General features: G+C 41.0%; 2 protein-coding genes across 8 annotated transcripts; one reads left to right on the top strand and one right to left on the bottom strand.

Annotated features, from left to right (window-relative positions):
• Positions 1-12,523: 12,523 nt before the first annotated feature.
• Positions 12,524-18,792, top strand: LOC107377602 (pro-opiomelanocortin). Of its 2 annotated transcripts, XM_070543276.1 has the most exons (3): positions 12,524-12,656; positions 17,901-18,057; positions 18,222-18,792. In XM_070543276.1, the coding sequence occupies exons 2-3, from the start codon at positions 17,947-17,949 to the stop codon at positions 18,774-18,776; spliced, it is 666 nt and encodes a 221-aa protein (XP_070399377.1). In that variant the 5' UTR covers positions 12,524-12,656; positions 17,901-17,946; the 3' UTR covers positions 18,777-18,792. The 2 variants fall into 2 exon arrangements, with proteins under 2 accessions (XP_070399377.1, XP_015802805.3); XM_015947319.3 differs by lacking the exon at positions 12,524-12,656 and having other exon boundaries at positions 17,713-18,057.
• A 2,251-nt stretch (positions 18,793-21,043) lies between these two features.
• Positions 21,044-60,027, bottom strand: LOC107377601 (protein EFR3 homolog B). 6 transcript variants are annotated; one of them, XM_070543230.1, is made up of 24 exons: positions 59,872-60,027; positions 59,327-59,468; positions 43,279-43,355; positions 42,179-42,306; positions 41,709-41,859; positions 37,861-37,982; positions 37,034-37,183; positions 28,375-28,512; positions 26,114-26,192; positions 25,781-25,916; positions 25,540-25,701; positions 24,590-24,701; positions 24,426-24,477; positions 24,180-24,352; positions 24,033-24,108; positions 23,763-23,924; positions 22,604-22,735; positions 22,452-22,528; positions 22,254-22,381; positions 22,058-22,149; positions 21,914-21,962; positions 21,626-21,732; positions 21,480-21,529; positions 21,044-21,369 (listed from the first exon to the last, which is right to left on the bottom strand). In XM_070543230.1, the coding sequence occupies exons 2-24, from the start codon at positions 59,331-59,333 to the stop codon at positions 21,264-21,266; spliced, it is 2,466 nt and encodes an 821-aa protein (XP_070399331.1). In that variant the 5' UTR covers positions 59,334-59,468; positions 59,872-60,027; the 3' UTR covers positions 21,044-21,263. The 6 variants fall into 6 exon arrangements, with proteins under 6 accessions (XP_070399331.1, XP_015802800.1, XP_070399324.1 ...); XM_015947314.3 differs by lacking the exons at positions 59,327-59,468; positions 59,872-60,027 and adding an exon at positions 58,536-58,847 and having other exon boundaries at positions 22,461-22,528; positions 28,375-28,509; XM_070543223.1 differs by lacking the exons at positions 59,327-59,468; positions 59,872-60,027 and adding an exon at positions 58,536-58,847 and having other exon boundaries at positions 28,375-28,509.
• Between the last annotated feature and the right edge of the window lie 921 nt (positions 60,028-60,948).

The raw sequence follows: 60,948 nt of genomic DNA on the forward strand, positions 1-60,948 counted from the left end.
GTGCTGCAAACAGGATAGCCGTCTTCTATCAGCTGTCCCTCGGCATTCTTCAAATATCCAAAAAATGCCCGTACTTCCCACTTTGTCTTCTTTGAGGTGTAATAAATGTCCTGAACGCTGCCGTCTCCTCCTTTGGCCATTTTTTCAGCTTTAGCTTCAAGAAAGTTTTGGTTGTAAACAACAAAGTGCGCATGTGCCACCGGCAACTTCAGCAGATGATACGGTGGCTGGTAAGGGTCACCGCGCCTACACCGAAGCCACGGTAATCCACCGAGATAATATAGTTTTTTTTTTAAACAAGACGGTTATCATTGTTGTCAACTTTTTTACTGGGGTTTACCGCTACACCGGTTACCGTGACAACCCTACTTGTAAGTATTAGTAGATCCAACACACCTAGTCCTGTGTACTTATTATTTAAAGTACAATCGGTTTACATGCTTTTTTCAAGTAAGCTGAACTAATCAGATTTAACAGTGTGATATCAGCAATATAAAAACCAATATCAGTAAACCTCTAGTCTCTGATTTCAGTAGTGTCATTTTTGGAGGAGACACCCATCTGGTGTCCAAACACATTCCAGGGCATATTGAAGCTGCCTGGACAACACGAGCTTTTGGGAGCTGATGCTTAAGCTTGGTTTATGCTTGACATTTCCGCGCAGTGATGCGGCTCGCGGATGGAACGCGCTTCACAACTCGCAGTTTATGGTTCGTGCGGCTTGTCTCTGCGGTGAGCCAATATTCTCCCAAACTGAACGGGGCAGCATGGAGCTCTACGGCATGCATCCAACACTACACCATAGTAGAAGTAGAAATTACTGTTTACAACACGGCATTTCAGCATTTTTAACAGCGTCCTCGTCTTTTCCGACAGTGCGAGCTATTTCTCTCCAAGAATTATTAACAACATGTTGATCACGGTGATCTCTGAGAGCTGAATCATACAAATGTCTGTATTTACGAACCTCTGCCATACTAGTTCTTGCCGGTCCGCCATGTTTTTCCGCGTCCGTCCGTCCGCGTGGTTAGAAATTTTCCGAGGTGCGCGTTGCGGAAATTTTGAGCCGTGCGGAGACGCGGTGGAGGGGCGTGGTTGTTAAAATGACGCAAAATGACGCAACTTTTCCGTGCGGAGCCGTGCGGACCTCGCGGATGCGTCAAGCATAAACCAACCTTTAATCTTGCTGTTGTGCCTGACCCAGAAAGCTACGTGCATTTGTGAGAATATTTCATTTATATTTTATTTAGCCTTTATTTAACCAGATGAGTCGATTGAGAACTCATTCTCATTTACAACAATGATCTGGCCAAGAGGCAGCAGCAACAGACACATAATTGTCTGGGGCAATTGTCTGGGGCGACGGTGGCACAGGAGTTAAGTGCTCGCCCCGTAATCGGAAGGTTGCAGGTTCGAGTCCCGCTCAGTCTGTCGCTGTCGTTGTGTCCTTGGGCAAGACACTTAACCCACGTTGCCTGCTGGTGGTGGTCGGAGGGACCGGTGGCGCCAGTGCTCGGCAGCCTCGCCTCTGTCAGTGCACCCAGGGCAGCTGTGGCTACATTGTAGCTCATCACCACCAGTGTGTGAATGTGTGTGTGAATGGGTGAATGACTGATTGTGTTGTAAAGCGCCTTGGGGGGTTCCAGGACTCTAGAAGGCACTATATCAAATACAGGCCATTTACCATTTACCATAATTAGCTTTACGCCAATGAAAAACAGATAAGATAAAAAACAAGATCAAAATAAGATAAAAACAGACATAAAGACAAAGGACTGTTCTCATTTACAACCTGTACAAGCAATCAAAGCAGACTTAAAACAGTCTTTATGTCGTCAAAAGCAGGCACACTGATCAGAAACGATTGATTACAATGAATTGTTGAAGGTAGATAACAGAATGCAGGTAGTGAGCTTTAGTGATTTTTGTAGCTCATTCCAGTCAATGAGAGCAGCAAACTGGAATGAGGAGCGGCTAAAGGAGGAGAATAACCATAGAGATTAAGGCCCTGTCCACACGTAGCCGGGGATCTGCCAAAACGTAGATATTTTTCTACGTTTTGGCCTGTCATCCACACGAAAACGGAGTTTTTTCACACGAAAACGGATCTTTTAAAAACTCCGGCCAAAGTGAAGACCTGCGTTTTCTCCGTTTTGGGTGTCTACGTGTGGACGGACAAAACCGGAGTTTTAAGGTCCGCAACGTCACTTTCCGCGACAAAAAATGCTGACATCACGTGTGCGACCTGTGTTTACACTAGCCGACAGCATGGATGCCCTCAGAGCTGCGCTCGCTTTATCAATTGTCCAAGCGCTTCTTGCTTGTTTGTTTTTGCAAGCGGAATTACTGCTCCTTGCGGAAGACCACAGACGAAGGACGAGGTTAAGAACGGGGGAAGTACTGCCGCCTACAGGTCTGGCATGTCCTTAACAACGTATTTATCCGGGTACGTGTGGACAGAGTATTTTTTTTAAACGCGGTGGTGTGGATGCAAGTTTTTGGAGGGGCGGATATTCATTTAAAAAAAAAGCCGGCTACGTGTGGACTAGGCCTAAGTCACTGGAACGTAAATTGTGCTGGTTGGTGGAAGTGATGAGTAATGAGCGAAGATATGATGGGGTTCTACCGATGACTGTTTTGTATATAAACTGGCACCAATGCGAGAATGGAGTGATGGACAGTTAACGAGCGAGTACAGATCACAATGATGAGTAGTGAAAGGAGCACCAGTGATGAAACGGATTGCTGAGTGATAAATGACATTGAGTTTAAGAAGATGTGTTTTGGAAGCAGTTCTATAAACTATGTCACCGTAATCTAAGATGAGAAGGATTAGGGCTGGACAGTAATTCAATAATTGATCAATAGACATGTGGCTCAATAGGAAAAAAAATTGATCAATAAAAACTTCAATAAAAAGTTTCCTTTTTCCATTATAGCCTATTGGTAGCTTCATACTAGAGTCTCTGCTTACACCCAACCAATCAAAAACACAGACCCAAGCACGCTCCGTCACCAAGCCCTCCCCTCTCAAACCTAAACAGACAGCAATAGACAAGATGTTGCAGCAACGAGGGGTGGAAGAAATCGTTCCAAAAGAAAGATTACAGTAGTTCATCAGTGTGGCAATATTCCCTTTCTTACAAGTCTGACAAAAAACAAACAACGGTGCTTTGCAACAGAGAATCAATAAAAAACAAGTCTTATACCAACTTGTTTTATCCTAAAGTAATGGCCTAAGATGGCCAGGGCTATACTTAAAATATATTTTCAACTTTTTCATATAGTTTTCAACAATTATTGATATTGATCGACATGATTTTTAGTTTGTATGGACTATATCATCCAGCCCTAGGAAGGATTGTCATTTTGACCAAGGTTTGCTTTTCAGATTGAGTAAAGAATGACATGTCGCGGTATAGAAACCCAATTCTTGACTTGACTGAATATGCAAAGTTTAGTGCTTACACTTTCTCAATAGCAGTACATGAGTGTATGCACTACAAAACGTGCTGTCCAGATCACTGTTGTGTAAAATTGCAGATGGAGCGGTTGTGCACACAGGAGCAGGACTGTCTGGATCCCACAAACATGAGCAGCTGCAAACAGATGGTGGAGCCAGGCGGCTAGACTGCGTGTTTCTAACAAGCACATCTGCTTTCTCACTTTCCATCTCTCTTGCTCTCTCATTTTTTTTTTCCTCCAACTCCGACTTTGAAACAAAGACACACACACACACACACACACACGACTCATTCTCTGCTGTATGAGAACACGGAGACGGTGACAAACACACAGCCTAGAGAGCGTTCACAAAGAGGTGACGTCCAGACTGTTGGGAGCCGTCTCTGCAAATTTAAAACAGCGCCCAGCCTCAGTTCCAGAAAAACCACAGTGGATCCCTCCAGATTTCCTTTATTTTACAAAAACTTGGATATTTAAATAATTAAGTGTATTTTACTGGGAAAACCTCACACTTTTAAGAATAACTTCTAGGCAAGGCAAGGCAAGGCAGCTTCATTTGTATAGCACATTTCATACACAGGCAATTCGATGTGCTTTCCATTAGTGAGAATTATGGATACCATACCATACCACCTTTATTTATATAGCACTTTAAAAACACAGCTATACGGCTGACCAAAGTGCTGAACAGTCGCACAATAATAGAGATAAAACATAAAACAGTACTATAAAATACAGCCAACACTAAAAAAGACAAGCCGATAAAAAAGTACCAATAAAAACCTTACAATGGACGATAAAATAAGAGTAGTAAAAGCCAAACTAACAGCTAACTGTTAAAAGCAAGGGTAAAATAGTGTGTCTTTAGTCTAGACTTAAAATCTGCCAAGGTGGATGCCAATCGAACTGTGACTGGAAGTTTGTTCCACAGTTTAGGACCCGCAACAGAGAAAGCTCTTTGTCCGTATGATTTGTAACACGCTTCGGGATCTCGAGGAGCAACAGGCTGGAAGACCTGAGGATGGACAATATATCGGCATCAATATTGGTATTGGCCCCAAAATTTCATATCGGTGCATCACTAGTAAGACTAGCACAAACAAGAAAGTGTCACGTTCTGTCCCTGCCTTCCTGACTGTGTCTCTCTCCTGCCCTGATTAGCCCTTATTGTTCTCACCTGCCCCTCGTTAACCTGCCCATGTGTTCCTCATTTGTCCTGTGTATTTATACCTCCCTCTTTGTATCAGTTTTTGTCAGATCATTGTGTTAGTTGTCAGCGTTGTGTTTGTTCCTGCTGTTCCCGCTCTGTCATTAAAATCATTTTTACTTTATCCGAACCTGCATCTTTGCCTCCTGAGCTGCTCCACCACACTTGGTCCATCATCTCCACACCCACAACGTGACAGAAAGATTACCAACATATTAAATTGTCAGTGACGTTTGTGTAGAAATCACTCAGTTTCTTCCAGGAAAGCTCTCCTGTCAGGCTAGAGCAGAAAGAAATCCTCAATCTGAAGGAGGAAGTGAGATTATTGCATCTTCAAAAGGCCCAGAAAGACAAAAAAAGGCTTAGATTGAACAATATAGCAGAATAAATTATGGGATTATTAGTGAGTTAATAATTAGACCTCAGTTATATGCCGAGGGTCTGTGTTTTTGATTGTTTTGATGTAAATAATGACTCTAGTATGAAGCTACTGGATAGGCTATAATGGAAAAAGGAAACTTTGAAGTTTTTATTGACCCGTTGTTTTTCTATTGCACCACATGTTTATTGATCGATATATCAATTTGTTACTGATTTATTATCAAGCCTTAATTCATAGGCATAACATATTGCTCATAAAAATGATCGGCAAAGGGCTTGGCCTATTGCCGATGGCTGAATTATTCACCCAGCCTTAATCTGTGCTTTGACTTAAAATTAAATACTTCCATCACTGGTTAAAAAAAATTAATTAATTAATAGGAGGCATAATTTTTGACACTTGTCTGAAATCACCACTGTGTTTTGCCCTCATTCTACCACTTTTACACTTGTTAAAATTCAACCATAAGATGATTTTGAGTTCAGCTTTCAGAAGGAGAAAAAGTGGCTTTGTTTGGAAAGGAATGAAATGCATCCTTGTAAAGCGTTTTTGTTCATGCTTTTTACAATATGGAGCGCAAACAACGTCTCAAATTCACATTTATGTTATCTACAGCTGTAAGTGAGTGTTTCAAGTGTGTAATGACAAGAAAGCATAATGGATCATCATTAAAACAGATAAAATAATTCTGATGACACATTTTGTAACATAGGCATAATAACATAATCCACTTGTGCAGCTTTAAAACAAATGTATATTCCATAAACAGCATCCATGATAGAAGCCAAACTGCATTTGCAAAGATCTTGCCAACTATAATCATCATAAAACCAAAGAAAACTCAATGAAAACAAAAGAGGTCTGTGCTCAAGGGAGTTTCAGGTTGGCACAGTCGTCACCAGAACAAGAGGGGAAAAATCCAATCTTTACGCTGGTTTTCCAACCCTGACGACTCATGCTGCAGAGATGAAATCAGGAGGCAGATAAAGACTTCACAGATAAATCGGAAAGTGTTCCAGAGTAGGAGGCAGCGTGTGATTCCCAGAACCTGGATGAGAAAACAAAAGGCTTCCGATTTGGAGAACAGGGCAGAGAAGATGGCTCTTATCGTGTTGGTACAGTTGCAGAGAGTAAACATGGAGGGTCATGATGATAGCAGCAGCTGTGATCAACAACAGAAACGTGGGACCATCAGCCATCGGCCAAACCACGTCGCTCCTCACATTTTCCATACCACCCTCCCACCCCCCTCCTGGGAACCACATCACACTCACCCAACCATACTCACTCCACACACACACACACACACACACACACACACACACACACACATGTATGCTCAGTGACCAAAAAAGCCACTCAGGATGTTCCCTCTGGCACCAACACTGACAGGAACGCCAGAGGCACTGACTTTACAGGCCTGTGAAAGCAGCAACTTATTGGTTTAGCTCCATCCGGCCGTGTCCTCGACAACAAAGGGGAGGAAAAGTTGCACGTTTAAAACTTTGGATCAAACGGAAAATGTCTCCGCTCATATCCTCGTAAAATGCGTGACAGACTCCGTGTGTGGGACACATCACGGGGACTCAGTAAGGAGGAGGAGCTGCTGCTGGAGACGGGGCCAGCAGCAGTGATTGACAGCTCACACGAAACACCTGGCAGGTCGCTGCATGCTATCATCTCTGTTGTTGTGTTTCACCAGGCTGCACAAAAGCACCAACAAATTAAACAAACGGTGAAATAAATCATTCCAGCAACAACAAATACAAAGAGGAAGTATTTATTCGCCAGATCTGGGGAACATAGTCCTGCTTTAGTGCTTCATTTAATTTAAAACGTGTTTATTTTAAGAACATTTCTTTAGCGCAGACAGTATTTTTGCAAACTAAGAGTAGGAATGCATTTGTATCTTTTGTTTGTTTGTTTGTTAGTTTTAACTGAAAATGAAAAGAATTGGCCGCCATCAGAACTAGGAAATACTCAGCATTGTCAGGTTAATCTGCAGCAGCAGAAAGTCAAAAACCTAATTTTTTGTGTCCGTCTTTGAATGCCCCATTGCCAAGCAGCCATTAAAAAACTCAGGTTTTTAAAAAGTTAAAGAAGAAAACTTGGATCCTGTTGATCAAATTATTTTTTATTCAGATCAGAATCGATAAGAGCTATACGAGAACGGGTATCAGCCCAGAAATCCTAGTTTTTACTGTTCAAGATTCTACATTTTATGATCTAAAAGTATTTATTTATTGAAACAAAAGCAAAAAACAAACAAAAATATATTAAAATTAATTTTATATGGTTTTGTCAGTAGTACAATTAATGCAGAGCTCTCCCCAGTGAGAGATTTTGAAATAACTTTGATTTTGGTACATTTGAATTTAAAATGTGACAAACTAGCAATTTCAGGTAGTAAATAAATGACGAAACCAAATTACTGAGAAAACAGATGCTTTCTGCAGTTTCCACTATATAAGTGAATCACTTATCTAGACTAGAAGCCATGTGTACATGACAGGATGTTCAGTTTGTGGCTGTTCCAGATCCACGATCAAATCAACATGAACATTGTGCATTATTTTAAAAAAGTGTTGCATTACAACACGTTTGCGTTCTCTAACATGCACCATCATTTTTTAGATGTCCGGAAGGTTGTAGAAATAAATCTGTGCAGAGTTGAAAGTGAAAGATTAGAAAATGATCCTTGTTTGCACTAAATGCTGCTTTCTGCAAGCTTAAGGGATGGAATCTTCACAGACAAGCAAACAATTATCCTTTAAGATGGTTTTCCACTTTTAATGTTGCTGCAAAACGTCTTAAGACCACAAGGTTCTGAGATAAGAGTTGGCACATTAGGCCGCGTTCTGGCACCTTTGGGTCGGTATCGGCTGGACAGAATCACCAAATGTCTGCTTCAGCTCTCACTCTGACTCGTTTCTTCTGACATCCTGAATATGCAGTGGTCCAAAACAATAGTAAAGCCTTTATAACAATAGCAACACTCTGTTTTTCTCTGGATTTCTTTTTCCTGCGCCTCAATATGACCGCTTGACCAAAATTACTGGTATGATTTTCTTTATACAGCAATCAGGTGACCTTTAGACTCGAATGGCCACTGTTACCACAAACAATGGCTGCCTTTCACCTTTAAGTGTAGGTTTGCATCATGTAGTAAACACTTATTATCGTCTCACCACGCTGCCCTTTAACTAAACAGCCCACTGGGTGCAGAAGAATATCCAAAACTTAAATGAAACACAATCAGACGTTCATCTTTCTGCAGGAAACATGGATGACGGCTGCAAGTGGAATAAGTCAGCACAAGTTCTCCACCAGGGTGTACTCCACTTCACATGTACCATATAATTTGCACAGAATGCCTTTGAGCTTATAAAGATTGCCAGATGTGTGTGTGTGTGTGTGTGTGTGTGTGTGTGTGTGTGTGTGTGTGTGTGTGTGTGTGTGTGTGTGTGTGTGTGTGTGTGTGTGTGTGTGTGTGTGTGTGTGTGTGTGTGTGTGTGTGTGTGTTATATTTGCCTGTACAGTCAGTGATGTTCAAATGTATCTTTAACGCAACCGTGCGCGTGCAACAAACACGTCATCAGCTGCACAAACTCAATTAGCCCACGTGACCTTAAGATGCAAACACCCTAAAAACGATAGAGAATCCAGGTGTTCTATGTTAGCAGGTCCCATCGCGTCCCTGAGGTGGTTTTGGGATAGCTTTGAGAGTCTAATGAGCATAGAGTTTTAGAAAAGATAAATAAATTTGAATGTGTGGGGTTTATTATTCTATTTCATGGGTTTCTACTTGGTGAGGGGGTGTGGGGCCTAATGGGAGCAAGCGAAAATGGTTTTTTGAGGGGGAAAAAAGTTTTTTTTCAAGTTGAAAACTTTGTCATTTCAGCTGAACAGCTCACCCTTTGCGTCCTGCGTTACATGCCGATGTCTGCTTCCAGTAGAGGAAACTCTTCTTCGCTTTCCTGTGTTGAAGTAATCCTCATAAAGTCATGTAGCAACTTTAAAAATCTCGTGGAAAACCTCGGTGGTTTCTTCTTACCGCATCACATGAGTTTAGGTGAAAACCACGTCGCAGAAGAGACGGACGCTGCAGCTCGCCGCTGGTTTCTGGCCTGATGGAGTTTTTTTCTGGGAAAACTGATTTAAGGTCCTGCAGCAGTTCCACCAACACCGAGGTGAAGTCCTCTCGCTGTGATGATCGTAGCGGAGCTTGTGCTCCAATGGAGGCGCTCGGGACCAGCTCGGGCTAGGCGGAGAGAAGCGCACGCTGCGTTCATGTACCACAGCGAGGGTCGGAATTATGACAATTGATGCGTGTTTAAAAGAAGCCCGCGGTGGAAAAAGCACAGGATGAAGATATATGAATAATCTTTTCAAAGTCAGCAATGCAAAACAAATCCCATTTCTAATGCAATTTCCATTTTTATTCAACTAATTAAAAAGCAAATAAATACATGAATGAAAAAATAAGATAATCAAAGATTTCTAAGACTTTTGTTTTCTGTATGTTTTCTCTAATCTTGCCCCTTAAAACATAAACCTCAAACACATAAACCTAATTTATGTTCAGTATGTGTGTTTATATATAAAAAGTTGCAACATATCCCTGTTATAGCGCAATGTGTGTATGAACAACAAATGGCAATGATACAGTATATGAATGTAGGATGGATGGGTGGATGGATGGATTACTTATACATTCACTTTGCTAATAATTACTAACATTCCTTTGACAAAAAGTACATCCCCCCCCCCCCCCCCCAAAAAAAAAACCTAAAAAGTTTTGGCTTCTTTAATTAAAGGTTAGTTATTTTAGACGTGTTATCAACATAAACACTAATATGAACGGAAAAAAACACACATGCTTCTTAATTGTTAGGAAAAGTTTGAAAGATAAACAATCAAGTGGTTTTATTTGTTTGTTTATTATCTCTGATTACAACCTACAGTATTGCACCTTTACGCTCAATTTTGAAAGTATTTATGTTGGGTCAAAAATTACACGTGAATGTTTTGCTGCTGCAGGTTCTGAATGGCCACAAAAGTCCATGCAAAAAGATGTAATGCAAACCTGATAGTTTATAAACTTATGCTGCACAAAACTGTGAAAGTCTGATGATTAAAGTTGCTTTTGCAGAAGCAGTCTTGGCTAAGACTAGCCGTTAGCCCATCGATCCCTACTACATTTGTCAAAATGGAAAATATATTATTATAATAGTTTTATATATCGTTTTGCCCATTAGCGACTTGTTGTAATTCCAAAAGAAGTTCTGTGATTGAGGTTTATCATCCTACCTCGGCAGAGCTCAGGTATCGCAGCCTCAGAGCGGGCCGTGAACGCAGCAACAGGTCCAGACGCCTCTTTCTCCTCTGACATCAGACCAGAGGAATCCGAAGAATGCCGGGCTCCTGGGAGAAGTCCTCCTGGTTTAATGGTTTTCCAGGGGGCCACGGAGGAGACTGGAACAAAGGAGACCTCGTCCCGCTCTGTCTTTAGAATGATTTACAGCGATTAATATGCACGAGCTACATTTATGCTACACACAAGCCCACTTATATGCAAATATGTCCACAGTTTTTATTTATTTTTATACTCTGTTAAAAATACAACTTGCAATTTGTTTGGAGAGTTTAAAGTTTTAAGTCAGCTGAACGTTTTAACTTGCAAAATGTCAAGTTAATACAGAAAAGCAAGCACCTAAAAAGTTGACTGAACTTAAAATTGTATTGCAACTGGTTGCTTTACTTTTTTAAGTTCACTGGACTTTTTTTACAGTGTATATTTATCCACAGACAAAACGTCATGGTTATTGCTAATAACTCTCTTTAATCTATAATTGGTTCAATAAATGACCTTCTAAAAGGCAACATGGATTTCAGTTGTTTTATAAAAACATATCTACACAGGAGAAAACATACTGACAGCATAAATAAGCAATTGTAATTGACAGTAATCCAGATTTGCTGAATTTATTTTCACACACAGGAATAACTAAAAATTTCCCGCCACCAGGGTGAAGATGATGTTTGTGGACAAACTGCAGCCTCTTGTGGATTTCATTGTTCACAGCAGAAAGAATCAACAGAAACACCTAAAAATGCCCTTTTATTTTTGGATGATGATTTACACACTTGATCATTGGTATAAAAAAAAGTATGTTTCACCTGTAAATATGTATTTTTTTTATTTTATTTAACTACTCTGATTTCTGATTTTCCATAGCTTTCCTTCTGAGCTCTAAAAAAACTTGAAATCTGTGGAAGCTGGACAGAGTTTTGCTGCTCTGTGATTGAACGGGTCCATCGTTTAGGCAGAGGCAGCCTCGTGTCTGACTCAGAATCAGAACTGTTTCTCTTGAAGTACCTGATGTGGGATTTGATGGTGTGAGCCAAGGTCATCCTACCTTGTGGGTGCGTTGCTAAGCCTCATTCATTGAATTTTGCCCCAGATAAAGATATGAAGGGTTTATTGTCCACTCTAATTTTTTTAGAATACCTCCAAAAAAGTACTAAAGTACTGCACAAAAAATATAATAAATACACGAATACAATCTTATGCATTCATAAAAATCTTCATTAGTGCATGCGTTGATGTTTAGTCAGGAAAAAAGGGTCAAGTGGTTCAAATGAATGACAGAGGAGCTCTAAATCATTCAAACACAAGTACATTCAAGGTTATTAGACGTTCTGTTCAGAATAATCAGCAACAGGGACGATGAGATGAGAGACGAGTGATGGAAACAGAAAACACAAGCCCTTGAATAACTAGATGTTCTTCATCCATGGTCACGTCGATTCAAATCCACAGGCGAGGGATGAAAGAAAACTCTTAGATGATGCTTTCTTCATATGGTTGTATGGCTCGCTTGTCCTTAAACGAATAATAATTATTATATACTTTATTCTGGCGAGGGTGTCGAACACTTAACAAGTGAATGGAACGTGTGCGTGTGTGTGAGACGTCAGCAGGGTGAGTCAGGCCCTCCTAATGAAGTTTCCACACTGAGAGACATGCACAGCGAGGTCCCCACAGGAAAAACGATAGAATTGTTCGAGCTGATTCCAAAAGATGCTGTTAGTGTTAAAGCAGGAGTCTTTTTGGCTTTTCTTAAAGGTTTATGACCTTAACTGTCAAGAATTCAATAAAAAGCAGCTTCAGTTAAACACTTCATGATCAAAATTAAATGTTAATTTTAAAAAAATCGCCCATTTGGGACATTTGAAGACTTTGCAAATGCTGGATCAATATTCTGTTGAAGGTAACCTGCAGCATTGATGAGAAACAAGGTGGGGGGTCATTTACGAAACCGCACACCCTCCTCCTGAGTTAAAGAGGAGCAGTCGAAGCCTCACCTCAATCACAGCCAAAGGCCTTGAGACTTGATGCTCCTCAGCACTTCACGTGTCTATAAAAGGAGCTTTTTTTTTCTGAAGAAGAAAAAGAAAGGCACAAACTCCTCTCCTACTGAGCGTTTCATTACAAGAACAGGGAAGGCTAGAGAGGAGGAGAGCAGCCCAGAGTCTGAAGTCTGGATCCGTGGATGAAGGCAGCGAACAATAAAAAGAGAGGAGAAATATTTCAAAAAGGTAAGAATATGGATGAATGATTGTTTTGTTTTGTTTTGGTTTGGTTTGGTTTGTTCTAAATGAAAAATAATTGATGCCTTGATAAAATACCCTGACTTCAACATTTCTTACATTTAACAGCTTGTTTTGCTGTCATCAGGGTAATAATTATCAAATTGTTCCAAAACACAGCCCTGGGTGTGGGACAGAGTTTTGATGGCGCTCTGAACTGTATCAAATATATAAATATTACATGCTTATACACTGATGCGCTATACAGTTAAAATGTGCAGTGGGGGTAAAGTTACGTACCTTTTATTTTTCAAGCACTTGGTTTTGTTTTCTTGTTTTTAATTTGACTTTTTTCCAATCCTGTCTTTTGCCTATCGTCCTCTCAGTCCTCCAGAAAAACTGTTGCCTGGCTTTCCCACTTTTTACCTCATGAGCTGCTTATAAAGCAGTTCAAAGGGATCTACCGAACACAACAATAGTGAAGCGCCGCGCCAGTGAGGTGAAGTCACCGGAGCTCAGGTTTTGAGCTCTGCTGCAGCAGAGCGCACCAGTCAAAAGCAAGACAGAAAGTACCAGAGAGTATGCGTGGACATGAACAATCCAGTCTTAAATGTATTCTTTTAGAGACACGACATTGAGAATGTCACTGTGGCCGATGCTCAGGACGCGGCTGCGATCGACCCCTCCCCCGTCACCTGTGTACCGCGTCCAGCAGCTCGAAACAGTCACTCCCTCTGTCATCCAAAGAATGACTCACAGCCCATTTTAGGCTCCACCGTGTCCTCATCGCTGCTCATGTTTTTGGACAGTGAGAGGAAGCCGGAGTACCCAAAGAGAACCCACGCATGCACAGGGGGAACATGCAAACTCCATGCAGAAAGATCCCAAGCCGGGAAGCGAACCCAGGTCTTTCTCGCTGCAAGGCAACAGCTCTAACCACTGTGGCACTGTGCAGCCTACAGGTTTAAAGGGACTTTACGGAGTTTAGAATTTTTATGCTCGTGATTGCCCCCTCAGGCCAAAAGCGTAACGGCAGCTTCAATAGTAGGCTCGCGCACGAGGTGCGCATGCTGTACGTGCACGCTCCTTAACGACAATAACAGCTGAGACAGTCCTGTGTGTGTGTGTGTGTGTGTGTGTGGCCCGTAGGACAGGAGAACATGCAGCTAATTAATTAAATAATTTGGTTCTGTACCTTTCTCTTCAGCACAGCCGACAAAGGTTTATGATGGGTCAGTCCTCCTGCATGCTCAGATCATTCTCTTCCCTTGCTTTGAATTCCAAAATGAAAGTTGAACCCACATCTTTTTTATCTGTGAATTCAATGCCGTTCGGCGAGTCTCAAATAAAAATTTGGGCATCTTACTGCAAAAAAAAATATACCATTAATGTAAAAAATAAACTCTAAATAAACTATGTCAAATCCTGAATAAAACCCAGATCTTCTGCACGAGAGTCCAACTAGGTGAGCTAAAGAGCCAGTGATATTCGTTATATCTGTAACATTTATATCCTTGATGACAGCTGAAACAACGTTCAAAGAACGGTTTGGAGCAAAAATGGCTATTTTGTTGCTAATTTGCAGGAAATGTCTAGAAGAAAGTTCTACAGAAAGTAGCTAAGGGTCCTCAGAAATGTAGCTAGCTTTGTCACTAGGCGTTAGGAACAGCGACAAAGTGGCACTGCCTCTCTCTCTGCCGCTAAAGCTACGGATAGCAAATGCTACGGGCTATGCCTGAACGTGAACGCGCATGAAGCAGCCTGCTCGACCCGAGCATCTCTCTTTTTCTGTGATTTTACAGAAAAACAGGCAATCACAGTAAAAATGCCAGGGCTCATTCTACAGGACCAGGGCATTGCAGGAGAATGTATGAAGAAGACATTTATTATTTCTATACATGTTTTGGCTGTCAAACTTCCATAATGCCCCTTTAATGAACACATAACAACTAAAGATACGGATGATTAATGAAGAGGTGGGGATTATTAACCCCTTAGATATACAGGTTTAATGAACACATATTTTAGGATAACAAAAGATCCGTCCATCCATTTTCATCCGCCCTTCTGGAGTCAGGTCGCGGGGGCAGCAGCCTAACACGCATGAACAATCCGCTCAAAAAAGTCCCAGTACACAAAGAGTCCATATAAATAATGCGGCATGGTATGAAACTGGATCATTTTTTCAGCTCCCCCTGGGTGTGTACATTGAGGGCTTCCAGGGGAGCAAATCTCCCTTTTGGGGGAACCAGGCTCCTCCTAGCTCCCTCGTTGTTGGACCCTGGATAGTTTAACACGGCCTTTTCAACAGATGCGTAAGCGGCGTAACGCAATAGACGCATTTTACCCATGAGCCTTCCTCCCAGCGGGAGCCATTCAGACACCAAATGGCACTGAAAGCGTTCCAGGTGGTCAAGAGGTTGCTAAGTGACCGGAGAATTGCAACACCACATTTGATTTAGGAAATTCACGTGATAACAAGCAAGGAGAAAGACGGCAACATGTACCCAAAAAGGTCAGTGTTATATTTTCTGTTCCAGTTACCCTGGCAACGGACATTTCACAGGAAATGACGCGCTATTGTACTAGTTTAACAACTGGAAATTGGAAGTTTTCCAGATGTTTTAAACTGCTTTGTGTTTTACTTCCTGCCTGGCCCGACCTGAACTGCTGAGCTTGAGGCATTAGTGCAGTATGTAATATATAATTCAGCAGAGCAATGCGTCTATGTGTCTGCGACTGGGACTGGGTCCAAAAGATGATGCTTTGCAGCTGGTGGAAACACACCCATTCACTATAACGCATCCATTGGAAAGGCCCGGTGATTTTTTATTTCTGATATCGATATAAGCTGACACCAATATATGTACCCCCCCCCCCCCCATAAAAAAAGACAACTAACAAAACCAATCAAAATATCTCAAACCTAGACCCCCGATCTGTCATATTTTGACATTTTGATTGAGAGACGTAGCTGACGAGTTTGATACATAATATGTGCTGAGTATGCAAAAGTTGTGCCATTGAAAGAAAAACAATACCGATTACATTTTAATGTCAGCATCGGCCGATATCAGATTTTTCTGCACATTTTTCCTGAAAAGATCAAAATCTGTTGAAAATATGGACAAATGTATTGAATGGAGAACAGAGAAACTGTTAAACTGTCAAAACAGCTCAGAAGCTGAATCAAACAGAAGCTCTGTACACACAAAAGCTACCCTTGAAAAGCAAATTAAAAAATATAAAATGTTCATGTATTTCACAAGGCCTGCAAAGGCTTGGTACATTTTTCAAATATCTTCTATTATTTTTTTATGCTTGGCCTTTAGATGTAATAGGTTTTGCTTATCATGCCATTTTTATACCCATAAGTTTCAAGAGTCTGCAGAGACACAGGTGCTCAATAAAACCCCAAAGATTATTCAGAACAATTGTTCTCATAAAAAATAGAGAATTATAAGGAAAATCAGCAAATATTTTTTCAAACTGTCCATCTGGGTTCATTCATTTTACAAATTTAAAGGTTGAATATGGAACACGGACACCACAGTGACATCTAGTGTGTGGTGGTTGTAATTGCATCAATGGAACAAATCTTCCAGCCGTCAGGGTGTCGGTTCACTGTCGACACGTGAAGTGACCAGTCAGCACCGCGTCCAGTGACGGATTGTACAGGGTAAGGACTAATTTCTACTAATACATTTATTTAACGACAGGACATTTTCTGGGCTCAGAATCAGCTGCTTGACTTGTTAAGTCCACCATTTTACACAGTCCCAGCCTCGCCTTGCGTAGCTTTTTACCCCAGTGGTGTCACGATGTGGAGGGATGGTGAGGGAGGAAGAGCGGATCCTTCAGGCAGGTCGTCAAACCAGGCAAGACAGCAATGGACACTTGGTTCCTCTTTAATGGTCAGGAGTGCAGACACGACAGGGTAGACAGATGTGACCACAAACTGACGTGTAACGAGTACGATCCAACCAACCCACAAGCAACACACAAGGCTTATATACACACTGGGATGGGTAATCGGGTAACGAGGCAAGTGGACACAGTTAAGGTAAAAACCCAGGCACAGGGGAGCAAAAATGTGACAAATGGTGCCCTCTATTGGCTGGTAGATGTAAACATAAACCCAGTGTTGTGCCCATCCACATTCTCATTCCCAGCGCGTCAAAAACAAACGCTTGGTCAGCCACCCTCCGCGTCAGACCCCTGGTGCCAAAAGTGCCCTTTTTCGTTACTTATGTGCGAAAAGGGGTTTTCCCTTTTCTGGTTGCAGATCCCAATGCAGCGTAAAACTGACGTGATGGGATATCCGCTGATGCGGCACCGAACCAGCTCATTTAACCGCACCTAAACCTTAACGTTTTACTATTTATAACCTTCCCCTCACCCTCATCCTAGCCTTAACCCTCTTGCTACCTAAAACGTTACTCTCACTGTGATCAAGCATTTGTTTCCCCTGCATTCTGACTCTGACAGTCAGTCTGACTGTGAATTTTCGTATTTGCTGCCCAAGGGGAACGTTAGAACATACCATCTGGCGAGGGAGAGGTTACAAATACCCTCTACTTTTAACCTCCACCATGATAGTTGAAACCTCCCCTTCACGTTGCCTCGGTCCAAACCCGACCAATGACGAGGCGGCTCCCGCCGTTCACTTCATAGAGCCGGCTTTTAGAGCGACCAACACATCACTAACGTGTTCGCTAGCAAGATGGTTACGGTTAGGATGAGGGAGAAAGAAACGGGAAAAGCTCTTTTCGCACATAAGTGACGAAAAAGGGCACTTTTGGCGTGAGGGGTCTGACGCGGAGGGTGGCTGACCAAGCGTTTGTTTTTGACGCGCTGGGAGTGAGAATGTGTTGGCCCATCAAAATGTTTGTATTTTTTTTTAAATATAGCTTTTAAAGGGAATACTGTACCTTCATTCTGCACACCCTTAAACACTCCATAGAGGTATTATATTTTTGAAATATACCTTTTTATTTAATAGTTCCATATTCAACCCTTCTAATTTAATTCACCCCGTCACTTATTTTGTAACAAAACACACACGTGTGACCTTCTGTCTTTAGTCAGAGTTCCTTTCTGCTGTCGGGGAGAAAAAGACACAGGTGTGTGGTCACCACGGTGACCCAAATGAGCAACTGGATGCAGCTTTAACATTTCATTAAATCTTGGTTTTCTTTAAGAAAACATCTAATGAATATGAGAGTTTATTTCATGGATGTTTCTTTCTTCTAGGACTGAGTTCTTTCTCCTTTTGAACTTCCTGTGCACTCAGCTGGAGATGGTGCGTCTCTGCTGGTTGCTCCTGGCGTTCACGTGCAGCTCCGGGTTTGGGTCAACCTGCTTGGACAGCGCAGTTTGCAGCCAGCTGAGCAACAAGGATCAAATACTGGTACAGTAAAGTCACTCCTGTTGTTTTTCTCCTTTTGTGGCATCAAAGGAGACATCATCTGTACTCAAATGGAAGAGGAGCTAACAAACTCAAACACACACAAAACATTTATGAGAAACATTGTGCAGTTCTCTCAAAACTACTTTGTCATATTTATCCCGCAGGACTGTGTTCACCTCTGCATGTCTGTGATTCAAACTGAAATCCCAGATCTGAGTGAGTCTGCTCAGCAGATCCATGATGATGATAACCTCTTACTCACCATCTTCCTGTCCACTCTGGTTCCTGAAGACAAGCCATCAGACGGAAACACCCACAGCGACCAGCGTCGTTCCTATTCCATGGAGCATTTCCGCTGGGGGAAGGCCAACAGCCGGAAACTCAGACCTGTAAAAGTCTTCTCCTCCCTGGAGGGTGGGGGCTCTCCTGCGAGCGGCGCCCCTTTTCGGGCTTACAGGCACCTGCTTAAAGACCGGAGTGTAGCTCTTGATGCAAATCACCTAAATCAGGATTTGTTAGGGTCAAGGGTCACCTCCGGGTCAGGCCTGCCCAGGAGGAAATTTAAGCCCTACAGGATGAGTCATTTCAGGTGGGGCAACCCCCCAGCAGCAAAACCAAACAACCGCTTCATGAAGTCATGGGAGGAGAAGCCTCAGGAGAAGCTGGACCAGTACTTCCAGAACACTGTAGTGAAGAGCATCCAGAGGATTATGGCATAAATGGAGGACTGCACGTTAGCTTTCACATGTGCTAGATTTAAATGACATTATTGTTCTGTTTTACTATGTTGTTGAACATGACTCTACAGGAAATATTATGAACATAAGAACCATGAACTGCAGCAACTGCCTTGGACTTGTTGGAATCTTTAGAGGAATGTCATTTATCACAATTACTGATCCCAGTATTTATTTATTTATTTGAAGGAAATATGTTCTTATGTTCTCATTTCATCAACAAAGGTTTGTTTATCTGTAAATAAAATAAAAAGCTCTTTTTGCAAATGATAACTGTCGCTTTTCATTAAAACATACTAATACGAGTAATGTGTGTGTGTGTGTGTGGCAGTCAGCACGTCAAATATTAATGCTAATGAACACAACCAGGTTTAACTAGAGACTACCATTGAGATCCAACCTCATTTTTTATAATTAATTTCACAGATTTCATCACATCAGTAGCCAAGTTATTCATTTTAGAAGTTTTGCTTATTTTCTTGCTAGCTTTCTTCTCTCATCTTGGATCACCGAGATCAGTTTCATGCCCAACTACAAATTTGAGCAGTTTTACAGCATATCATGCACGGCTGCATAAGTGGAATGCAGCCTTCTGCTTTTTAAACAAGGGGATAGTTTATGAATCTTGCAGCCCCGTTGTGCTCTTCCTGATCTACAAGTGCTAAATATAACATTTGATGCTAACATGCTACAAACTTTGCATCCCACGAGAAGCGATGAAGCTTTGTGCTGTGATGCAGGGTCAGATGGGCAGAACCAGCTGGATTTCAGTCATTTAAAAGTAAAACCAAACTGGTTTGTGACACATTTATTGTTCAGCACAGTAACATTAGTAGCATGCAGTCAGGTATGACACACATAAGGCATTTTCTTCATGTCAAAGCTGCCTTTTGTCACTAAGTAATCCAGTTTTAAAGTGCAAAGTCCACAGATTTGAATGGATTTGACCTACAGCACTACACTGTAAACAGATCTACTAACCAGACGCGTGATGAAGAAAAAAAAAGGAGTTATATCAACAACACGCGGACTGTTAGATTCCTGGGTCCTCACTGCCGACTTCAAGATGCTGAAAAGACAATTTTACAAAACAAAAATGAGCTGGGACTGCTGCAGGATTGCAGAAGTTGTTTAAGGTTTACCGGGTGGAAGAAGTCACCGGATAAAACCGTAAACTGTGTGGTGGTTTCGGTCTCAGCTGACGACAATAAAGACACAGACTCAAACAGATATGATCGCTCGCGCGATGAGAAAGAACCAGACACCATCGTCGACATTAAACAAGACGTCTGCATGTTGGACAGAAGCACAGGAGGAGGAGTGCGGTCTCTTGAAAACATCACAGACGGAGCCATCACAGCACAACAAGAGGCACAATTTAAATGCACAAAGATTTGGATACCTTCAGCGGGGCTTGTGCCAAAATTATTGCCATTATACTTTTATGTCATACCTGTGCGTGTGCACGTGTGCACACAGAATGGCTTATCAGATCTGGATGAGACAGCCGTGGGAAGGACTGAGGACGTAATGGCAACAATTCTGTTTCTACTGTGGACCATTCATCTGGACTCTTGTGTTTGTGTTTGCAGCCTTTTAGCGTCAGGTGTCTGGATAATTTCTGCCTGGACTATGAACACAATCAGTGCTACACACATCCCTGCTGTGTACATAGGCTTAAAGATTTATATAATTCTCTGTATTTACACATATATATGGAAAGGACAAAAATAACTATTTATCTAGTGTTTGGTGTGGTAAACAACCAAGTCAACGCTTCAGGATTTTTGTTTTTGTAGTCAAGACGTTGCAAGTTCGCTCGTTTGTTTGAGCGGCCGTAGGCAGCTCAATTAAAAATACCTAAAAACGTAATAAATAGAGTAAGAATTAGGAAGTAAATGACCACCATAAAAGAAAAATAAGCACTTCTGGCGATCACTAAAAAGGCAAAAAAATAAAGTAAATAGAACACGCGCTGATAGGGTTAGTTTTACATGTAAAAGTAAATATTTATGAAAATACACTAAACTAAAATACACTCTGGTCTTCAAATCTATAAAAATAAATAGAAAATGTGAGTGGAAATAAGATTACTTCAACTAATTTGATGATGAAAAATAGTTATGGCACCCTGTGAGGGAAAAAAACATCAAAACAGAACATTTCCAGCTACCCGACACATTGTTTTGTCACAGTTCTTGGCATTTTGCTAATTCAAAAATCCAACCAGTGGAGTTTCTACAAACATGTAACCAGATATGAATGAAGTGACTTTGTTTGCTGCACTTTCTGAATTGAATCAGCTTGTTTTGGCTGCAATCAAAGAGGTAAAAAGGATTTTTTTTCCTACAGCTAAGTTAATCAGAAGGTGGTTTGTTCTTGAGTTGCAGCTTAGTTTGTCCCAAATGCATTGTGGGTGATTTGATTCCACTTCAATCCATTTTGTCGCGTCGCTGCAGACTTTGTGCTTCAATACACACAAAGGTCGGGAAACTTCATCTCGTAAATGGGAACGGAGCGACTCTGGTTTTGGCCGTAGCCTGATGAAATGGTTCCAGATGGGCTGGGAGGGGGTCTGAATGGGAGACGGGACAAAGCAGACAAGTCACGGTCACTGTTAATGATCCTAAACTTTCTGTGCGTTCCACAGGAAGTCAAGATCTTTGTCATTATCATGTCTGTTACCTGATGGTGATCTCAAATATCTGATTCAGTTTGCTCTGCAGCATTGTGGCCTGGAAAAGAGTCAATAAAAAATGTATTTGAAGCTAATTTAAGTTAATAGATGTTCATTTAATATGGAAAAAAGTTGAATAATAATTTTGTAGTACCCTGGCACCGCAGTGAGCAGCGATTTCCTCAAAGGGAGCTTTCTGGAACTTCTCCACCACTTGTCTCCTCCGCTCTCGCTCCTGCTCCTCCATACCGACACTGTCCACTAGAGGGAGACAGAAACAGCACAATGTCTGAGAAGAATCCTGACAAAAGCAGGTGTTAGATCTGGGGAAAAAACACTGAAAATGAAGCTGCAGCAGCCCCTTTTCCTTATTCCTAATTTTGGAACAGCTTTTTATAATATCGGCAGCTCATCCATGCAAATTCACTATGAATTAACATACCAATTGCATTTTTGAGGGTTTCAAACGTGATCTCTTCGGCAGGCGTCCTCTGCAAAACAACAAGCGCAAAGCCAGAACGATGAGGATAACATTTTTACACTTGTCCTAATTTTCCTAACAAAATAAACATTTATCAGATTTCACCTCTTCCTTCTCTGGGCTGTTTCGAGACTCAACCTCCACTTGAAGAGAGATGGTCTCCCCAATGCTCTTTCTTTTGGACAGCCGGTCCTCATCTGGACAAAATGTTCACAAATTTTTAACATTCATGATGTTTTTATAACTAAAGATGTTGATAATAAATAGTCTAACTATTCAACTTCATGTTTCCACTTCTCACCAGTGTACTGAGGAACATATGGCAATCCCAGCCTCTCAGTGTTATAACCACTTCCTCCCAGAACCTCAGTAATCTTAGACTGGAGGAACAAAACATCCCCTTCCACCTTATCCAGGGATAAAGGAAGCCTGGGAAGAAAATAAGAGGTTAGTCAAGATGTTTAAATAGCAGACAGGATGCACAAATTTAAATAAATACCATTCATACTTGGGACTTTCAACAAAAACATCCTCGGGCAAAAAGTACGGCCTTTCTTTCTGTCGGACTTCAATGACCTGAATGGCAGAGAGGAAAAATAATTAATACCAGCGTGAGTGCTAAATTTCACACAGAGAAACGGCGAGTGTCACCTCGTGTATGTGCTGGCAGAAGGCCGGGACGGTGGTGAGCTGGCAGATGAGGTTGAGATAGGCAGCAGAGAGGGCGTGAATAGCACAGCGGTTATAAACAGGCAGGGCTTCGTCTGTGGACAGAGCCAGGTCCTGCACGGGAAACAAAGAGGCTTCAGGAACACCACGACTGTTTGACTGAGGTGTGACAGGTGTGACTGATAGCGATGGGTACCGAATTCGGTACTTTTTAAGGTACCGACCGAATTTCATAGTACCGACTGAGCACCGATTCATGTCATTTGAAACGGTGCCTCGTTTCGGTACCCGTCCTTCATAACGAGAACTTGCCTAGACAGCTACGCATACGCAAGAGCGTTATGTCGTCGGTCGCTGCGAGCCAGTTGTAAACAGAGCAGCATGGTAGAAAGAACGCACGCTAACGCTTGGGTCCACTTCACTAAATGCGACGGGTGATTGGGTGACGATGAAACCAGCGACAACGATCTAAGTGAGACATCCTCATCTTAATCTGCTCCGGTAGGTAAATAAAATGTTTAAGATAACGTTAGCTTGATTTGTTAGCTTCCGTTTCACTAATGGTGCGTTCGCTTTCTCCTCGGAACTCCGACTTTCCGACTAGAAGAACATGAACGCGCTCTAGGTGATTGGGTGAAGATGAAACCAGCGACAACGATCTAAGTGTGAGGCATCATCGTTTTAATCTGTTCCAGCAGCTAAATAAACTGTTAAAGATAACGTTAGCTTGATATGTTAGCTTCCATTGCCACCATTGTTATCAGCTAATGGTGCGTTCGCTTTCTCCTCGGAAATTCTAACTTTCCAGTAGGAAAAATCAAATGAAAAAAGACGGCAAAAGGAATGAAGATGCACAGTAAATTTAGTTCACAGTAAAGATGTTTGCTTCGGTTTAATTATCAGCTTATAAAACTACAAGGACGATGTTAAAATACAAACAGTTGTATGTTATCTATTGTGATCTTTATCAAATATTGTTATATATTGAGAAAAAATATATATTTAATTATAAAAGAGAATTAAAATAATAAACACTCAAAAGTATCTAAAATTGGTACCGTTAAGTACCGGTATCGATTCCTAGGTACCGGGAATTAGTACCGAATCCATTCAAATGTCAAAGGTACCCATCCCTAGGTACCTGCAAGGCAAGCGCCAGGCGAATGAGATCCACCACCACCTCTTCGTTGGCCAGCTCCACACTCAGAAGACCCAAAAGAGCGTAGAGGGACTCGTAGTGTTCCCGGCCGCTGCTCTCTTCCTTACAGCCCAGGTAGATGTGCCGGTACAGATGCTGGCCGTGCTGTGAACAGCAGAGAGAAACCTTGATGTTACACTATGTTTTGTAACTTTTGATGAAAGCAAACTGTTGAAGTTTGGAACTCTATTTGAAAACATGTCTACGTTGTACCTTCTTCATGAATAAATTGTCCTGTCTGGAGCACTTGTCAACTTTGAGCTTCAGCACAGAGATGTCTGATATGATGCTGGACAGAAGCGACAGAAACGTCAAACTCCACAACAAACCTTTAATAACCAAGCGCATGAAATAACAAACCTTATTTTGGAGAACTTGGGCCTGTTGTCGTGCCTGTCGATGAGACTGAGGAGGATCTGGAGCACCAGCAGCCGGACCTCCGGGTCGTCCGTTAGAGAAAAGGACAGCAGCGGCTCCAGGAAAGAGCTGGGCAGCGCCGTGAGCATGTTGGTAGTCTGGAAACCTGCCGTCACCTGAGATGGATCAGAAACATGTTTAATAAAGCAACATGAAAGCTGATTACTCTGTGATAACATTAACACTCACCTGGACCAATGACTTGAGCAACATCACCTGAAACATTCTTGTACCCTCAGACCTGGTAATAAAAATGGCAAATTAATCATTGATCCATTTTTTTATGAATCTGAGAATACGGCTGTGTGTGAAGAGATTCCACAGAGATGTAGTGAGATTTGGGAGCAACATACTCAGATCCAGTAGAGGGAAGAGTCAGATTCATTCCAGGGACAGGGATCTTGCCCATGATGAAGAGCATGACCTCTGATCTCTGGTAGGTGGGTAAAGTGTTGGCAAATGAACCTGGAAGTAAATGGAACGAAGGTTCAGTTCAAAACAAAAGTCTGATGATGGTGATTTAGGGATGGGTACCGAATTCAGTACTTTTTAAGGTACCGACCAAATTCCATAGTACCGACCGAGCACCGATTCACGTCATTTCAAACGGTGCCTCGTTTCAGTACCCGTCCTTCATAACGAGAACTTGCCTAGACAGCTGCGCATGTGCAAGAGCGTTACGTCGGTCGCTGCGAGCGAGTTGTAAACAGAGCAGCATGGTAGAAAGAACGCACGCTAACTTCACTAAATGTGATGGGTAACTGGGTGAAGATGAAACCAGCGACAACGATCTAAGTGTGAGGCATCATCGTTTTAATCTGCTCCAGCAGTTAAATAAACAGTTTAAGATAACGTTAGCTTGATATCTTAGCTTCCGTTGCTACCGTTATCAGCTAATGGTGCGTTCGCTTTCTCCTCGGAAATTCTAACTTCCCAGTAGGAAAAATCAATTGAAAAAGGACGGCAAAAGGAATGAAGATACACGGTAAATTTAGTTCACAGTAAAGATGTTTGCTTCAGTTTAATTATCAGCTTATAAAACTACAAGGACGATGTTAAAATACAAACAGTTGAATGGTATTTATCGTGATATTTATCAAATATGGTTATGTATTGAGAAAAATATATATTTAATTATAAAAGAGAATTAAAATAATAAACACCCAAAAGTATCTAAAATTGGTTAAGTACCGGTATCGATTCCTAGGTACCGGGAATTAGTACCGGATTGATTCAAATGCCAAAGGTACCCATCCCTAGTGATGATGATAATGCTCTCTAGAAACATAAGTCACAAGCTCACCAATGGTCCTGATGACAGCCTCCTGCAGCTGCCTCTCCTCGTGAGCTTTGATGATCTTGGTGCCGATGCTCGTGCTGCCGTCATACGAGCCAGTCATCTCGTAGTCCACGCTGAGGCGAAGCTGCCTCAGCAGAGTGTTGAACACCTCCAACACCGTGGGACCTGGAAACACATAAACTCAAATCATTTGACGTCTGGAACATCGGCGCAGAAACATCAGCGATGTGACGATGCAACACACCTACAGAACCACTGGCTGCAATGGCCGCCGCCTCCAGCAGGACCGCTACAATTCCGGCCCGCACCCGGGCCGAGTTCTTGCTGTTGGCGTCCAGGTGGCCGAGGAGCTGCTGGATCACTAAGTGAGAGTGCTGCGACTGCAGTAAAGAGGGAAGGAAACAAAAACAGGCGCCTACTCTGAATCCACGGCTCGACTCGGACTTTATTTATATAGCACCTCACAGACACTTGCACTTTACCAAAGTGCTTCACAGACAGACATAAAAATATAACACATAAAATCCACTAGAATCCACAAGGGGAAAAGCTAAACAGCAGAGCACGCGTCACTCACCTGGATGGAGTACATGATGATTTTGAAGCAACGCACCGCGAAGGTCTTCCCTTCCCATAAACAGTGGTTGTCTAAGTGCCTGAGGAGGACAGGAAGGAGGGAGATGGGGAGGAAGTGGAGGATGTAATTAAGAAGTGTCAGGAGAGATGGAGAGCAGAGAGCCGTTTTAGAGGCTCAACTTCAAGGCTATATTTGTTATGCATCCTTTCTAATAGTGAGGAAAAAAGAAGGAGGCAAAAATAAAAAGTCCTCAAAAGGTAAAAAACATAAAAAGACTTTAACTAATAAAGATTCAACAGTTAATTCAAAACTGTCTAATTTTGCTGTGAGATATAAATAACTTAAAAACAGCTTGTGGATGTTTTAATCACTTAAAATCTAGTGGAAAATAACTATTCCATCCGCCAGAGATGAAATAAAGAAAGGCGGAGATAAAATGGAAGCGCAAAAACTGGTGAAAGATAAAATAAAAACACAAATATAAAGTTAAAGTCCCATCAGTTGTCACACACACTGATGTGTGCGCGAAATTTGTTCTCCGCATTTGACCCATCCCCTGGGGGAGCGGGGAGCTGCAGACACAGCCGCGCTCGGGAACCATTTGGTGGTTTAACCCCCCAATCCAACCCCTTATTGCTGAGTGTCAAGTTGGGTCCCATTTTTTTCAAAGGCTTTGGTATGACCTGACCAGGAATTGAACCTTGATCTCCCAGTCTCAGGGCGGACACGCTACCACTGGCCAGAGAGGATCAGTTGTTGATTAAAATGATAGTACCATATGGTATTGTAACCCCAGATTCTAGTAGTATAGGCACAGCCCTTTAAAGAGCAAGTCACTCCAAATCACCATTTTCTTGCTGATAAACTACATAAATGAGTGTCCAATTGTGCTGTAGACAAATGTAGTCAATAATTCGGCACTTTAGTGCATCTTAGTTAAAATTTAAATATTCTGCCTAAAACTGTCAGCGATGCACCGTCGTTAGGCAAAAACTCAGCACTGCATTTGAATTTAAATCTGCCACCGCTATTGGCTAAGAGGTACACTATGATGTTAGATGGTACATTAAGATGTCACAGTGTCTTGAGTGTGTGTATTTCTGAGAGGCTCCGCCCTCTCGGTCTGCTAGGCAACAGCATTTGGTGCATTTTTCAAACCGGAAGTGGGAGTTGAGTAAGAATCTGGCAGGGGGTGACTTGCTCTTTAAGGCTGCGGATAAGTCGTTCTCGGGTTAGCCAATCGCTGAAGAGTTTTCAAAACACTCCCGCCACAGCGGGGCCAAATTCCAGTATATAAGGTGTGCTAGCCCCTCCCTTGTCTCCCAAAGCTCTTGACCCTACCAGAACCAGTGAGGCCCGCCGCTTTTAGGGCGGCACCTATACTCATAAAATCTGGGGTTCCAATACGTAACCATCGTTCTTTTTCACACAGGCTCCACCCTTTAAGGCTGCTATTGGATTAAAGGTGAAGCTGGATGAGTTTGCACCTCACTGGTTCAGATCGAACCCAAGTAAAAACACATTCCCCTCCCAGACAACACTTACAAAAAAAGGAGAGCAGCCAGAGCGAGGGAGTGATGTCACAATGTGTATTCACACAACAGGAGAACCTTTAGAAAACAACCTAGTCAGGGATAAACAGGTGGCAAGGGAGGGGCTTGCACCCCTTTATTAACTGAAATATGGCCCGCTGTAGGGAGTCGTATATTGAAAGCTCTTTGGCGACTGGCTAATCTGAGAACGGCTTATCCAATTGTAGCCTTAAAGGGCGGAGCCTGTACAAAATAGAACTGCGTTTTAATGAGAGGAACAACAGGATTGGTTGAATTACGAGTAAAAGAGGAAGAAAATTGGGACCAAAGCAAAGAAAAAAAGAAAAAATGCACCACACACATTGAGCCAGGATCAAATCGAACAAATATTCTAAATAAATAAAATCTAAAGCAAGCTAGAAATATGAAAACCAACTCAAATATCTGTCCAGTAGAATGACCTACATCCCAGAAAGGCAAAGTAAACAGATGCAAAACAAATGTGTCCTCTGTAAACAAACTCTAGTCTAGAACAATCACACAACCTTCCATCGCCTGTGCCGTGGTCCTGTGGGACGAAGCACATAAAGATACAAACGCAGCTGAAGAGCCCTGAGACGCACCATTGCCCCACGTTGAATAAATACAGAAATAAAAAAAATAAATTAAAAAAACAGCATCAAGCTAAAGATGGAGGCTGAAAATAAGACGTTTGGCAGTGGGTCTTACATTAGGACAGGCGTGACGGCGTTCTTGATGTTGCCGTAGGCGGCTCGCCCCAGCAGCTCCCTGAAACAGCGCTCTGTCAGCTCCACCGGGCTTTCCTTCTCCTTCTCTGATGCCTGCAGCGGAGAGGGAGAGCGGCTACTGGGGAGCGACGCAGGTGATGAAGCAGAAACAGAGGAGAGGGAAGGGGCAGGGAGGATTTGAGTGGAGGGGGGAGGGGGGGGGAGAGAAAAACAGAAGAGGGAAGGCGTTAAAGTCAGTTAGATTCAGCAACACAAACATTTCCCCTGGAAGTCTATTTGTTACACAAAAACACTCAGAGGAGTCGTAGCTCCTCTTAACGGGCTGATTTAACTCGGTGATGGTGCGTGCGCGTGTGTGTTTTCTCCACATCTGTTCAGCTGTGTCTAGGTCTGCATATGTGTGTGTATTTTTCTCCTGCATAATTAAAAGCCTCCGCTCTAACTTGGTCATGCCGAGCCTCTGGTCGTCCACCACTGATGACATTATTTATTAACAGCCCAACTCTTTAATCTGGTTTCTGGCTGCGAGGGAGGAGAACACGTGAAATTCAGCCTCCTAAAAACTAACAAACAAACTAAAGAGAAATTAAAAGTCCTCAAGCTCTTGTTTGGATTTTTGGATCATTAATAATTTTTTTCTGGGAACAAATTTTTCTCAAAAAGCAAATAAATTAAACAAAACGTTTCAGAAACATGGAAACAGATGTTTTATTCAGTCAAGAACTCCCAAGATGCTCTGATCACACTGGTGTGTAAAGCCACCTAACATTTAATACCAATGGGATGTGTAACTGGAAAGGAGTCAGCATATTATACCTTCATGTAGCCTGCTTTATGTAGTCTATAAATAGCACCGAGACTAATATCATAATCCATCATCAAATATATTTGTTATAATGCACAGTGTATCATTCTCTAATAAACCCCCCACTCAGCTTGGAGATCAGTGTGAGCTGCGAGGACAGTCCCAAAGCCCTTGGATTGTCCTGAAAACCGGATTTTACTCGATTACCGAATTTTACTCTTTAGGGCACAAACTCACATTTCCTCTTCCTCAAATATGTGACAAAATGGATGGAGGTTTTTTTTTTTTTTTGCGTGTTTGTTGGCAAACAAATATTCCCATAGAAAGTGCAGAATGCCACAGCATGGTTCTTGATAAACACAGACAAATGTAGACCTATCACTCCGATTCTGGTTGGCCTACACTGACTCCCCGTTATCTACCAGGTTCAATTTAAAGTTCTAATGTTTGTCTACAAAGCATTTGGCCCCATCTCATCTCTCTGAGCTGCTCATACCATGCGTGCCCTCTGAATCTCTGGTCTGCTGAACACCTACTCTTGTGCGTTCCTAACATGCACTATAAGACCAGAGAGGAGCTGGCTGTCTCATTTGCTGCCCCGAAACTTTGGAACGAGCTTCCACTTCCTGTGAGGCAGGCCTAATTGGCCTGAAAGCACATTTTATTAGTCAAGCTTTAGGTCATTGATTATTTTAATTGCATGCTGTGTTATTTCTGATCTGTATTTTATTGTTTTCATGCATTGTTGTTATATTGCTCACCTGTTCAGCACTTTGATCAGCTACCATAAAGCTATAGAGATAAAACTGGATTTGATTGGAAATCTCTCCTGAACAGTGTTGGGCATCTTATGTTAATAAAGTAATTAGTTATAGTGACAAATTACTTTTTCCAAAAAGTTATTGAATTAGTAACTCAGTTACTACATTGTAAAAGTAATTAATTACCTAGTAAAGTAAATGTGACATTACTTCTATGTTCTGTAACACAGTTACATTCTATAATAGCTATACCATCAAAGTTTTTTAACTGAATTGATCTTACTATTTGAATACGTCAGGTATCTGTGGATATCTGGAATGTTATTTTCTACTAAGATTAACAGAATTATAGATATCTGGAATACATATCCAGTCTGCCTTTCCTACTAGTGCAGCTGTTATTACGGATATCCTTAATTCTAAATGCTACAGTAACAACATAGCTGTTCATGTCTTCATTTGAAATTTTGACTAATAAGAATACAATTAGTAATATGATGAATTAAATTATTGCTATATAAAATAAGAAAATACAGAGGATCAACTATTGATTAAATGTTAAAACAGCTTGCCACAGTCTCGCTTGTACTGCTTTCACTCATTTCCTCACCTACCTGAAGTGCTGTTTATTGTTATTTCCTCCTCTTTTACAGATTTGTCCCCATCAATATTTACAGATCCCATCATGTTAATGCAATAATTGTCCCAGGCATTTTGCGCATGCCAACCTCCTCCCTGCTTCATAGTGATCGGAGAGATGAGTTGCGTGCAGCGCTGCGCCCACGACTCACCTCTCTGATCTGCAAACAAACACCCTGATGTGTTCCGCGCTGTGTGTTCCTTTTTGCCGTTAGTAAACCGGTTCGAGGTGGGATGTGGGTACAGCCGGTGTCACTCACTCTGGCTCCGGCCGGCTCAAGAGCAGTGGCAGCTGGTGAGTTTTTTTTTGGGTGGGATCAGGGTGGGATGCATTTATGCTGTCTCAAGATGTGAGATGCGATAACAATATATTACCACTAGGGGGTGCCAATTTACCATTCTTATGATAGAATCTACATTTTCAACCTCAACAATGATACAAAATTAAAGGGCCGAAAAAAAGCTAAATACAGATGTCGAGAAAAGCACAGTAGCAATAATGCAACATGATCCTATCCACAGAAGCAGCTCAAGGAACTCAGCAGCAAAACAAACAAAGCAAATGTCATGAAGTCAAAAGCGTCAATTCAGTCTTACCTTTGCAGATTTTTGGTCATAATAATTCATTTTATAGTAAAAAATAAATAAATAAAAAATAAAACACTCACATGCACCAGTTCGCATAGATCAATGGTAGAGATTGCTGCGCCCAAAAGGAACAGGAAATACGTCCCAAGACAATTAGGTCGTAGTAAATATCGTTTTTAAACTACATTTAAATACAGATTATACACAGCACTTATAGTATGTAGGATGTATAGATTGTTTAGTTTAATTTTCATGTCGTGATTCCTACCTTCTTTCTCTTCCTGTGAGACTGGTGGGGCGACTCCCTAGCGCCCCTATGGACGAGCCGCCACTGCTCAAGAGCTGTTTTGTTCACGCCTCAATGGTGTGGCTGTCAATAATGGCATGCCAGCCGCTGCATTTTATTCAAGTACATTATAACAGAGTGACGCACCACTTTGCATGCCCAACAATGATAACGGTGTTGCCATGATTGGGAAAAGTAAGTAATTAGATTACTCTGTTACCTAAAAAAATTATGCCATTATACTTAAACACTGTTACTCCCAACACTGCTCCTGAACCACTGAGCAGATGTTAGTGAAACTTTCAGGAAGTGATATTTAGATTTTCATCGGTAACTTAACTAACTTTGCTTTAACGTCATTTATGACAACACCAACTTAGCTTTTCTCTTCAAACACAATTACATGGCCACTAAACAAATGTCTCTTTTATTAGATTGGTGGTAATAAAACGACTCAGATAAATGTGACTCGTTGTCACATCTGAATCAATATTACCGAGTCAATATTTTACCTGTTAGTGATGTTCTGTCATTAGTGATTAGTTTGTGTTCATATATCAGGTGTCTTTAAGCTTCCCGCTAGCAAAGCAAACACAGAAATCAGGTGTACTCAGCTTCTCACTTCTGCTGAGTCAACATCTGAAGAAAAAGATTGTACGACACGCCCAGCACGAGTCCAGAAATTGCTGCTGTCGTCTCTGGAAGTCTCCACTCTTTGGTCTTTAACTAAAGTGGTACACGTCCACTGGGATTAAGTAGAAGAAAATGCACGACCTTCAGGTAATTAGATTCTGCGCCGACTGCAGTGAGTAATGACAAGTGAGACTCGGCGAGAAGAGGAAATGAGGATGCACAGCAGGAGGAGACCACAGAACGTAAACAGAGGAGACGAGCTGAGAAGGAAATATGACTCTGTTGGAGAGTGTCGCTCCGGCTCCAAATGTCAATAAACTCCTCGTTTTTAGAACTATTCTCCATTCTTCGTTCTGCATTCCACATGTCGGCTTCCCCTTTGCGCGCATAACCCTCAGATCTCAGCGTTGACGTCAAAAGGAATTTTATCTTGGGAAAAGCTGCCAACTACTCCAAGCTCTGCAGCATCCTCTCAAAAACTGGCAGCCTCCAACTCTGTTTTCCTGTGTTGCACTTTTTCTGTTCTTGTTCCTCCCTTTCGCATTCTTCTCTGGTCTTTCTTAATACTCCACTCTCACTGCAGGTTGTTTGCTCTTAGATGTGGGTTAATAGATCCCCATGAGAGATAAGCGCTGTCAGCAGGCTTGCTACGTTTTGACAATAATGGTGAATGGCATCGGTGGTGGCTTGTGAGACTGCCAGGACTCCATTTTTAATTTTTTTAATCTCCACAATATATTTAGTGCTATGTTTGAATGTAAAGAGGCATGATTGGTTTTCCAAATTTGCCATTGTAGCTTTAAGCCATTTATTCTAGCCATTTTTAGCCATTTTTGTGTTTTCTACTACTAATTAGCCATGGTGGCCATCTTGAATTGGGTTGACTCCAAAAGTAAGTCACGTGTAAAAGTGCATCAGAGTATTACGGTACTTTTTGAGACATTGATAAAAATCAGTCCAGTGGTTCATTTTCTGGCAAAAACATTATTATACCTAAAACATGGTATAATGAAGGTTTTCAGGTATAGGGAGAAAAGTCTCCTCCTTTTCTGGTCGGCTCACGGGTAGAGGTGGGAAAAACGATAGATTCTAAGATGCATCGCGATTCAGCCGTGCATGTTTCTGCATCGATGCAGCAACGTGACATAATGAGATTTTCTCCCTATGTCTATGCCTATGTTCTGGACGTGCGCGGGCAATAAAGTTTTGAGGTTTTACAACTAATTCCAGGGGCAGAATTGCAATGACATGCACACTGCGTTGCCCTAGCGCCAATGTAAAACAGAAAAGGCGGACAGGGATACAGGGCCAACATTACCAGTAATCAAAGATGCACATTTAAATCGGATGTTTGGGCTAATTTCGGTTTTGGGATCCTGGATGTGAACGAATCGCTTAACACAGTATTTGTTTACTATTTTTAAGTTCAGTAATATTCTATCTTAAAGCTGCTCTACCGAAAACATTATTTCTTGAATTATTTAAGTAATTATAGGCAGCACACTTTAAACATTATTGCTCACTATAGTGAATAGATGAATGTTCTGTTTTTCAGGGATTTCGAAATCAAAAAGAAATTGAAAACTATTCTACTGCTTTTATTAAGTAATGAAAATTTTTGTGTGAAGAATCGTGATGCATTTCAGACTCAAATCGAAACTTTAGGCAGATAATCGGAATCGGATCGAATCGTGAGGCAGGTAGAGATGCACACCACTGCTCACGGGCCCCGGAAGAATGAAAAAAACGAATGCAAGTCAATGAGGCTAAAAGAGCTATTTTCTAATCTGCTTTGCCTTACACCCTGGATCACACATGTACTTCTATTTAAATGAAAAGTAATGATGGGTGTTTCGACCACGCCAGTCATGTACTTTGAGATTTATAAGCTTGTAAAATTTCATAATTAGTATAACTACAAATCAGACGTTGGTCTGTCGCACAGAATCTCCTCTTCCCTAGCATAGCTGCTACTTACCACATGGCCAGATTTATGGTGGTTCTTTCCTCCTGAAAGAAAGATTTGAAGTTTTCTGAACTTACAGCCATTTTTCTCCATGTCTGGTTCGATGATGTTACTTTGGTGATGTGCATTCGTAGTCCTGGACTTATTTTCACACATAACCTAAAATAATGTTTCCCCCCGTTAAAAATTTTGCACTTTCTTGGCCTCAAAATGCATCTTTAAAGTTCACGGACATCGTATGTGAAATCCATGGCACATAAACAGAAATAGTAAATAGCGTTTTTAGCCCCATTGACTTGCACTCATTTTTTCGTTCTTCCAGGGACCCATGGTCCAGAAGTACCATTCCCTACAGTTTGATCCAGATCAAGTTAAAAAGGTCAAAATAGTTTTGGAAAAGTCTTTTATTGGTTTACTATTAAAACATAATTACTAGCGATGCACATAGTTAACTGGTTAACCAGTTAGTTGCCATTAACTCATTCACTGTCATTGAATTTAAATCCAACCGTTCACTGCCAATGACAATTAAAGTCATCATCTGCATATTTTACGGTGCGGGCTTTGGAACGAGCCCCCGCACCGTGAGAACAAACTTCTCAGCTCTAAAGCCGAACTTCATCCTCGTATGTCACACGTCATGTGATCATGAAGCAGAACATCCATGTGTTAGGAGATCGTTTTGGGCCACTGCTGTAAAAAAAGGTGAGGCGCGAACCGGAAAAGCTTCTGCCGATCACAATTCAACATCGGATTATGAAAGAACGGATGACGCTCGAAACGTGCGGATTCTTCCTGATGTAAGAGGTGAGTCTCCATTTTGTTTTGGTCGTTTTGGTTGTTTTGGCGTCGACATCATCCCAGCGTGCATCGTTCTGTGACTCTTAAAGGGACTATAAGGAAGTTTGAAGTTTCTATGGTCGCGATCGCCACTCAGGCCTAATGCGTAACGGCAGCTTCAAAAGTAGGCTCGTGCATGAGGTACGCATGCTGTACGTGCACACTCCTTAAAGAAAATAACAACTGAGACAGTCCTGTGTGTGTGTGTGTGTGTGTGTGTGTGTGTGTGTGTGTGTGTGTGTGTGCGTGCGTGCGTGCGTGCGTGCGTGCGTGTGGCCTGGAGGACAAAAGAACACAGCAAATTAATAAAAATAATGTGCCTCTGTCTCTGCAGCTGCACTTTCTCGTCGGCCGGCCGAACGTGCAGTGTGTGTGTGTGTGTGTGTGTGTGTGTGTGTGTGTGTGTGTGTGTGTGTGTGTGTATGCGTGCGTGCGTGCGTGTGTGTGTGGCCCGGAGGACAGAGGCCAGGAGAACGCGCAGCTAATTAAATCATTTGGTTCTGTACCTTTTTCTTCAGCACAGCCGACAAAGGTTTACGATGGGTCAGTCCTCCTGCATGCTCAGATCATTCCCTTCCCTTGCTTGAAAAATTGTTCCAAAATGAAAGTTGAACCCACATCTTTTTTATCTGTGAATTCAATGCCGTTCCGCGAGTCTCAAATAAAAATTTGGGCGTCTTACTGTAAAAAAACATATCATTAATGTAAAAATGAAACTCCAAAAAACAAATTATGTTCACACCGGGAATCAAATTCAGGTCTTCTGCATGAAAGTCAGACTTATTACTAGGTGAGCTAAAGCGCCAGTGACATTGAAGCTATCTGTAACATTTATATCCTTGATGACAGCTGAAACAACGTCAATCCAAAGAACGGTTCGGAGCGAAAATGGCTATTTTGTTGCTAATTTGCAGGAAATATGTAGAAGAAAGTTCTACAGAAAGTAGCTAAGGGTCCTCAGAAATGTAGCTAGCGTTGTCACTAGGCTTAGGAACAGCGACAAAGTGGTACTACCTCTCTCTCTGCTGCTAAAGCTACTGATAGCAAATGCTACGGGCTATGCCTGAGCGTGAACGCGCATGAAGCAGCCTGCTCGACCCGAGCATCTCTCTTTTTCTGTGATTTTACAGAAAAACAGGAATCACAGTAAAAATGCCAGAGCTCATTCTACAGGACCAGGGCATTGCAGGAGAATGTATGAAGAACACATTTATTATTTCTATACATGTTTTGGCTGTCAAACTTCCTTAAAGTCCCTTTAAAAAAACAGTAAAAACGGTGAGAAACGCTGACAGCGAAGGGCTTTACCGATCAGGAAACGGCTGGCAGTGAATAAGTTAATGTTGTAACCAGGTAAACTAGTTTTGTCCAGTTTACTGCTTAAGCAGTTCCTTCTGCTGCGCTTGGGCATAATATATTTTGTGCCGCTAGAGGGCGCGAGAGTGCCCAGAAGAAGAGTGGGCAATTCCCATCTGTACCGGGTCGGCCCAGGCAGGGTAGCGTAGGTTGTTTACATATCTGGGTGGCCTGGTATTTTTCCGGGCCAACCAAGGCTCATTCTCAGCCCTCTTCTCGAGGGAGTCTGCTTCAGGCCGACCAGGGCCAACACACCCACTGCTGACAACAAATTCACACCTTCCATTAGAGCAAGCCTCTGATTGGTGGGTAGAATCAGCCCACGTGGGCTTAAGACAAGGATGTGTGGAATCAACCGGGCCAGGCTGGGGCCGACTGGGGCTACCCGGCCCGGGCCGACCCGGTACAGATGGGAATGGCCCAGAGGTGAGCTCACATGATCAAATAAATTTACTCAAAGAAGAAGCGGTACACAAAGAGCTAAGCGTGGGAGCATTTCAGTCTTGGTACTGAACACAAAAATGAGCCCCACATTGAAGCACTGAGCCTGGCAGAAGATGGAAACTAAGCTGCACAACAAACTGAATCGACACCAGCAACAGGTCAGTCTTCGATCTTGCTTGGTGACAACCAGTGCTTAATTTGTAAATCAAATGGATAAATGAGTATTAACCGTTAAGAGCTTCAAACGTCCCTAAGAATTACAGTGAAGTAAGTTTAAAGTTATATGTAATAAGAGACCACAAGGGTTGGATAAACCCTTACCTCTCTGTGCGCTCTCCACTCTGCAGGTTGAAAAGCAGCGAGGGGACGATCTTGTCCATGTGCTGAGGGTCCCAGATATTAGCCTGCAGCTCATCATTCACAGTCTTCCTCACCACTCCCTGCAGACCTTTGATACCTGCCATCCGGATCCTGATGGGAATAATCACAAAGACACACAACAGAAATCCATCTGAATTTAGCCACATTCGTTTTTATCTATTTTTACTCAGTGTCCCTCTGTGCCTGATTGCTGTTCAACTCAAAATATACTTAACTGTTTGAAGAATGACACTGTTTCTATTTTCAGCGAGAGCTTAAAGCCATACTTTGCAACTTTTTCACTTTTTAAAATCATTTTCTTGTGTCGGTATGTGCTAAAATGACCCTCCGTGTCCAGAATATCACATTTGCAACTTCAGGCTGGCAGGCCGCTCTGTTCCCTCTGGGAACAAGTTGAGCTGCCATACCTGGCACTACTGTCTGCTTCCAGCACGTTTCCTACATGTTTTAGATCATGAACACAGCTGATTTGTTTAATTTAGTGATGAGTCGTTATTGTTAACACTGGGAGACATTTCAGCTGTAAGATTAAGGTGTGAAAAAGACAAAAGCACAGCAAGGAGACAAGTTATGCTTTCGTTTTGACCACAGAGAATTAATGGCCACTAGGGGGTGCTAAAAGCAGGCAAAACAGCTCGGTGTGCCTCTGAGATCACAGGACTGCTTGAAAATTTGTTTAATAAAGACATATCCAATAATTAATTTAAACAGTCTAAAAACAGGTGTTAATTAATTATTCTGTCTTCAACGTGATTTTGTCCACTTACTTGGTGCGGATGTCAGGGTCCTCAAAGTTTGAGTGGCACATCTCGCTGAAGCGCGACACAAAGAAGTCGTAGCTGCGATGGTAGGACGGTGTGTCTTCTTCAATGTTAGCAAACTTGACAAACTGACAACAGAGAATAATTTAAACATATTTTTTAAGCAATCAAGATCTTATTTTGTCTTTTGTATCATTATACTTTAAATACAAGTCAAGCTGGAGCTCTACAACATCTAGTCAGTGGTGAAAAATGCAAAGAGGAAGGGGGAAATACTCCCACTGAGCCAGCAAATGTCAGCCAAGTAAACCGGCTGAAAGTCATCACCAAACCACGATCCAGGTAATAAATTATAAACAAGCTTTCCTAAAGAACTAGATCATGAAGAGTACCTGAAGCTAAAATTATATCAGTCGACAATAAGGCAGATGGTTAAAGAGCGATTTGATTAGTGAAATCTCATAAAAAAGACTAGGTGATGTAGAAAACCAGCACTCAAAGAAACAATATAATTACATCTTTTTTTTGTTTTGAAATGAAATGAAATATCTCATAAAACAAGCGAGCTTATTACAGCTCACTGCTGCTGTTGATTCCTGAAAGCGATCCAGCTGCCAGTAATACCCAGCAGCTCACAGGTATTAATGCATCAACTCTGTGTCCACGGAAGCAGACATCAGATCTGACTGAAGGCTTCAAGGAACAGTAGATAAAACCTTCGGGTAGACGGAGAGTAAAAAAGGTCATTGCTGAGATCAGGTCTTGCTTTAATTCCTCACCGTCACAGGGAGATTAAAGGTAAAAATCAACAGGATAAAGTACTTTCTGGCCATCAAGCTGAATAAATAGTACAGGTGTAGAAAATCAATGAAGTAAATTACTACGAAGTTATATCTCCTCGTTCTGTTTTTAACGTGCCATTGACTGACCCGTCTGGCATTACTGATGGTGACTTCCCATATCAGAGGATACTAATCCCATTTTCATCCTACCGCTCTGTCGCCGAGAATAATCACTAAAAAAAACTAATAGTGTTTCTCTGAAGGTTTACGTCTCCTACGGTGTGACATCGCTTCATGAAAGTAAATGCAACCTGTCAGCTTTGATTAGATAATACGTCTAAATCCACTCAGATGGGTACGACTCGATGTTTTAAAACTCAAGCACATTAGAGGTGAACAGGATATTTATAGGTCTAAAATAAGCAGTCCAAGCTGCTTCTACAAAACTCAAGTCACAGATTTCTAAATCACTTAAGAGACGATGATGCTCAACTGAAAATATCAATTAACTAAATCTTGCAGTGAATATTTGAGCATTCTATTTGATTGCAAACAGGACCAACACCCTACATCACCGTGTTGGTAGCAGGTGTTGTGAAGAAAAAAGCTGCCCTATTCTGAGAAACCTACCACCATGGAAAGTATGGCAGGCTCATTTATCCGCTATCGTTCTTCTTTCCATAGCAGCTTCAGACTCATCTCTAAACTCCTGTCCATCTCCAAGATGTTGGAAAAGGTTGTGGATTAACAACTCACAACTGCTCTTGATGAACATAGCATTTATGATAGTTTCCAGTCAGGTTTTGTAGAGCTCATTCTACTGAAACAGCTCTTCTTAGGGTCTCTAATGACCTACTGACTCACAGTGATAGAAGAATAGAATATATATATGGATACACCTTAATAAAATGGGAATGGTTGGTGATATTAACGTCCTGTTTGTGTATATGTGAGGGGGCAAACTTTTCAAGATGGGTGGTGACCATGGTGGCCATTTTGAAATTGGCCATCTTGGATCCAACCGTTGTTTTTTCAATAGGAAAAGGGTCATGTGACACATCAAACATATTTGTAATTTCACAAGAAAAACAATTGTGTGCTTGGTTTGAACGTAACTTTATTCTTTCATGAGTTATTGACAAGTTTCTCCTTGTTCACAGCCATTGACATGTCGAAGAGGTTAACACATGAGGGGCGGATCGAAATTGTGTTGATACCTGGTGAACACAGTAACTGGGTCATTGCAGCAGATTTCAATGCAAGACACCCTATGAGACCACCCATCCCCCATGCTACAGTTAGCAAACTGCTTGCTAAGTTTCGTGAAACTGGTTCAGTGTTGGATTTGCCAAAATGTGGATGCATGAAAACTGTCACCAATGAAGAAATATCAGTGGCTGTTCTAGCTTCATTCGGCAAGAGCCCACAGAGTAGCACTCGCCGCATGTCACTGGAGAGTGGCATTAGTCTTACATCCCTTCGGCAGATATTAGCTACTCACAAATGGTGCCCTTACAAACTCCTACTGCTGCAGCATCTCAACGAGGATGACTCAGATTGGCGCACAACATTTGCAGAATGGCCAAAACAAAAATTGAAACAGCACCCTCAGTTCACACAGAAGATTTTGTTTACTGATGAGGCAAATTTTTATGTGAATGGTGAAGTTAACAAACAAAACCACCGCTATTGGTCTGACACCAACCCATATTGGATAGATCCCTCCAAGACTGTTGGAACAAAAAAAGTGATGGTATGGTGTGGCATATGGGGTACAAAGATAGTGGGGTCATTCTTCATCAATGGAAACCTAAAGGCCACTTAATATTTGAAATTGCTACATGATGGGTTTCCCTCTTCATGCACTGAAGCTGGCACGTTCCCTGAGTTTTTCCAGCAAGATGGCACACCACCACATTATGGGTGTCAGGTCCGAGCATTCCTAGATGAACAGTTTCCTGGAAAGTAAATTGGTCATTGTGGGCCAGTTGAATGGCCCACAAGGTCTCCCGATCTGACTCCCTTAGACTTTTATCTTTGGGGTCATCTGAAGGCAGTTGTCTATGGTGTGAAAATATGAGATGTGTGGCACTGAAACTACGGATGCTGGAAGCCTGTGCTGGCATTTCTCCTGCAGTGTTACTATCAGTGTGTGAAGAGTGGGAGAAGAGGGTTGCATTGACAATCCAACACAATGGGCAGCACATTGAACACATTTTATAAGTGGTCAGAAACTTGTGAATAACTCATGAATGAATACAATTACATTCAAACCAAGCACACCACTGTTTTTCTTGTGAAATTCCCAATAAGTTTGATGTGTCACATGACCCTCTTCCTATTGAAAAAACAAAAGCTGTATCCAAGATGGCCGACATCAAAATGGCCACCATGGTCACCACCCATCTTGAAAAGTTTGCCCCCTCACATATACTAATGTGCCACACACAGGACGTTAATATCACCAACCATTCCCATTTTATTAAGGTGTATCCATATAAATGGCCCACTGTGTACTTAATTTAGTTTTATTATAAAATGGGTGAAATGAAAAACTGAACTAGCAAACAACAGTGCAATAGACAGTATAGATGTTCAAAATTCTAACTTCTTCTGGTAGGATTTCTATTTTGGATATTGACTTATTCTAGACAGGAGGGGAGGAACATGTATGTGAATATCTGGAGCTGAAAGCAAATTGAACATGAATGAAAAAAGCTACATTTTTTTTTCTTAGTAGAATGTTCTGGTGAAGGTTCTCAGTCATCCAGGTCACGGTCATCCAAAAGGGTCTGAATGAAGGCAACTGAACTTCTTTGGTTTTTTGAAGCCGTTTAGCTTCTCATCTGACGAGCTTTGTCAATTCTGACTGGAGAGTTAAGCAGTAGCTGTCTATTGGTGCTTGACTTAGGTAGAATGTTGCACATTTAGCCATTAAATCTTGGGAGTGTGTAAAGATTTTTACATATATTACAGAAACTGACGTCTAAATCATCGTAACGCTTGTAAGTGGTAACCAGATCTTTGTCTTAGCACAGAAAGAGATGTAAAAATAGCAGCCAGAAAACTCACAGAGTTGGTCCCTAGGATCTGCAGGGATGGTTTGTCCGACTCCAGCAGCTTTCGTACCATCTTCAGAAAACTCTCCACAAACAGGTTGATGCTCTGGCAGTGGCAAGCCATCAGAAGCTGGTCCAAGGCTTCCATAGCAATGCACACATACCTGAAAAGAAAGAGAAAACAGAGAGTAACAAAGATCAGGATGTAGTAAACTCTTCTCTTTTTATTTTGGCGAGTCATCATCAAGTTTATGCATAATAGAGTTTTACACTCATCGAACTTCCACAGCTTTCAAAGTGAAAGCATACTATTTTTTATTATTGACCTATTTTTAATTAGTTCTGAGCTTTTGCATAGTCAATTATTACCTGAATTATGTAACATGACAATCTAAAATTATAGCTAAATATAAAAGCGAGAGAAAGATGATCATATTAAACGCATCAGGGCAGAAATCAAAGAGATCTTGTGAATGATGTTACCCGTATCGGTGTCGGGCCACATCCCTGGACAGCCTCTCAGACAGGTAGGCCCCGATGCGGTCCAGCTTCTCCGGAGCTGACAAGGCGTAGAATGTCAGCTTCTCCATGTTGGCCTTGACCAGTCCATCCTGGGAGAGTTCTCAGAGTAAATATACTCATACCTTGATTGATTGAATCAAGATAAAAACACCGTTTGTCGCTTTACAAACAATTGTGAACTAATCCAGCAGACTGAATGCAAAAAGAAGCCCTTTTCAAAAAAGCTGAATGTAAAGTGTATAACTAGACCACGAAGTTCCTACCTGACCTACTTCACTGCTTTTCACTTTGGCCATGGGTGAAAGAGAGCTAAAAAAATCTCTAGTCCACCGAGAACCCATTTACATTCAGTCAAGGCCCAAAAGAACCAAAGCAGCAATCCAAAATCCAAAAGGAGAATAGCACACAGTGAAAACAAGCATTTCAGGCTAAAAGTGATGCTCAGACAATCAATTACACAAGAAATGCAAAGGATAAATAGAAAAAACTATCTGAAAAACTACAATTACTTTTAATTTTTTGGCAGAAACACTCAAATACTGTACATGTGCAGGTTTGAATCAGCTGGTTTTATTAAGTCAAGGTTACTGGGGCATCACGAGTTTTCTACAGCAGCTTGAAGCCAAAATTAGAAATCCTTTTTTTGGAAGAGCATCGGGCAGGTGCACATCTACACAATCACAAAACTGGGAATGTTTCAATTCTAATTCTAATTCAAAAATACTTTATTAATCCCGGAGGGTCTCCTTTAAAGACTTATGGGAAACATAAAGTGGGTAACTATCTACGCACAGACTGATTCTCCTGATGAGTCAGATTTAAACATAGAAAACAGTGCAATAGATGAGGTCTGAGACAATCCTGTGGGTTTTTTATTATTTTCCAAGACGACCTCAAACTCCCTCTTCTTAAATAATTGATTTACTAGCTTATAGCAGATTAAAACCAGAGAGAAAACCTTGATTTTCATAGGCGACGGTTTAGCAGGGTGGAAAATTACTCAAACCTCCAACAGGAACGACAGCAAGACCAAGAAGAAAAGTGTTGCTCCAGTTTCTCACCTCTGGATCTTCTGGGAAGATGTTGTCCACCAGCCTCTTGTAGCGAGGCCTGAGCGCCCCGCAACAACCACAAACCCCTAAAGAAGAACAGAAAGAGAGGAAACAAAGATGGTGAATAACGTCTCTCTATTCTGTTAGGTCTGATCTACTTTACACAACGGTAAATAACACCTTCATCATACAGACACAGTAGTGTAAAGTGCTTTTGAGTCCTTTGACTCTGAAAGGTGGCAAACAAGTTGGAGTCGTTTATCATTATTACTATTAGGGCTGCACAATATATCGTAAATATATCGTTATCGCGATATCAGCATGCACAATATGCATATCGCAAAGAACAGATAAATATCGTAATCAATCAATCAATCAAAGCTTTATTCCGCAACCCTGTCAGGAAGCCCATGGCGCTGAACATGGTACAGTACAAAGTTAAATAAAGTGAATAAATCAGAAAATAAAAGCAATTCAAATTACAGATTACAAATTACAAAAAAGGTGAAACATTCTAGTAGTAATGAATGGTCAGCTCAAATGTTTGCTACACATAATGCATTCTGTCAGTCAAATGGAAGCATGATGATTTTTTTAACAAACCAAATAGAGCCCTTCACCCACTTGGCCAATTGGGTGGGTTCTCATAGGTCAGATGCCCGGCCCCGAGGCGGACGGCCCTTAATTTTGATGGTTAGCAAACACCTGAGTTAGCTTCATTAGCTCTTTTTGCTGATTCTGCTTTTCCCGGGATCCAGTGAGTCCCTTTCCTTTTTCATTTTTTTCCCTTTCCTCACATCTTTTGCTTTTCTCATTTTAATGATTTTTTGAATTTCTTTGTTTTTGATTATTTTTGTTCCTGAGTTATGTTTTTATTTATCGCAAGTAATATCGTCATCGCAATATTAATCAATGTTATCGAATATCGTAGGTTTTCCTAATATCGTGCAGCCCTAATTATTATGAAAGTGGAGTACATGTACTTTATAAAAGGTTGCAGCAGAAAGACAGTAAAACTCACCTGCCAGCAATTTAAAGGCATAGTATACAACTTTTTAATGTTTTAAAATCATTTTCTTGAGCCATTATTTGTTAAATTGACCCTTTACAAGGTTATTGAAAGTCATTTAGACCCCCATTGTCCCGTGTGGCCAGAAGAGTACCGTACTTGTAACTTAAGAGTGCCAGTCAGGTCCCTGTTGGACTTAGTAAAGTAGAGCTGACATGCCTGGTTCTGGAGTCGGCTTCCTGTATGTTTTAGATCCTGAACACAGCTGATTTGTTTGATTTAGTGATGAACCGCTCCTGTAGAAACTAATGAAGGCTGGGGAGACATTTCAGCAGTTAGATTACGGTGTTTAAAAGACTAATGCACAGCAAGGAGATACGTTTAAATTTTTGTTTAACTGCTGGGCACTAGGAGGTGCTAATTAAGCCAAAACTGCATTGTATCCATTTAAGAATCACAACTATTGTAAATGAAAGCAGCATGTCTCTTCAACAGCACACTGAAATGATAATTGTGTGTACCCTTATTTTCCTAAGTAACAGCTGTGTCTTGCATGTGACGGCTAAAAACATGCATGGAGAAAAACTTTAGGGCTTCCTGCTGAAATGGTTCACTGCTTTTTTCTTTTCCACCAGCAGCATTTGTGACGATAAGATGAACTGGCGTGGCTCTGACTGCACCAGCACAGACGGAGACAAGCGAAGAAAACAAAACATGCAAAAAGTAGTAGATAGTAGCTACAGACAAAACATTGCAGGTAAATCCAGGCAGAAAAATGCATCTTCCATCTGCCGTTCTCTCAAACAAAACAGCCTTGAGATAACTGAAACACACACACACTTTGAACACTGTTTTTTTTTTCAACTTTGCATTTAAGAAGGCAGCCAGATAGAGCTACATTCTGATTGGCTGACAGACTTCAGCAGTGGTGAGTCATAGTGAGCTATGGGAGAGCTAAAACATGAAGAAAGGGATAACCTCCACAAAAACCCCAAATGAGTCCTTAAAGCCTTCTCTCTGTGCTAACCATAAAATATAATCCTGCTGCCTTCAAGCATTCACCTCACCAGATTTAGCCCCAAGTAACTGATGGAGAAGTGGGTCATGAGGTGCAGGAGTGGGGGGCTCGACGTGTCAAACAGCAATAGCTTTTATTAAGTGAACCCTTCATAAATTTGAAAGTTACTCTTTTTATTGTCTCAACTGAAAATGAAAAAAAGAGACTTTTCACAACGTTACACTGACTGAAGCACATTTTAAGACCCTGACCCATCATCAACAGCTTACTGTGTCTCAACTGGATGACAACGAGACACTATTTTTTAAAAGCACTAGAAACCGATTTAGAAGGCAGACTTTAAACCAACACAGACAGGGAGTCTTGTTCTGTGAAACACCCCGGCTCCAACCGAGACGAGATTACCCAGACCAGCTGTCAGCTGGTGCCATTCGTCCTCGAAATCACAGGATTTTTATCCGTGGTAAACAAATAACAAACCAACTGTGCACATCCTGATTAATGATCTAAATGAACAACACATATATTAACCAACTCTGTACCTCTTTCTAAGAAAAACGACTTTTTGTTTAAATAAAGCTCACAGCAATGATTAGTCAGGTTTGAAAAATGGAAAAAACAAAAATCGCTTAGATGCAGGATCATTTTCCAACCCTGGCTGGACACAGCAAATCACTATGTGGGTTTTATAAAAGGCAGGTGTCAACTCAGAGATCTGAAATGGTGCAAATGGTACGTTTCACTGTAATGAATTTTGTTATAGTGATTAAGATCATCACTTTAGGTTTGAAAATACATTGAAAGTGTTTAAAAAGTACCCTAATAATCTAAAGGTTTTCTACAGAGTCAAGCATTTTTAGGTTTTAATTATATTAACAATAATGTTATTGTTGTTAATAACTATTCGTATGCTTTTTTACTAGAAGTAATACTATTTATCAATAATTATTTTACTTGTATACATACTGTATTTAACTCATTACTCAAACTGGCAAAACTAAAACTTTGGTCTCTCAAAAAGCTTAAATCTCGTCACTGCTGCCTGCATTCTTCTGTTATTATGACCAAATATGATTTTAACTGTGCTTAAAGTTGTGCTTTACTGAAAAAACATTTTAATGATTATTTCTGATTATAATCAGTCACCGTGGTTTTTCATGCAGGCTGAACCAGGCTGAAATAATCCCCTACGCCTATCTCCTGCATTAGCTTCTGATAGAAAATAGACGGTAAAACTCAAGAACTGGTAAAGCCTGACAGAATTATGTCACATGGTCACTAACATTAATGGATTCATCCATCATTAATTATGACAGGGAAGGCTGTTGTTGTTTTAGCGTCCAGAAAACATCAGAGAACGTCTTGACTAGTAGAAGCTAACAGTTAGCATTAGCAACTCCACCACACAGCAGAACTCCTCCAGGCTTGTGTTATTTGTGGAGATAAAACATCCACAAACAGAGTCAATGGTAGAGTTGCGTTACTGTTGTCCAATCCAAGGTGAGATGTCCAAATATCAGGAAATTAAACTCCATATTCTGTCGTCTAAAGCTCAACATCTGATCTGGCTGACTTCTATTTCCTGAAACAGGCGCACCGGTACTCCCCACCCACCCACCCCCACAGTACGACTTAAGCCTAGTTTATGATTCAGTGTGAGCTCCATAAGGGAGAGACACATACGCACTGACAGAGACGTTTTGCTCTCAGACTTCTCCTGAGGAGTGTTGCAAAGCAATTCCCCGCCAGGACAACAGAGGGCGTAGAGCTTTTCTGTGGTATCCTGTCATGTAACTAGTCCAAGATAGCACTTTAACTACCGCGTTTTTAATATTTCTAATACTTTTTAACACGGACAAATTTGTCCCTCATTCTCCTCCACCTCTTCATGCGCTCGCCACCTCCAAAACCAAAGTTTCCCATCATTTCCACCCTCGAATAAAACGCTTGCTGCGTATCTTTTTACTCCTCCAGACACGAGTAAATAAACATTATATTTTTTGTTTTTACGTGAGGTATTTTTCAAGCTGCTCCATGTTTGCCGCTAGATATCTTCAGCTCTCTTTACGTGTTTGAGAGCACAATGACGGTGCTGTTGACAAAAGCAGCATCCTGACCATACACAAGGTTGGGTTCTCCGTCTCGTTCAATGGATGTTTAGAAAAGTGGGCTCAACTAAGTTTGTCCTCGCAAGCCTGCTGGAGAGCCCTCACAGGGACGGATAATGGCATTGCGTGTCTCCGTTCCGACGCAGATGCAGAAACAGCAGCAGAAGCATAAACTTGGCATAACACGGCATTTATTCCTTCTAGAGACCACTGCAAATATATTAAAATTTGAGCAAAGTACCACTTTAAAAGGTTAAACAGTAATACTAACCATAAGAAAGGTTGGTCAAGTGGAAGACCCCGAAATCTTAGTAAAACCACCCTAACCACATCAACCAGTTAAAGGCTACATGGTTTGATTTTAATGAGTTCACTTAAACACCACAGCAAGAATTGTCTTTGAGCTCATCTCAAAGAGCTTTGTGTCTACATAGTATTCCCCTCTCCTCCTCCTCCTCCATCACTTCAAACACTAATAAACCCCCTGCATCCAATTCCTCCACCTCCCTCCCCTTCTTTCACTTTCTTGCAGCATTGGCCTGAGTGTAGGAGTCACTGATAAATTAATGAAAATGCAGCAGGTCCCTGGTGTAAGAGGGGAAAGGTGGCGGACAAAAAAGAGAGTGACAAAGACACCGACGGGGGACTGAGAGGAGCATCAGATGGAAGTGTGATGGGCGAAGTAGACTGAGATTAACTGAATGAGTCACAACTTAGTGTGACTTATCGTATCTTCTTGTCCAGAGTGAATCTGTCCTGTCCTCTGTGTTAGTGCTGGATCAGACGGAAGTGTTTGAAGACGTGACGTAGGACTGGAGAGTTTATTTAAAAGGAAACGATTTCCGCTGTAGTAAAGCAGAACTTGTATGAATTTACCAGCTCACTGGCTGCGCTAACAGAAGTGTTTCATATTCCTGTGGTGAGCAGAGAAATGCATTTTCCTCTGCTGCTGCGTGGTGATGGAAGTTCTCAGGTCATTTTCTACGTTTTGCATGAATATATGACACCAACATGTGTTTGTCTTAGGCAAGCAGAACTGCAAAATGTACTTAACAGTTTTACACTAATTCAGAATCAGAAAAAAGGCACTAAAATTGCTTCAGCTGAAGAATGCTGATGGCAGTAATCATGAATGCAGCTCGACATGTCGCCATATCTTTAACACAACCACTTTAAACCATTTCCCACCTCGGGGGTGGCTGTAATTTCATAATGCTCTGCACAAGTGTTAGAAACTCAATCTAACTCACGGCTGGCAGAGAAAACCCTGCGAGTAGCTGGTGTAGAAAAACGAATAAATAAATCTAAGGCGAGCTGTTTGATGTTTCTGGTAATGATGGGTTTGGGGTGGAAGGGAGCACTACATGGTGGGTGGACAAGGATTTGCATGACAGCGGTGGAAAGCATAATGGAGGGGGGTTCTCACGACTTCCACCCACTCTGCATGACAAGCTGACCAACACACCAAGACGCCAAGCTCCCCCACACTCATAAACAGTATATTAATAAATATCGCAAGCAGGGTCGTGGACACTCTGGGAGGCTGGAGCAGTAGAAGAATGAGTCACTGGTAAAGAAAACAAGAAAATCTAGACATCTCTGCTTCCTTCTGCTACAGAGTTCAGGAAATTTCCAACTCGGAAGATCGTAGGGAAGCATACACCTGCGGGGGGGGGGGGGGGGGGGGGGGTCTAACCCTCAAATCAGCACAGGAAGGAGACAGCCAATCACAAATCTATTTTTAGCCTTAAACTATAGGCGGACACATTAACAGATTACTCTCAATTCTCCCCAGGATGTCAGATTAACATTTTCACATTAGGGTGGGAGATTAAAGAGAAGAGGGGTGAAAAAAAAAGTTTGTATATATGTGTATATATATATATATATATATATATATATATATATATATATATATACTTGTTTAAACAAACACAAATACCACTAAGGTAATATTAAATGTATTATTTCATATTTGCATGATTTTGTGAGAAATAAGACAACTCAGCCGTGCAATGAACTACTGGCGCACATGTCACGCTCACGTGCAGAAACATTACAGAAGAAAAGCACATTAATCTGTTCTCACCCCCCATGTTGTAAATATACCTGCATGCAGCACACTCTAGTCACTACTCATAAATTCATACAAGGCATGAAGTCCTTCAGGGTTGCCATTATGTAAGAGGGAGGAGGGACAGAGATAAAAATCATGCTATTTTTACATCCACAGAAATAAATCTTCAAAGAATGAATTCGCAACTGATTATCCAATCACCGGGGTGAGCAAGCAAAGGAAATATAATGAGCAATGTGTGTTAGTCAGCGAGTTCAGAAAAGCTGAACAGGAGAGGGGGTGAATATCGCAGAGGGCAGGCTGACAGGATTATGAGAGCGTGACACAGACGAACATTTTTTCTGCGTTTCTCTCTACAACAAACAAAGCAACGCAGCTATTCAAATGCATTGCATCCTAAAACTATGATATCCATCTGGTCAGTCTTTATTCTATTATAGTTAAGCCAGCATCTCACTGGGTTGCAACATTTGATAACAAATTTGGACAAGCATTCATGAGGGAGTTTCCGATTTTTTCTTTCAGCGTACAAAAATTACCTTGCACCAGACATTGACAAATGGTCTTTAAAAAGAGTCATTGAATACATCGGAAAACTGTCACAAACCCTTGTGCTTCTAAGTGAAGTTTCCGTGAGTCACAAGTTCATGACAGTTGATGCACCTTTAGGAGGGGTTTGCAACAAAAGTATAAATTAACTGAGACATAATTAAAGCTGCAAAAGCAAATTTGGAAAACAAATTAGCTTCATTTTTTTCTTTTCTCTTAACATTCTAACATAGTACAGCTATAAATATATTGTGCAGAGAAAAAAATAATTATTAATGAAGCGGTTCTCTCGCATTTGTGAAAAAAACTTGGGTTACATCACCTCGCTTTCAGCAAAAAAAATCCAGTGCATTTATCAAGCCCATTCATAGACATCCCAAGCCTGTAGGTGGCAGTGGTTCCCTAAATCATTTCCATCTTTGCCGAAAAACATTTCTTGGACATGGAATAACTAGGCGGTGGGCAATAACCACTTTAAACATCAGCTTTCATCTCTTTGTTCTTCAAATTTACACATGTTGATCTTTCCGCCAACTAAAAAGAAATTGTGAGGGGATCGGGCATTTTTAGAGCAGCTGGTCCGAGAGACTCTGGAATGCTCTGCCTCTGCCAATACGATTGGCCCCTAAGACCAATATGTTCAAGAGTTGCCTTAAAACTCATTTTTATAAACTTGCTTTTACACAGTTTGCACATTAAGGTTTCTAATTACTGCTTCTTGTTTTATTAGTTTTAGTTTGTCATTTTAACTAATGTAATGTGATGAAGGAGCTATTCCACCGAAGGTTATTTACCTTCTCTCCTCAGATGCCTCTGACACAGAACTAATCTGCATGAGATATTGTTCAAGGTCATGCATTTGCTTCTAAACTGCTTCCTTTCCAGCCCAAGAGAAGAATGAAGACAAAGGACTCTTTCTTTTCAATAAATCAAAGAACTCTATTTTTAACAAAGCTAATCAAACAAAGTGTTAGTCAATAATAAGATGTTGACCGATCTGTGAAATGACAATGTTATGATTAGTAAGTTTTAATGAGTAATATGACTTTAATCTAGCTGCACTAGACATGCTGATGACACGTAATGTTACATGACACATTGCTTTTACTCATCCAATTAGAACCTTCCTTTCTGAAGCGTGGCATAGTCTCTGTGGTGTTTATAAATCTGCCAACTTTGATTCGACCATAAATCAAAACATCCAGATTAATAAAACCAGTCCCCACGCCATCTTAGTTCAGTTCTCCGAGTTCTCTTCAGTTCACTGCAGTTCACCGCATGCTAAGCGAAGTATCGGACCGGCCACCCGGACTTCCTTTTTAAGCAAAGAACCAACAAGCTGGATAAAATCTGTTGCATTTTACCAACCAAGCAATGATTCCTTTCAGAATAAAAGCTGAACTCACTGACTAGGGCTGTCGCGGTTGAGGAATTCCTCCTGCGGTGAGTCAGGGCAGCTCAATATTGCGGTATGCGATATTATTGCACCCCGTTTTTATTTATGTACTTAGCAAATGTGTTTGTTTATTACTAAACTCATGGCAATATTTCCTTTGAAACATTGTGCTTACACATTTAAAAAATGTTAGAAAAAATACATGGCCATTTTTAACACTTTATTGAATGCAGATCAAAGGGCAGTAACGGCATTCTCTGACTGAACTTAAAAACAACATTCAGGAGGTTTAATTTTGAAATGCAAATTTGGCTGCAACATCTAACAGAAACAAAAAAAGTGCCTGTTTTGTTTTGTAGTTTAAAATAAAGTATACAAAATGAGATGTCCTAGGCACTGTCATTTCACTTTCAAGCACAAGAATAACTGTGATTTAAAACTCGGTCATGTCCTTGTTACGCGCAAGGAAAACCAGCATGTTAACTTTATGCGGTTCGAGAGAGGATCTGAGAGGGGTGACAACATTTCCAGCGACACTAAAAACCCTCTCGGATGGTGCGCTTGTTGCGCAAATACACATGTACTTACGTGCGACTTTGGAGAGCAATGGAAATCTCTCATGGTTGTTGCACCACCATGTCAGAGGGTTTTCATTAGGGTCAATGGGTTCCTCCTGCAGGTAGCGAGTGAGCTCCAGCTCGGCTCTAACTCTCTTCGGGACGGTTGCTGAAGACGTCCTTGTCCGTGACTTCAGCAGGTCTCCAAGCATTTTTTTCTTTGCCGCTGGTGGCAGCACTGCCTGCTCCAAGGTCTCTGGCTGGGCTGCAGCTGACGCACTGGCACCGCTCCCTCCATCTTCCATGTGTACTGTCTCCTCAATCAGCGCGGACTTTACCCCTCAGCATGCGCTGTCGCGAGATTTAATCAAGTACGGTAATGGCGGTGGCACGTCATGCAGCGCGGTGGGTTTCTTAATATCACGATATTTTCTTCTTGCGGTTACCGCGACAGCCCTATCACTGACCCTCCGGGTCCATCTGACGCTGTTAACCAACTGTCGCTTTTTACCTGGAGACAATCCAAGGACTAGTCTGTTGTACTGCTGACGCTGTTTCATCGGCTCCGGTACCGAAGGGGGGTCTGAGGACCTGGCATTCTGGATCTGTACGGAGGTCTCATCTTAAGGGTATGTGTGGAGGGACAACATGGCGTCTCATGTGTTTATGAAACTCCGATCATAGCTTAAGAGCAAAACATCACAACATCATTCAGACTTGCTTCTCCGGATACGAGAGTTCTGATGACAAACATCACTCACACATACACCATTCATCTCACGTCTCATTCACACCAAGATCCATCCATTCACTTAGAATTTAGAGTTAGTCTTGTTTAAAATTGTTTAGAAATAAATCTTCTTAAATGTTTTAAAGGTGACTCTCGTCTGTTGTCTCTCAGTTAATACGAAGTGTTACATAATCCCTGCAATAAAAAGTTCCAATCTTCTGGTTAAAAGTACACAAAGATCCGTAAGATTGATTCCATATTTACTTTGGAATCTTATGTCTTATGGTTCCTTAAGTAGATGTAAATTAACCCTTTACACTAATGTCATTGGTTTTATAAAGTTGCTGTTGTTACTTGCTGTTTGTAAGTACTTGATATGTTTTGGCAATGTTCGCACTGTGTTGTATCATCTTGATCATTAAAAGTGCTAAAGTTGCAGATGATCCTTCACCTGTGGTCTTCTACATAGAGCAGTAACTGAGCTTGTAAAAACATACAAGTGTAAACACAGGCCATGCATGTGACGTCAGTATTTTAGTCACGGGCAGTGCTGTTACGAAACCTGAAACCCTGATTATTTACGTCCACAAGCAAATGCTGACAATGGAGAGTTTGCTAATCTCCACTTTGGTGAGAGATTTCGAATTTGGTACTGTATATCTTTACTTTTGTGAGGACTGCGGACTAGACCATAGAAATTGCCTTCATCTTAAAGAGCAAGTCACCCCCAAATCGACATATTTTTTCTGATAAACTATATAAATGTGTGTCTAATCGTGCTGCAGACACGTGTAGTCAATAGTTTTGCACTTAAGTGCATTTTAGTTGAAATTTAAATTTTCTGCCTAAAACTGTTGTGCCGTTGTCAGGTAAAAACTCTGCACTGCATTTGAATTTAAATCTGCCATTGCTATTGGCTAAGAGGCACCCTAGAACGTTAGCTTGTATCATATGATGTCACAATGTCATTATGAGCCTGTGTGTGTGTGTGTGTGTGTGTGTGTGTGTGTGTGTGTGTGTGTGTGTGTGTGTGTGTGTGTGTGTGCGTGCGTGCGTGCGTGCGTGCGTGCGTGCGTGCGTGCGTGCGTGTGTGTGTGTGTGTTAGTGGCTCTGCCGTCTCGGTCTGCTAGGCAACAGCATTTGTTGCATTTTTCAAACAGGAAGTGGGAGTGGAGTAAGATTCTGGTAGGGGGTGACTTGCTCTTTAAGGAATACCTGGCTACGTGTGAACAGGGTCTGGGGCAATTTCTGACTTAATTGCAACATGTACATTTGCACAACTGTCACAATATGTTTTTTTAACTACTTCATAAGGTCAATGAGTCCAAACCATACCTAAAACTTTTCGCTCAAGTGTCATCCATCCCAATTCAGTTTGATACCAAATAAAATCACATCTTTTCTCGCAAATTTTAATCTATTAGTCGCTAACGATCACATCTCAGTGAAATACTAGTATTAGACATGACAATATAAGAGGCATCTTGAGTTTATATAATTACAAATCCATTTAAATACACATGGCAGAAACATGTACATAATATACATCTTTTGCCCACGAGGCGCACCGAGTTGGTTTTGAAGCATTATTAAGAAACCAACAAAGTGATATCCGACCCAGCAGTCTACAAATTCTTATGACATAAAGCCTTTCTGACACACTATGAATCAGTGTCAAACAGCCTCTAAAATTGAGCTAAGGGGCACTCAAACACAGAGATCCATACTCCAAATCCAAACTGCCATTTTCACCAGTCACTTACCTTACACAGAAAATATGAACATGTTTTTCATCGGCAGTAATCAATGAATAGTAACCCCAAAGATAAGGTAAATGGTAACTATGGAAACACGTACAACTATAATCATAAAGAAAATGTTACTTATAAAGAGTTCAACTACATCACCACAACGTAATTCACTTTCTCAGAAGCATTATTAGTCCCTCATCGATAACAGAAGAACAGTATGAGTAAATCAAATGTGTATTACAGAAAATGCACATCTTCACAGCGGCGTCTTCTCCCAATCTAATCACGTAATCAGATAAATCCTCGTAAGAGACCAAGTTCCCATAAAGCACTTGTCAGCAGACGTTACACTGTGACAACGGCTGCAATCTACTACAAGAAAGAGGAAAAAGCATGTTTTGAAGAATGTTGGAGAACTGGCTGAGCGATACAATGGCATTACTCACATTCTTCAATGGTTCAGAACACACACACACACACACACACACACACACACACACACATTAATGCCCGGTGGGAAAAAAAAGGTTGTCACTCTTACCGTACATCGATCGTGATTGGGAATCTCGCACAAAAGATTTATATTTCTCCTTAATGCAGCTTCAGTTCCTCATTCAGGCACGCCGCTGTGCTGAGAGGCACTGGAGATACTCACACACACACACACACACACTTATGCATACACACACACGCAGCTCAGTCAGGGATAAATGCCTGCACATGTGTTAGGAGCGAAAAAGCAGATGAACGTGCACAGTGATTGGTGCAGAGTGAGGTTCGACGCTATGAATTACACAGTAACACACTCTCTCTCTGCCATGCACAAACACACAGAGAGAGAGAGAGAGAGAGAGAGAGAGAGAGAGAGAGAGAGAGAGAGAGAGAGAGAGATGGGCTAAAAGACGTCAGAGAAAAGCACGGTATGTGATGACCTTGGATTTTCCCCGTTCTTCTGCAACTGCTTTCCTTCTCGGCGCAGAAGTTCACATGCAAACATAAAACTCATGTATAATAAATGTGTTACAGAGGAGACTTTTTTTTAAAGTGGGAGCGACTGAGAACACCAGATAATCAAATGGGAAAATCCTCCCTCCCATGCATCTTTCTCCCCCTTCTGGCCAGTGTCACTCTTTCCTTTCTTTTTATAAAATATTTGTCCCGTTGCACCAAATTTTCTTTTGATGCCTTATAGCAAGCAATCAAAATATATTTTCTGTTTCTTCTTTTTTTTAAGACTAATATAAGATACAATCTTTGCTCTGTGGAAACATTAAATATATCAGAGCAGCTTTAAATAGCACACCAACTCGAGTTTGGATACTGTAAAAAATGTATGATTACATAACTACGTACAAATTGTGAATTTTATATAATTGCACTAGACATGAAAGAAAATATTACACTGAAATGTTGTGATATTTAGTGTTATGATACTGAATCGATATTTATGGCAAACATTTACTGTATTTTTTACGTGGTGCAATTTAAACTCCAACCGCTAGGTGGCAGCACTTTTTTCTGCCTTCATTCTAATTGAACAGTGAAATCTCGCGATACAACTGGGTGTGTCTTGGAAGCGTGTGGCCTGAGTTTACCTGTTATATTCAGTCTGGTTTTTAAGTATCAAAATATCTCGTAGCATCTCTCTCCAAAGTTCAGAAAAATTAAGGAAATCCATTTTAAAAGATCCCGACCTAAAGATTAATTGTTCCAATTAAGGGGAGACTGATATATCGGTTGGCCAATATATTGGGCCGATATTTACCATGTTTTATATATCAGCATAGGCCGATTTACCTTCTTAGTAAAGCCAATTTAAATCAGGCACATCCCTGGGCAGCCCGGTGCTGCTGCAGAATTTAATTTAAATATATATTTACATTCCTGAACAATATCTGCAAAATAAATGCTATAAAAAATAATTTTCAACAAATATTTTTTTATGTATTAATTTTGAATTTTTTAATAGTTGGTCAGTTAATTAATTTGTTTCACTAACTTTAATTAAAAGTCTTATTCCCCGACTGTTTTATTGCCACAAGAGCAAGGAAGGAAGTAATAGAGCGCGGATCGTTTCAGTGCCGTGCGTCGGTGTCGGTACAAGATCTGCTCGGGTGCAAGATCGGCTCGGGGTCCTTCGACTGCCGATGACGTCAAAGTACGGCAAACCCACTCGGACAAAATACACTACACATCTTTAATGTTGGAAAGAATTTAGCAGTTTTGTTGTTAAAATAATGTTTCTTAAGACGTAAGTTTGTGTTTATAATGGTATTTGTAAAATAAAACACTATATTGTATTCATAATGTTGAACTCCTCTTTGAGCACATCCTTGAAGGATCATAGGTATTAGCAACACCTGTGAAATTGTATTTGCAGGAAAGAAGTGTGTCCCGTTTATTGAAGTATTTTGTGTTTAGTTTTTGACATCTTGTCCATGCGTAGTTCAGTTACGCTCATAGCTGCTAGCCAAAACTCTGGAGTTAAAAGTTTTCTGACTTTACTAAAATACCTGTCTGTACTTATTTGATTGATGGTAGTTTTACTTTCTATTAGACTCCAAATGTAATCATTTGGCACGTTTCTAATTCATAATTTGTAAGAATGTAATCGGTGATATTAGCATTAGCATTCCTATGGGTTTTTCCATGTATATTAGCATTGCGCTAACCACTTGCTACCAAATTGCAGCCTTTGCGATTAGAAAATCTCCTTTTGTCGCATCGCAATTTAATTGCACATGCAGTTAATCGTTCAGCCCTAATATACATGCAGCTCTATGCTAAAAGTGTATTTTCAAAGAGGTAATGATGGATTTCTTTGTAAAAGTTGTCCATCTTTCCAACAGAAAAATTTGCCTGGACCAACATAAAGTGATAACAACGTAACGTAATTACGTAATTCCGTAAGGTTCATGTTCAGCCAATCAACTACTTTGACGTCATGGGCAGTCGACGGACCCTGAGCCGATCTTGCACCCGAGCAGATCTTGTACCAACATCGGCTGTGAGAGCTGGGGGTGGGGGTGGGGGGTGGGGGTTTGATTTCATAGCCATAGCGCTAGAATTTCGGCCCATGTAGAGGAAACACTGCATGCGACAGAGGTGGAAACATCTTATCGGCCACGAATGGTCAGCGCATATCAGCCATCGGCTGACCATGACCTCTACATATCGGCATCGATAATAGAAAAACCAATACCGGTCAACCGCTAGTTCAGATACTCACTTACCCAGATATAAAAACCTGAAACTACAAGAGCCCAAAACTGATTTTGATATATAATTTAACACAGTTCTAAACAGAAAACTTCAAAGGGAAACAAACAACGATAATAAAGTAAAAAGGTTAGGTGCCATATAGCATGAATTTCAAAATTCACCACAAGCACTTAAAAAGAAACTATGAAAAAATGTCACAGATTATAGGATGAGCTAAAACTAATAGAATCATAAAGTTTGATTTTACAGTTAATGGATGAGCTGAGCTGCCAGAGAGGGAGCTGTATCGAGACTGGTCGAAGAAAAATTTGGAAGTCATTTTATCTGGATTAATGGCAAAAACAGATTTAGATTCAAAAATTTTTCTTCATGGATCGACTACCTATAAAAAATAGTCATTGAGCTGTACTATAACCTACATTTATTTTAGATCAAATCATTTATAAAGCATCTAGAGCTTTTTAGCTGGCTTAATAGTGAGTTATCACATTTCATAAATATTGGTTTCATCGCAGCTTCTTTGCGACTGCATGCCAGCAGTTTTGATCAATACACCATGATAGGATATCAAATATTCCTCTTACAAAAATCCTTAAAAAAAATTCTTTTATTTGAGTAATGTTTACTGAGTGACTTGTCTGATTTATCAAAATGAAGAAATCAATACATTAAGTTATTTGAACATCACATAGAGGCAGCTCAGTCAAACTGAATTCTCAAAGAAAATATTGATTAGCTACAGGACGCTTTTTAAAAAAATCATAAATATTAAATAATTTCTAACAAAATTTTTCTCTGTCCATGTTCCTGAGCAAGAAAGAACAGAGGAGGTGGTGTTTGTTTTCTCACCCTTGCCAACGCGATGGTCCAGAAGGGTACGGCAGTCCAGTGCCAGCCTCTGACTGGCTGGGACATCAGGCGCAGGCAAGGGCATTTCAGCCATGCACACACACACACTAATTTCTTTCCCAAACTCAGTGAAAACTAAAGCCAAAACTTTTACATAAAACTCAAACTGACAGACCTCAGATCACCGATTACTTTTAAAGATAACAAAAACTTAACTTTACGCCCTCTTCAATCAGGACAACTGCAGAAATCCACCGCAAGCCTTTTCTGAACACAAACCTCTACATCCCTGCCCCAAGGCTCCTTAGTCGTGCATATCAGTACATAGGCAAGTTGTCCGCATTAGCATGGAGATTAGCAGCAAATCCTTCAATAGCAGCTCTGCTTCCACTGTGAGTCATTAATAAACATATCAGAGACACAATGGACCTTACTATCCAACCACAAAGAGAAGAGGGAGGAGAGAAGTTGGGATACCGTGGGACAGCCATTCAGTCAGTGGGCTTGGAGTTTTGGGAATGTGCCCTTGGATGTGTGTGGGTGCAACTGAGGAGAAAGTATCTGCTTGGGAATGTCTGTGTAAATTCATATAATATCCACCTGTAGGATTAGGCATATCGAACACATCTGGAATACTAAGGTACATTTTCACCCATAAAACATTCTCTTTAAGGTGGTACTTTTTGATCTGTCTGACAACTTCTACTTTTTAATTTTTCCATCCTTTGGAAGAAATAAATGAAGTATTTCGGATGTGATGGAGAAAATGTAAGCAACTGGATGTAACTCACCTGTCATGTTGAGTTTCAGTCACGAGGCGGCGTTGTTCCTCCAGCTTAAAAGAGACGGAAAGTCGGGCTGTGCCTCCGCGCTGAACTGAGCCTCCACCGGGACGTCGAGAATAAGGAAAACCGCAGGCTTGTCTTCGGCCTGCTGAAGTTTGCACGCGAAAATTAGCTAAACCGCAAGCAGATGTTCTTTAAACATGAATATATTTGAATTAACTCTAAAATACTTTGATTAATAAAAAGTTAATTTTAAATACTGCCAAGACGAGGGGTTTTAATTTTTACAAGTGATAGAAATTAATCAAAGCTAGCATAGCATAGCTTCCTGTCACCATAACAACGCGTACCACCGATGCGTAGACCTGTACGGGTAGTAAACAGTAAAACAGAAACTTTATATTCCAAGTATAAAAAGCTATTTACCAAAATAAACTACATTTATTGTTGTTAGTTAATTTTACCAGGGCTACAAGGTGTGCTAACGAGCGTAGCTAACATCACAGCTATCCTTATCAGGGCGTATATGAATACAACCATTTGTAGCTTACCATGAAATATTAAAAAAATCTAAATCCTTTAAGTGCAAACGAGGAATAAATAAATGTAACTTTGAGTTCAGCTAAACCATGGCATCATCCAATAGCTTCAGCAAGCGTGATTTCCTCTTAGCTCCCAAGTGTTAAAAGCTAGCAGTGACAGCCCAGCACTAGACACCAACAGCAACGCTGGTCTACTAGATTTGATTAAAATATAGAAAGTCAAGATTTGTAATTTTTATAATTAATAACAAAAAAATCTAAAAATAACAGTTACAGAGTTTTTAATTGATATCTGACGGTGTAGTTAACTAAAATAAACAGAAATCAAGAAATGTGACAAATTACTTGAATATGAAATTGGTTTAGACGGTTTAGACATTAATTTTGCTAATTAGGACGTGCATTTACCAAACTTTTAAATTTCTTTAAAAATAGACAATTCTTGAATCAGCACGAACATTTACATATATAATTAAAAAATAATAATTTGGAAAGGATAAAGGGATTTTCATTTATGTTTTTACTTGGACTTCCTTTTACTTACACATTTTAATTGTTTGCACATTTAATTATACTGCTTAATGCTGTTTGGCAACGAAATTCTGCATCCATACTTGATTTTAGCTGCTCAGCAGTCCATATTTAATGTTGCCTGATTCTTCTCCTAATTGTGTCATCTTCAATAAGATATAGACCTGGACCAACTAATACTCATTTGTTACATAACAGGGTGTTATCCTGCTGGAATAACCATAGAACTTTTGCTTGATTGCTTACATGTTTGCAGTTTTCCCTAAATTAACTGCTGCATTATAGCTCTAGGAATCTTTGTTCGGAAAACAAATGTTTCATGAATGGTTGAGTACTCCCATAGTTTTATTTCTCTCTTTTCTGTCATTTTTCTTTTTTATCTGAGCTTTCAAGTGGTATCGGTTAGTGGAGAAGAGAGTTTTGATTTCGTTAAAAATGTTTACTCAAAATTAATTAAAAAAAACAGTGAATATGTTTAGCAAACAAATAGAATACATTCAAACTTCACTGGGTTGTTCAACATTCACATAATTAAGAAAAAAACTCATAAAGCTT

This window comes from Nothobranchius furzeri, chromosome 2 (genome assembly GCF_043380555.1).
Source record: "Nothobranchius furzeri strain GRZ-AD chromosome 2, NfurGRZ-RIMD1, whole genome shotgun sequence".
Taxonomy (NCBI): Eukaryota; Metazoa; Chordata; class Actinopteri; order Cyprinodontiformes; family Nothobranchiidae; genus Nothobranchius; species Nothobranchius furzeri.

What these genes read in the sequence shown, in the direction of transcription:
- LOC107377602 (XM_015947319.3), top strand. Translation starts at nt 17,884, where the DNA reads ATGTTTCTTTCTTCTAGGACTGAGTTCTTTCTCCTTTTGAACTTCCTG. An exon ending in GCAACAAGGATCAAATACTG is followed by an intron (nt 18,058 to 18,221) that starts GTACAGTAAAGT and finishes TTTATCCCGCAG; the next exon opens with GACTGTGTTCACCTCTGCAT.
- LOC107377601 (XM_015947311.3), bottom strand. Translation starts at nt 58,629, where the DNA reads ATGGCTGAAATGCCCTTGCCTGCGCCTGATGTCCCAGCCAGTCAGAGG. An exon ending in TGCAGCCAGTGGTTCTGTAG is followed by an intron (nt 25,702 to 25,780) that starts GTGTGTTGCATC and finishes ATGTGTTTCCAG; the next exon opens with GTCCCACGGTGTTGGAGGTG. An exon ending in CTTCCCTCTACTGGATCTGA is followed by an intron (nt 24,478 to 24,589) that starts GTATGTTGCTCC and finishes TTTTATTACCAG; the next exon opens with GTCTGAGGGTACAAGAATGT.